The following is a 61,645-nucleotide window of genomic DNA, read 5'->3' on the forward strand; positions in this document are numbered from 1 at the left end:
TAAACATAATTTAAGAACCCTAAATATGATTAACATATCCTAAATTTCCCCACCACATCAAAGGACCAGCATCTTCTAAGTTTCCCCAACACTCACGCCACGAATCTAACTCACAATGGGAAATTCAAAAACTAAAAAAACAAATGCCATAGAAGGCCTTATACAACTTTATTATACTGCTCCTTCAGATTTAATTGCATAAATGATAGCCATTTATGTATTTTATGCGGATTTTTTTTATGTTACTATAATTGACCATTAACTATAAGTATTTGATAAATGCTTGATTGTGCATATTTCTATATTCTAAATCAATGGACTCAGCTTATGTTTTAGCATGAATTCTGTAATTATGGTACTTAGTTCAGTGTTATTATTTTATAGACAGGAATCATAGTATTCGAGATGAAAGAAATGAAGTTGGAGTGTTATCAAGCATAATGAAGTAAATGTCATCAACTCTAGCAAAGTCCACATGCGAACCACAGCCATGCATGGTTCGTGAGACCACGTGTCTGAAACCTTGTTTAAGTCACCAAGACTTACAACAAATACAATGATAAATAGTAAATTATAGTATATTTTTCATAGATCTAGCTATAATTTCTTAGTTGGTCATACGTCTTTCTCTATGATTTTAATTGAATTTTACTCTCTAGTTAAAGTTACTGCTCCTTATCAATTTATATGGAGACAAGTGTAGTTCAATCTTTATTTAAAATGCTGGTGACTTGTGCTAGCTACCACACCCATGGATCATGGTGCAGAAATTTAAACAATTAAAACCTTAGAAAAAGCACAACCGGCCCGTGGTAGCTAACATAGCCGTGGATCTTTGCCGCCATCACAACTCTAATTTAACCCATTAACTATATAAGGCTAAAAAAGGATTTTAAAAGATATTTTAGCTACGAGAGCAAGGATATGATTTCTCTAAGGGCTGGGGATCATCTAAAGCTATCAGAAAGGAGAAAAAGGACAAAGATCAAGGGAGAGATTCATCGATCTACAAGAACATCATGCGTGGAGGATCAAGAGATTGTTTTTTTCTTATTCTTTGATTTATTCCATGTTTTGATCTATGATTGATATAATTACTTTTATCTTATAAATCGAACATAAGTGAGTAGATCTTTTGTTCTAGGATTAGGATTAACCCAATGTTTTGGATAATTGATAATGCATTGACTTTTATTTTCTTATTAATGTTTATTTTCTTTTCATTCAATTTTATGGTACTTAATGCTTGTGAATGAGTTGGGCCCCTCATATTTGCATGATTTTAGATACTGAAGGAAGAACTGAAAGGTGAACTAAAGTTTTGGAAACCCTAGAGTTGAACCTAAAATTCAAAATTATGATTTCTTGAGGATTACTGGATGTCATAGGATTTTAAAGATCTAATTAGATTCAATTACGACAAAAGTAGGAGTTGTTCTAAGTTAGATACCTCGTTATATTTTAAAAAAAAATAGCAAGTATCCTAGGATATTCCACCATCAAAGTAATTAAACTTAACCGAAAAAGAGTCAATACGAAGTCCTTTTATCTATTATTGCGGTGAACCTTAATCCTAGAAGCCCTTGCGATCTGAATTAATCACCTAAGCCATTGGTAGCCTTAATTTTGTTGGTTTTAGTTTTCATTACTTATTATTTCCACAATTCACGTACCTATCTATTCACCTAAATAACTCTAATTGCAAGAAATTGGCAGTTAGCAACAAAGTCCTAGTGGAAAAGATATTTTATTTGCTACTTGAATGATCTATGCGCTTGCAGTGCGCATCATACAACAACTTCAGAAGTGCACAAGCAAGGTGCGAGTAAAATGTATGACTAAAGCACAACCGTACCAGAGGCATACTTAAGGTGCGCAACTCTTAGGAGATGTGAATGTTGCAAATTTGGTGCAGATTCAAGTACCAAATGTCCAAGAGTAAAGTGCATGCACAATGCACACCAATGCTTGGGTCGAACACCATTTCTTGTAGCACAAAAGATAAAGTTAGGTTATTTTGAGTGGAAAAGGAGTTGGCTAGACAGAAAAGATTGGAGTTAATTATCATGCTTTATTCAATGCCTATGCTTAATCCTACCAAATCACTTAGCTAGTTCACTAGTGATTATCGTGCCTAATTCTTTTATCTCCTTTTAAGATGAAAAGGCAGATTTGTTGGTCCATAACATATAATTCATTAAACTAAAATCATCATTTTAATTTGTCACCTGGTAGCATAAGAGAGATATATGTAAATAAATAAAGCTAAGTGAATAATTCCAAACCTACATGCATCAAAAAGAGTGGATTTCCTTTCAAAAGCTTTCTCAATAAGCTTGACTAAATCAACCTTCCATGAACAGAAGTAACAAAAAAATTAAACTCAATATTCATAATGTAAATTAACTTTAAAATTGAATTATATTTAAACATCCACTTTTATTCTTAGAGGCTAAGTAACAAAATATTTAAAGCCATCCAAAGGGAAAATAGCAAGGCATTTTGGGTAAATAGATAATTAAGTAGGAAAAAAGATGCCAAAATCCATGTCATATCTACATTACAAAACCTATCATGGTAAATATTGTTAAAATTTGCATGATTTGATAGAAGAACACTTTGCGATATCTAGAACTATATAGCAAAAAATTGAACATTTGTAAAAAAAAAAAAACAAGAGGAATTTTAGATACAAACAAGTGCCTTCTCATCCCTCGCCTTAGCTCAATGAATGTGTGCAATACAAATCTTATTATATGCAAATCAAATATATTATTTGCATTTGATTCTACACAAAAACTTAAGTGGATAGGATAAGAAGCCCAATATTATATATTAAAATCCATATTTTCCACATTAACAATTATGAGACTATTAGCTATTCTAATAAGATGACATAAAATCATGAACAATAATAAAATTGGCAAATAAATTGTGTCCACAATGCAACAATCCTCATCAATATTGTTAAATGGAAATCACTTGACAATTAATTAATACAAATAATAACCAACACTAAATAAAATGAGAAAGCCTCCTTCACTACTATTGACAAAGTGGTTCTCACATAATACTTGTTAGAAGAATATTGTATGCAAACCCTAATTAATTGTAAGATGAATTGAAATTTTGGATCAATTGTAAGAGCACTTAACAAAGAAGAACACAAGATGCACACTTTGGATTCTAGGCACGAAACACTTTCTTAAAAGAGAATTAACCCCTTATAATGTGTGCCAAGGATAAATGCTAAGCCTTTAAGATACAAAGAATCCCCTTACACTGTTGCACACAGCAAAGTAAGTCTTGAAAAATGAAAGAATATGTTCGCTGTTACACTTAAAAGGAAGAGAAATTTTCAAGTGTTATATTTTTATTCAACATTTAAGAGTTTCGATTTATACTAGTTTGGAGTTTTGGAGATTATAACTTCTTAAAACGTGAAAAGTCGTCTTATAACAATTATAACTCCTTTTATTACACCAAGAAATGCTTAACTTGCCTAACTTCCTCTTCACATGAAAGAGGTGTCTTCTAACCACTACAACTATCATAAAATATGAAAATATGTCATTTTTAAAAATATTTTCAATATTCAAAATTATTATAACATTAATTTGATCGAGTGAAAACTATTAAAGGTTAAGAACTCCAATCCGGGTAGAGGTGTGTATTAGACAATCTAAAGACTGCTTTTACTCTTTGGTGTAAGGTTTGCCAAGTCACTCTAGACATTAGGGTACAACTAGCCGAGTAAAGCACACCTTATTCAGCATGTCTCAGTAATGAGTTATGTTACTCAAGCATCCTCAAATGAGAAGTAGAACTAAGGGAGAAAGGAGAAGATAAGTGGTAGTTTTTTTCTCAAAGGACTTCAAAGATAGCTAATGCTATAGTTTTTCAAAGATAAACATAAAGATATGGAGATGATTTCAATGAAATAATAATGGAGGATATATATTGTAAGATCTGATGGATAGAAAAGCATTTGCTAAAGTGGGATCCAAGGAATAGAAAATTAGCCATTGAGGTGGAGAACAAAAGGTTACAAATCATAGTAAGGTCAACCATGAAGGAGGACCGCCACATAGAGGGGTACGGGCCAATTTTTGGCCCAACCCAACCCGCGCTATAGCCAGACAGATTACGGGTTGAGGGTGTCCCACCCCGGGTTGTATTATTTTATATTTTTTTATCAATTTAAATTTTTTATTATTAAAAAGCTTATGTGGAGTCTTAACAGAACACATGCTCACATGGAAGAATAGTTGATGTGGCGATTTCTATTATCAAAACATCACCCATTAATTCAAAGCTGATGTGGGGGTTTTCTACATGCTCAAGTGGGACAATAACTTAGTCAAGTAATGTTATAATTGTTTGTTATTTAGTTCCACAAATAGTGGAATCTTATCAATTTGTTTTAGTAAACATAATAAACCTATATAATGGGTGATAGTTTTAATATTATTTGTGAAGAAGAGCATTCAAATAATAAAAAAAGTTTCTCTTTTATTATTTTTTCTATAATTCTTTTTTTCCTCGAAATTTCAATTAAGAAAATATGGGAAAAGATTCAACTAGTTCCCTATTCCAAATTTCTTACCAACTCAAACTACAAGTAAATGTTGTTTATATATTGGCAAAGATTTTTAAACTAATTTCAAAATTCAAAATTATATATAAACAATTATTTTATATTTATTATTCAATCCTCATTATTGATATAATTTAAAATGAATATAATTTATACCAAGTTATTTATATAAAAAGCTATTATTATACAAAGTAATATAATTTCAATGGTATGCAATATCATAAACATATTAATTTAAAATGGCAGTCATTTCTGCAGCATTTTTGAGTGTTTCTTTAGTAGATAGAATATCTAAAATCTTGTGTATTTTAAACATGTTATTAATTTAAAATTATAATATTCTTTGAGATCTTAATTATTACATAATAAATTTAGAAACTTTGCAAAATTGATAACAAACCTCTCAAATGTAATTTACAAAAAAACTCTTTTAATTATAGTTTTATTTTCCATCTCCATCTATGTTAACATTGTATTTTTAAATAAAAAAATCTAAATTAGGATAAAAATATTTACATTATGAGATAACATTAATAACTATCTAATTGTACAAGAATTATATATTAGTATTTTAAAAATTTTATAAATTTATTATTTCGTGATTTAATCAATCTTTTATGGAAAATGAAATTTCTTATTTAGTGAGATGCCTTCAATTCCTTACATTGAATAATCAATTTTAACCAAATCAATGATTCGAAATTTAATCTCATATCAATTAATATCCAAGTTTGAAAATATTACCCATAAACATTAAAGGATGAGTATTTAACAAAATAAATTATGACTTATTTGAAATTATTTGGATTATTTTTAATTTTTTAAAATTACATTTTGATTTTTGGAGGAAAAAATCTAACAAGTTGTTAGCAAGGCTCAAACTCATGACAATAATATTTTTACAACAACACCACTCTAACTAGCCCAACCATGAGTTGTTTGTTAATATTGTTTATTTACTTAAAGTCATAAGCAATAAATAACATTTATGTTATCTACATTTAGTCCCACATCAATTAACTAATGAAAAAAATATATGCTGACGGCCTATAAAAATGTCAGTCACCCAATATGTTACCTATTTTTTTTTATCTTTATTATGATTTTTTAAAATTATATGTTATAATTTTATTCAATAAAATAAAAACCCATCGGACCGGCGTAGAAACAGCCTGTTTTATACCTGGTCCACCTGTTCAAAAGATACCCCGAGCTAGATCCACCAGGCCAACCTAACCTGACGGGTTATTACTGTAGGTCAGGCCGGATACGGTTCGGCCTGTGCCCACCTCCACATTACATATGCCACCAAATAAAGATTTACAAGGTATCTAGTGAAGCAATTGCCCTACTAAAATTTAAAATATCCACTATGCCTTAGAGGATATTGTACATACTTTTTTTTTCTTTTACCATATGCCCCACTAAAACTCAAAAATTAAAAATATGTATAATAAATTTTACTACTACAAAATAAAAATCCGGGATTCATCCCTGCTTGCCGCCGTTGCTTGCCATACCATGTGGTGAATTGGTGGGGTGTGTATATATGATAAAGACACTGCGCAAGCCAACCTTAAGACCTAAATATTTTAGAGTTGGAGAACTGCTTTTGCAGGGTTGACAATTTTTAGAGAGTAGTAGGAACTTCTTAGGCTATGAATATTCTTGACAACATTCCAAATGGCAGCTTCACTCAATCATTTCAATTGAAAACCTATCTCAGCCTGCTAACCTATCTGGTGTGGCATTCCAAACAGGGCTAGTTTTACAATTTCATGATTTTCTGCAACTTTTGTGTTTCAATTCCTGTATTCACAATATATTTACTTATTTAGATCAACAGTGGAGACAAAGCAAATTTTCAGTTTTAATTTTTAAAAACTAAAGGCAGAATAGTTTATTCCAAAAAATAAAAAATAAAAACTCAAAATTGGCACAAAAAAAAAACCTACTTACTCTTTACCAAGATGCTATGTACAAATCATGCTAAATTTGTTTGAGAGTATTTCTCATTTATTCAATGTGATCTTTATTTTCGAATGTTATATATATATATATATATATCAGCAAGATCAAATAAATTATATTTCTATTTTATACATATACACATATACATATATACACATATACGTATATGTATACACATACATATATATACATATATATACATAAATCTATACATATACACATACACATATACATATGTACACATATATGTATGCACATACATATACATACATATATTCATATATACATACATGTATGTATATACATTCCCTATATATACTTATATATAGTATGTTCACATATATAAATACACATATATATGTATATATATAAATATATATGTATATATACAAAAATATATACATATACATATATTATATGTATATATGCATATACGCAGACATATCCATACACTTATACACATGTTTTTCCAATTCAGGATTTACTAAATCCTTCCAAACAAACATAAAATCTTATAATCATGATATTCAGGTTCACATCCATACCAAAACACAAGATTTGATCATGTATTTTGAAAGTCAGATTTTCAGATTCATAACTGAAATCATGCTTTAAATTACATCAACCAAACGCTACGTTAATGACTTTTGGGATCCACCCTACAGTATGGGTAAAACCCCAAAATATACGTCCAAATACTGCAGAAGAAAAACCGCTAAAATCCTATCAAATTTATCCTCATCGATTAGTTAACATGTTGGTTAACCGTATTCTGAAACATGGAAAAATAAACACTGGCTCATCAAGAAGAAAGAAGACACACCATCATTTATTTTTTTAAAAAAAAAAAATACAAAGCATCAACCAAGCCAAAACTTATCATTCAGAAACTTCAAAATAAAATCGAAAATCTCATCAATTAATGAATTGAGATATTATGGCATTTAAAGTATAAAAAGTTGTTCCTTTTTAACAAAGAAAGTAGTATAGTTTAAAAACCAACATGATAATTTTTTTTAATTTTAAAAACACAAAACTGATGACTTATTTACATGCTTCTCGGAGTAGGTATTCCTTTGACCTCAACCACCTGCACTTACATATCTTTTTCAAAGTATGTTTTCTTACTTTCATTTACTCTCCTATTTCCTTTACTTAAACAACAATACATTGAGGGTTAACACTTAGATGTATTTGTAATACCATACTACATTTAACAACGCAACAAATTTAATAATGACAACAATAATAAGCACCAAAAGAGTCAAGAATCAAATACAAAAACAATTAAAGGCGTAACTAATATTACGCCATATTATTAAAACGAAAAAGCAAATGTGTCAACAGAGTGCCCGGCTACAAGACAATGTGACGTTTATTATTTGGAAGATATCTAATTTGAGAATCACATGCTACCTATTATTAAATGCAGCGGGGAGGAAAATGAATAGAAATGCTAAAGAACTATACAAAGATTTCACGAAGAATAACAAACATTGTAATTCTCGAACAGCATCCCTCAGGTGGTCTTATTCTTTTGTTGAGCGATAGAGTTCGATGTAGTCCAAAGCCGGGCGATTCCAAGACCAATCTTGCTCCATTACTCGTTTGCATAAAGAGTTAAACCATTCCCGGCCATTGTACCAGGCAGAGATTGCTCTGAGAATCCAATCACAGATTAAGACGTCAGCTAACATTGTAAGGCACAGAACAATAACCTTGTACAATGTCAACTATTTCTCAGACAATAATGGACTTTTTTTATATTTTCAGTTAAAGCACAGACACAAGATGACATTGCCATGGGATTCTGTTGTACTTGCAAAGAGAGAATTCTTGCAATAATATCCATAAACAACAATAAAGGGAAAAAAATCCTTTAACTTCAAATCTGGATTCTACCAACATGCAAAGAAGTTATCTGCAGCATGATAAAACTGACAATAGAAAGGTCAAACTAAGTATTAAGTAGGATTTATAAAAACACATACCAATTATGTTGTTTTTAGAAGTAAAAGATAATGAAAATATTGTTCTTAAAGACAGTCCTAATAAGACTATTATTAACCACAAAAAAACATAAATTCTCCATTATTTGTGCTTCTTGGAATATGAACAAAATTGGTAAACAATTGAAACCACAAAAATCGGTAAATAATGGAATAGGATCACTTGTAAAAAGGATGATCCTAACAGGTTTCTTGCACAGTGGGGAAAATCTAGGTAGAAACAGTCTCTTTCCTAATTAAACTCCTACTTATTGATTTTTGTCCTGCATAAATAGGCCAAAATCAGCATGTGGCAAGGCACCGTTCTCAACCGTAACTAGCCAATCCAAATGAACCAAACCAAACCAGTTGCTTTGAGGTTTAGATTTTGAATGAACCATAAACAAAAACTAACTGATGAAGGCTTTTTTTATCAAAACTGCTCGAATTTGTTCAAATGACAAGACTCACATAAAGATAGAGAAAGCCATCCTTAAGGTGCTGGAAGCTTAAATGGTTCGGGCATTAATCCTAATTCTTTAGTTTGCTCCATCCGGGTGTGTGAATCAGACTCATTATCAAATTGAAACTAAGAAACATATGCTAGTTCTTCCCTTTATATCTGAAAGATATCTTCCAAAGCAGCTATTTGCTTCTTTGTTTGACATGCTGCAGAAATCTCTGAGACCAAATAAATAACTCTGCAATGAAGGGATCGGATCGAATTGGAAAATGGAAGAATTACACAATTTACATGTTTCACCATCACTTTGTGGGACACAGTAAGGCAAGGGAAATGATATTTGCAATCCTCTATATCATCAGGAAGGTATCAATACTTCACCCAGTTGTAAGCAAATCTTTATCATTTGAGTTTTAAAATTTTTATTTTCAAAAAATATTGTAGGTCTTGCTTTGTTCTCTAAAGTACTCTAAAAGCCTTGAATAGCTTAATGTTTTAAGCTCACTACTACCAGCGAGTGTGGAGAATAGAATTGGTCCCCAAGTTTACTGAAGTATACAAGAATCAATTTTACCTTCATATATAAGAGATGACTTGGTCAGTGTTAGTTAGCGTGTCCTTATCCTAATTTAGCTGACCTTATCCATATTATCCTTACATTGTACTTACTTTATATTTAGCTTTACATTGCAAGTCTCTAACATTTGAGAAGGAATAAGAATCTGGTGTTCTTAGACATTGATCATGGTATAACTGGTCTAACTATGTGATAATAAATGAGATCAAAACAAATGAATATAATTAATTGCTTTTGTTGTATGTCATTATATGTATCACTTCTGTTTGACCTTTGTCTGAAATGACTGGCTGAGGCACATAATTAAAGTTTTACACCATAAGTACAACAACACCAATAGCATATTAAATCAAGAATGTAATGAATTTAGTTTAAGCTTATTTCAAACCGTAAGGTTATCTATGTGTATCATCTGCTTGATTGTTCCCAAATTAAACAATCTGAACACGAAACAAGAGGCAAAAGGAAGGACTATGAAGGTTTTCCATGGGTCCAAAGACACAAGAAGCACAAGACTACCTCAAATAAAACTTGTGAAATTGGGTTTTTCTAATCTTTATAAATCTATCCACTCTAGCAAAAAACTATAGAAGAGATGGTTTGGCATAAAATTGATACAAAAAAAAGAGACTGGAATAAAACTGAAAACAGTTAAGATTATGATCATACATATATGAAACCTAATACTAATAAAGAATATTAATGATTTAGAATAGCTACCATCTCTCAGCCTGTCCAAATAGTTGATGACTTAAGCAATTAGTTCATTTTATGTAAGATAGTTTATCATTTTAAATTGATCAAAACATAAATTTGATTGTTCACTTTTTCTCCTATCATTTTTTTTTTTTGTCATTCTTTCCTGTTTTGTTATGCAAAATTACCAGTAGGAACCAGCAAGTAGTCCGTATTACAAATCATAATCTTCGTACAAAGCAAAACAGTATCCCAAAGCCCTAGAAACAAAAGGCGATCATGTGGAATTAGCTTTCAATCTGAAAAAATGGAGTGTGAACACTAAGTTCGTAATTAATAAAGTGCACTACAAAATAGGTTAAATGAAATCTAAGGTTTGTAACAAGGAATCAAAAGATATCGTTGAGATTTATTACATGTTTATATATTTTCAGGTTTTTCAAGGGCCTATGGGCAAATAGGTAACTATGAAATAATCCAGGGTTGTTTTTATAAGAGTGAGGTGCAAGGCTCTTTATAAGCCCAAAAATTTATCAATGAGAAAAAAACCAAATTAAAAACAATATGGTATCAGAGAGAAATCTAAAAAAACCCTAACAGTACCGCCGCCCATCATTTCTCTACTCGGCCACCACCTTTCTCCTTTTCCGTCAATTGAAGTTTGCCCATGTGGGGGGACCGATACCCCACTGATCCCGAAGAAGGGGTTGAGATGGGTTTGATCTAGATCTTGATGTCTTGAAGGACCAAGATTGTGTCAAGAAACGAAAAAAAGGTTGAATGAAAGGGATCTTGATCTTGTGGGTGAAGAAGATCGAGACTGGGTCAAGTTAAGAAAAAGGAAGTCACGTGAGATCTGTATAATCTAGACTTTGATACTTGAGATTGATCGATGGAGGATATTATGAAAAAACTGAATAAAACGGAGCTCAAAACCTAGCTTCGGGTGTTGGGTCGGCAAGGGGAGGGATCGACACCGGTATATCCATAGCCTATGAAACTAGATCTTCCTCCTGTAGATCTGAAGCTTGATGGACCAGCCACGTATCTGAGTTGGTCGCGTCGGATTGAGGCTGCTCTAGTGGGGAAGAGGCTAGACGGATAACTGACAAGAGTCAAGGGCCTGAGCCAACAAGTGGAAAGCGCTGAGGAGGATGAGTGGAGGACCACACACGCCTTGCTTTACACCTGGCTATTGAACTCAATGGTTCCAAAGGTTGCTTCATCAGTGGATAGTATTTGAAAGGTAGAGGATATTTTGGTGAAGCTGAAGAGGATCTATGCTGGGCTGAGAACCACATGAGGGTGTTCCAGATCCAGCACGACATAGAGGCGGTGGTGCAGGGTGATAGATCTATTCAGGAGTACTCCATAGAGCTGGAACAGCTGTGGCAAGATCTTGATCATTTCTTACCTATATCGAGCTGCAGTGATCTAGGGTGCAAGAGCAAAGAGTTATCCACATAGGCTCTTATTGAGGAGCATGAGCTCTTCGAGATGCTAAAGAGGAAGCAAAGAATGGCAGAACATGGGGGAAAGAAGAGCATGACAGATGAGATATCCACATCTGACTCCATGGGTAATCTTTCTACTTTTGCTCATTCTGCCACAGGTACTACACATGTTTTTGCCTCTATATCTCCCATTAGATCACTAGAATGGATCATAGATTCTGATGCATCTCGACATGTGACAGGGGCGTCTAGTGAGTTCACTTCTTTCACTCACGTGAGCCCTCCAGAAAGCATCCAAACAGCGGATGGCACAGCCCAGCCTGTGGTTGGTAAGGGTACGGTTAAATGTACCGATTTAGTGACCTTGTCCAATGTATTGTATGCTCCTTCATTTCCAGTAAATCTATTGTCTATTAGTGCTATTATCCTCCAACTAAATTGTGTTGTTTCTTTTGATATTCCCAAGGTAACTTCACAGAGAACGAGACATGTCGGAGACTTGGGATTGGCATGTGGCATAGAGGATTGTGGTACATGGACAGAGAAAGGATGGATTCAGTGTTAACATCTTTGGTAGAGGGGACAGGAGGAGTGTATGGGATGACTGAAGAGGAGGTGTTTCTACTGCATCATCGGCGTACGGGACACATTTCATTGCCTGTTTTGGGTTGGTTGTACCCTTCATTTTCTGAAAGCGCAAATAAAGAAAAGTTAGTTTGCGATGCTTGTGAGTTAGGAAAACATACCAGAAGCTCTTATTATAGCTCTAGGAACAAGAGTTCTGGGGTTTTTGATCTTATTCACTCTGATGTGTGGGGGCTTTGTCCGGCAAATACAATCAATGGTTATAGATATTTTGTGACTTTTATTGATTGTTTTTCTCATGTTACTTGGTTGTATTTGATGAAAAATAAGAATGATGTACTTGCTTGTTTCAAAGACTTTCACAAGGCAATACAAACTCAATATGGCGCTCTGGTTAAGGTATTGAGATCCGATAATGGGACAAAGTACACTAACAAGGCATTTGGAGAGTGCTTGTCTATACAGGGGATACATCATCAGACTACTTGTCCATAAACACCGGCACAGAATGGGGTAGCAGAACGAAAAAACAAACACCTTCTAGAGGTAGCCCGGTGTATGATGATATCGATGAATGTCCCAAATTATCTATGGGGGCAAGCGGTCTTGACAGTTAATCAGCTGATCAACAAGATGCCCTCGAAAATATTGGATTGGAAGTCTCCCTGTGAGATGTTGAAGGGTGACAATGGAGGAGTTTTTCCCTTGAAAGTGTTTGGATGTGTGTGTTTTGTGAGACAACAAACCAACAATGGGGAAGTTAGATCCTAGAGCAATCAATTGTGTTTTCGTAGGCTACTCAGCCACTCAAAAAGGGCATGTGTGTTGGAGCCCAGGAGAAAGGTGATTGTTTGTAAGTATGGATGTGAGTTTTCGCGAGTCTGAGCCATACTACCTCTTGAGAGTAACCTCGCCCTTTGGTGACTCGCCAGATAGTGGAGAAATAGGGCGAGAGGGGGAGAAAAGTGAGGGCAAAAAGCTGATTCAGTTAGAGATGGGATCGGGTCCTGTTTTGAGGGAAGAATTGAATGAGGATGAGCTGGAAGAAGAGGCTGAAATAGAGGTGGCAGGAGAAAAAAGAAGAAAAATAGGCTCATGGGAAGCTGAGAGTGTACCAAAGGAGGAGAAAGGTGAATGTACCTATGCCTACATTACCACTCGTGCCAAGTTCCTTGTCTCGGCCTTCTCCAACTCCTGAGACACCTACATCATCCACCACAAACGTAGGTGATATGATTCCTCTCTTTTTCTACCGTGACATTAAGGAAGACTTTTCTTAGCAATGCGGGAAATCCTCCTGATCGTTTTGGATTTCCACATAATATTGGTCAGTCAGTTCAATACTCTAATATATCATTCACATATGGAGCATTCATTGCATCTTTGGACATTGTCTCTATACCCAAGTGTTGGCAGGTAGCAAAGGAGGACCCAAAGTGGAAGGCAGCCATGCAGGAAGAACTAAGGGCTCTTGACAAAAATCGCACATGGGAGTTAGTATCGCTACCATCTGGGAAAAAGACAATTGGATGCAAGTGGGTCTTCACTGTGAAGCAGAATCCAGACGGGCATGTTGAGTGCTACAAGGCACGTTTGGTGGCAAAAGGGTACAGCAAGACCTATAGCATCGACTATGATGAAACCTTTGCACCTGTAGCGAAGATGAGCACCGTCCGGACGTTTGTCTCGCTAGCAGTGAATGGTGTGTGGAAGCTACACCAGCTAGATGTGAAGAATGCATTTCTTCATGGGGATTTAGTAGAGGAGGTGTATATGGATATACCACCAGGATTTGGCACAGACCAGATAATGGGCAAGGTCTGCAGGTTGAAGAAATCTCTTTATGGCCTAAAGCAGTCCCCTCGAGCTTGGTTCGATAGGTTCAGGAAAGCTATGATAGGTATGAGATACCAGCAGATCAACGCTGACCACTCTGTGTTCTTTCAACGAAATAAGGGTTGCATTATTATACTTGTAGTATATGTGGATGACATGATCATCACAGGGGATGATGAGAAGGAGATTGCCAAACTCATGGTGAGACTAGGCAAAGAATTTAAAGTGAAGGATCTTGGTTTGCTTCGATATTTCCTTGGGATTGAGATAGCACGAGGAGCGGAGGGAATGGTTCTCTCTCAAAGAAAGTATACAATTGATCTTCTCACAGAGACAGGTATGTTGGGGTGTAAACATACAGTTACACCGATCGACCAAGGATTCAAGCTGAGCGCAGAGGCCGGAGAACCAGTTGATCGCGAGAGATACCAGAGATTATTAGGCAAGTTGATCTATCTGAGTCACACGCATCCTGATATATCTTTTGCAGTGAGCGTGGTGAGTCGCTACATGCATGACCCGAGGAAGGGTCATATGGATGCAGAGTACCAGATCCTGAGGTATTTGAAAAGTGCCACTGGAAAGGGGCTGATATTCAGGAAGAATGGTCATATGAGCATTGAGGACTACTGTGACTGTGATGGGCTAGCTGTTCCGATGATAGGATATCCACCTCGGGTTACTGCATCTTTGTAGGAGGCAACTTTGTCTCTTGGAAGAGTAAGAAGCAGTCTTTGGTGGCAAGATCGACAGTAGAAGCAGAAGCAGTCTTTGGTGGCTTTGGGAGTTGCAGAGTTGTTATGGCTAAAAGGTATGTTGGTGGAGTTGAAGCTGGATCAAGGAGTCAGAATGAAGTTGTGGTGTGACAACAAGTCAGCTATAAGCATTGCCAACAACCTAGTGCAACATGATAGGACTAAGCATATCGAGATCGATATGTTTTTCATCAAAGAGAAGTTGAATAGTGGACTACTAGAACTAGGCCATGTTTCAACCAAAGACCAGGCAGCAGATTGTCTAATGAAAGGGCTCAAGTCTTCAGACTTAGCTAAAGGATGTGACAAAATGGGCTTAGTGGATATCTTTCGCCCATCTTGAGGGGGAGTGTTGAGATTTATTATATGTTTATATATTTTCCAGTTTTTTAGAGGCCTATGGGCAAATAGGTAACTATGAAATAGTCCAGGGTTGTTTTTATAAGAGTGAGGTTTAAGGCTCTATATAAACCCAAAAATTTATCAATAAGAAAAAAACCAAATTAAAAACAATAATACAATATAACTGCGATTGACCCAAAGGTTGTAAATGAACAACCAAGATGCATAGTTTATAACTCATGGTTGCCAAAATTAACAAAGGGCAACCTGATATTAATTTCGTCAATTTGTGAGAAAACGTAACCTAAGTCGAAAGAAGCAGTCATACTGATTCCTAATGTCTCCAACAGCCTCAAACAGATTCATATTATTATTTGAAGCGATTTCTAACTCCTATAGCCCTAAAATTATAGCAGATTTAGTTCTAGGCTTAGATGTTTGAAGAATACAGACAAATGTTTTCAAATAACAGGTATATCGATCTTACACCAGAAATTCCTTTTCTCCAATAGTATATCAAAATTTAATCAGTGCATTAGGACATGCATATGTACAAAATAAAGCACAATATGGATATTTTAGTGAGATCTCATAGCACGTAAATTATGAAAATATCCAAAATCTGAATTAATCAAAACAGAGTGAATTATTTACCCATGCTTGCACATTTGTGTGCAATCACATTTCTGTAAGAAACACACTGCATTAGCATAAGAATATCATGCTGATGCTTTTCTTCAGTAAATATAAAATGATTTCACTTATCAAATACGAGAATCTACTTTAATGGGATTGATTAAAAATCTTATCATTATTTTGACGAACCAAATATGCAAATTTAAAATTTTAAAAACCAAACAAAACAATATAGTAATAATTGCATAATGAAGTAACAAATAAATGAGATGAACTTCAACAGTAAAACTCAAAGAAACTATATCAAGAGCTTGCCTGTTGAGAGCATAGTCAAGACCACCAGAATCAGTTCCTTCAAAGTTAAAACCATTTGGTTCTAGCCCTTGTGTTTGAGCTCTGTCCTTATCATTATCAACATCAAAAACTGTATCATAGAGGCCTGGCATAATACAGAATGTAAATAAGTCGGTTTTTTAATTCCTTTCTAAAAGAAATAATTACTCAGACAAACATGCAGCAAGAGAAATGTCTTCTAATAAAGTTATATGAAACATTAGCATGACATGAAGAAAATTCATAAACATTTGTGGCCCAAGGAGTTCTATATGAGGAAACAACATTTAGAAAAAAGTTGGATCCTCATCTACAAAATCAGAAAATAATAGAATAGCATAGGCAGTCACATAAAAAAGTGGCAGGGCTAAGCAGCAAGAATGTTGCCGAGCATCCAAATGTTGTAAACAATTATACAAATTGTTAGCATAATTATGTATTTTGAAAGTTTTCCTGGTTCATTAAAGTTTTCTTAAATGAGTTTATTATGGTTTCATTTATTTTCAAAAGTAATTAGTGATAATGATAAATTTGCTGTCTGACAGATCAACACATCAATATTTTTATCTCATTCATCACAAATATATCATTGTTTTTAATTTTAATCAAATGAATATAGCATACATTGCTCCAAGAACAATGATGATGTTGGGATCTTTTTCCAATGAATAAAGGTGTTCAAAACTTCTGATACAAATGAAAATAGCATTTGTTGCTCGACCTAATATGGTTCTGAGAATGACGGTGATCTGCACATTCTTCCAACAAGCGTGATTTTAAAAAATTCTTCTGGTTTCTAAATCATACAATTGCTTCTATAAAGTCATCATCAAGTTTCAACATAAAAGAGAACTAATAGAAGCCTCTTTAAAACAATATGTCCTTCAATTGTCCATTCTACATTAAATCTACAGGCATAAAATCTAACAACATGAAATTTGGGAAAAGAAAACCCAACTCAAATAAAGGGTAGGGTTTGCTCACCAACTTAATGTGACTAAATAGTTCAAGAACTTTGTAACCTGTTTGAGAATACAAATCTTTAAAATTTACATTATTTGCTCAACCATCCAAGAAATAAATATTCCACCCTCTAGGCAGAAACTCTGATATTGCACAAAATCTTATCAGATCATCTGTTGCGAACTTTAAGTTTAAGCAATGATATCCATCATCGTGTTATTATAGTATTTAATAGGCCCACATCAATTAATTTGGAAAATATAAATGTGAATAAATAAACCTACATTTCTCATCCTATTAGCTTGAGTTTTGGGTTGAATCAGGACAGATAATGCATTTAGTTTGCATTTAAGCTAAAAAACTAGCACGTATCAAAGGATGTATTAGAAAAACTCAAAGTCCCCGATTAGTTAATTTGGTATATATAAATTTGAATAAAGTAAGTCTAGTTCTCTCATCCTATTAGCTTAAGCTTTTGGGTTTTGGGTTGAATCAAGCCCAAATAATATACTTAGTTTGCATCTAACACATACTAGATCCGATTAGATATATGCTGATTTTAGTCTTCAAAATCTTGCGAAAGGTGTTGCTTGGATTCATGTTGGCAAGCAAGTTACGTGCTTGTTATGAAATTCTCCATTAGTCACGATGTTTTGTTATGCTGTTGACTGGTGCTAAAACTCCATGGAATTTCTTCACATGACACCTATGGTGTTGATAAGAACAAAATCACATTTATCAATTATGTGAGGAATTACTTAATGGTAAAATGATTGACAAATCAATGAGCATTATAGTTATGTGAGCACTAGGAGAAGCTTAATTTGTATTAGCCACATCCTCCAGATGTTACTATTGAGAAAACACAGAGAGAAGTTTTTAAAGTAGTTTCCTTTGAAGTAATTAATTAGGTTTAGCATCATTTCAATGATACAGCTCACCAATAACTTACCCGTATTACGTGGTTATATCTTTCAAAGGATTGTAACAAAGTTTTTGAAAATGTTTTAAGATTCTTCAGAACAATGTCAATTGGACTGATATTAAAAGTAGCAAAGAACAATGAAGACAATTTCTAAAACGCTCACCTCCAGTTTTACGAACAATAGGAATAGCTCCATATCGCATTGCTATTAGTTGCGTCAGGCCACATGGTTCAAAAATTGATGGAACCAAAATGAAATCTGAACCAGCATATATCTAGAAATAAAATAAACATAAACATAAACATAAACGCTCCAAACCATAACATTATAACAATCAGAACTTCCAAGAATGTGAACAATAATGTCTGAAATTGAAAGAGGAAAAGCTCACCAAGTGAGAAAGGGGCTCATCATAAGTTAAACAAAGTTTCACACTGCCAGCATGTGAAGAGTGCAATTGATTTGCAAAGTCTACGAATTCATTTTGGATGCGAGGATCAGGAGCTGAACCCAGCAAAACAAGCTACAACAAAAAATGCCTAGTAATCAATACTTATGAATCAAATACTGTAATAAATCCTATGTTAAAATTCAAATTTATGCCTAAATTGCAAGAAAATCCACAATATAGTGGCCTAGACTAGAGAATGTCAACAACACATGTCAAAACTGAATGATAACCTGTCCATGCTGTTCTAGTGTCCGCCAAACAGCATGTTTAATAAGGTGAATACCCTTCTGAAATGTCAATCGGGAAATAACGCCTACTAGTGGAAGATCAGATTGACTCAACCCAAGCCTCTGCTGCAAAGCAACTTTTGCTGCCTTTTTACCGTCTACAACATTTTCCGAAGTATAACTTACCTGAAAGATATGGAAAATGCAAAGACATAAATAAATAAATAAACTATTAAATATTGCCACTATCAATCTATCTTTTAACTAGTAAATAAATCACTTGTTAAAATAAAAAAACTTGTAAGTGGTTAGGTAAAGGCCCATCCATACCTGATCATTAATGGGCCAGACAAGACTTACTAAGCAACATCACTTCATTTAACAGCATAATTAACTAAAGTGAAGTACTTTATTTATTCAAAAGACTGAAATTTTCTCTCCGGAATTTAATTATAAAGAGTTCCAATGTTCTCTTGACTTTTTATTTGAGGATATATCTCAAAATACTGTGATCAGGTCCCTGTAGCATGCAACTGATTCATCAACTGGGTTTTCTTCATAAAATATCGAAGTAGGTGTTCAGGTTTCAATATTTTCTTTATTCAGTTGTGTATATTTGGTTACTTCTAAAATATTATGCATCCCAAAGTTGGGCATTCAGTTTATTTCAGAGGAGAGTGAATTTAAGAATACTAGAATAAGTATGCAAAGCAAATTAAAATATCTAACATCAACATGTTAGCATATCTAAACTATTATGCTTCAACAGGGCTTGGATTAGCAAGTGTATGTAACCTAATAATGTTATTAGCTTGATTTATGTTGAAACCCATTAAACTAAGAATGGTGAATACATGGTGTTTGACTCTCTATTCAAAAGAAAGCATGTTCCTGGAAGAAAATATGAAAGGCCATATTTCACATGGTTCAACTTGAGACTTCATTTATTAGAAAAACTCAACCTTTTTCACAATAGCAAGTGTGTTAAAGAAATAAAAAATGCGTACTTGAACAGAAGGAAAACAAAACAGAAACAAATACAATTGCAAGAATATGCTTTTAACCAAAATTGTTCTCCTTGCCAACCATCTTTCTCTGTGTATTAGTTTCACCTTCAACCAGATACAAGTTCTCATCTTGTGAGTATCGGTTTTGCAGGTGCAATAGAAGACAAGTAGAAGAGGACAGGAAGAAAGAAGGAGGCAGAGCAATACACCATACTAGCAACTTACTAAGAACACAGTGAATTGGCAAAGAACAGAGATAAATAGAAAAGAGAAGGACAAATAGAGGAAAAGATATAGAGGTTGGTTAACAGTTAACAACCATGGTCCACAACACACCTTCTAACAGGGTATGCATAAGGTAATAACTATTACTGAAGAAGCTCTAGTGAATATCACCACCTCATCTAACCTTCGCCGTCATCGTTGATCCCCATGTCCACTGAGACCTCCTGGGGGGAGGGGTTGCTCTTCCTTACAGTAAGTGTTAGAGTTATGTTATACTTTATATTTGGTTAATAGGCCATATTGGGCCCATACCACAAAACCCTAATATTTCTCTATATATATCCTTGTACTCTTTTACTAATGATATATAAAAACTATTTCTCCTATCTTCACATGGTACCAAAGCCCTGGGTTAAACCCTAGCCGCTGCCACCGCCACTCCAAACCCTAGCCTTCCACCCGCCGCCGCCACCTCTACCGCCCGCCGCCGCTCATCTCTTGTCATTCTCGTTGGTCTATAGGCACCTGGTGATGTTCCTCAGCCCTCACCAGTGATGCCCTTGTCTCGTTGTTAAAGGATTTGTCTTTTCATCGTCATGTCTTCGTCTCATGATTCTTTAGTTAAGAATCTCCATTGTACCTCGCAAAAGTTGGATGGGAGGAACTATGTTTTTTGGGCACGGAGTTTAAGCAGTTCCTTATGGCTCATAAGAAATCGTATTACCTCACGGTAGATCTGCCAGACTTTAAGGATGCCAAGTATGCTGATTGGCTTGCTGAGGATGCTGTAGTACGCTCATGGTTGACCGGTAGTATGGAGCCGAATTTTGCCCGAAGTGTGGTGATGTTGACTACCGCAAAGGCAATTTGGGAGACATCTTCCCCATTTCTCAAAGATCCTAGTCAATACAGACGTCTGATTGGCAAGTTCATTTATCTAACTGTTACTCGTCCTAATATATGTTACACAATTGGACTCCTGAGTCAGTTTATGCATGAGCCACGAGAAGTCCACTGGCAAGGTACTCTGAGGGTTCTTGCATATGTTAAAGGAGCTCCCGGCAAAGGTCTTCTCTACAAGAATCATGATCACCTAGATGTTGCAGCCTATTCTGACTTGAGTTATGCTAGCGATAGAGGAGACAGAAAGTCTACGTCGAGCTTCTGTATGTATGTCGGAGGAAACTTGGTTACTTGGCGAAGCAAGAAACAGAATGTGGTTTCGAGATCGAGTGCAGAAACAGAGTACAGATCGATGGCACAGACAGCTTGTGAGATGGTTTGGGTGCAGTCTTCTATCTGAGTTGGGATTCTCTATCACAATACCTATGCAGATGTTGTATGATAACCAGACTGCCATCTTCATTGCAAATAATCCAACATTCCATGAGCGTACCAAGCATGTGGAGGTTGATTGTCACTATGTTCGTGATATGGTACTGAAGAAAGTCATCTCTACGCCATATACCCAGTCGTCTGAGCAACTGGCGGATATCTTTACCAAGAGTTTAAATATCAAAGTCTTTAGTAATCTATGTAACAAGCTGGGCATGCTCGATATATATGCTCCAGCTTGAGGGAGAGTGTTAGAGTTATATTATACTTTATATTTGGTTAATGGGCCATATTGGGCCTATACCACAAAAACCTAATATTTCTCTATATATATCCTTGTACTCCTTTACTAATGATATATAAAAACTATTTCTCCTATCTTCACAGTAAGAAAATCCATAAATCATGAACATTGAGTATGGGAAGTGTTGGAAATATAGTCCCACATCGGTTGTGTGATGGACGTGTAATGGGTTTATATATAGGTATAGGGTTAAGTCTTAAGACTTTTTTGTGTAAGACCCCTAAACTTTATGTAGCACCCATATAGGGCCCACTAGTACAAATATAAAAATCTAACAAGAAGAAAGTCCAACTTACCTTGCTCCGCGGCTAAATCGACATACTGATAAGTTCGTTAGTTCGAGATCATGGGCAAATGTTGTATGAAGATAGGGGAAGAAACTAAACCGAATTCCAACTCAGGAAGCTCTCCGAAAAACCAAGGAGAAGCTTAAAGCTATCGTGAAAGACTCCATCTCTGTAGATTTCAGCTTCAAATGCCAAGCCTAAGAGTGCAAGAAAAGGGGCTCTATTCCGAAGGTTTCTGGGAAAAGCTTGGCTATTAGACCAAGTCAAGGAAGCGTTGGCGGAATTTGGAGTTAGTTTGGGTTGTTCCATGTCACGAACATGCCAAAACGGCTTTTACCTAATCTATTGCTAGGCTGAGGAGATGGCAGACAAACTAGTGTAGGAAGGGCCATGGGCAGTAGCTGGTATGGTGTTACAACTGATCCCCTCGGAAAAATAACTTTCAACCATCTTTTAAGAAGCTGGAATTAGCAGCAGTTTGGGTCCAGCTCCACCATTTTCCCATTGAGTTTTAAGACGAATAATCTTCCAGATGGTAGGCCCGCTGCTCAAGGTCAATGACTTCACAGAGAACCACTTGAGGGCAAAATATGCAAGACTTTATGGCAAAGTTGATCTCATGCAACTACTAAAGACAGGGGTTCTAGATTGACTCTGATGGTGAAAGGATCATGGTGGTTGTTGTGTATGAGAAGCTTCCAGTGTTTTGTTACTGGTGTGGCCGAGTAGGCCATGGTAAAGGTTTGCTCACATTTGTGTCCAGCATCCGAAGGATTATGAGTGAGGGCCGCCTAATGGTGGTAGAGCATCAACGTAGCCAGCTGGACACAATGGTGAGCAGATTTATACTAGTGAAAGCTCGATGGTGCCCAAGCCGATGCCAAAAGATAAGGGTGATAAATCTGGGAAATTCGGAACATAGATGGTGGTCTAGAGAAGGAAAATAAGAGGGCGAGGCCAAATTCTAGCGGCGCCAACCCGGCAGCCAGTGCCGCAAAGGATGGCGACACGTGTTAAACTTTGCCCTTTAAGTTGCAGCACGTGGCACGAGGTGGCGTGACCCGTAGTACAGGCGGTGGCAAGTCCTCTTTGGGAAGTCAAACGGTGCAAGTTACCCGAGAATATTCACTTCGAGCAACACCACAAGACAAACTTGAAATGAGTTGAAAAAGGAAATACTATAGTTAAACGCTATCTCAATCATTGATGTCCAAAATATCTAACTTTTATTTCTCCCATTAAAAATAGATGACAATTAAAAAATGGGAAAAGAACATGAATAACTTCGCAATTTTCAAAAAGACTCATAGTTCCCAACAAATCCTTGGTTTTTCAACAATAGATATCACTTCTTCTTCTTTTTTTAAAGTACTATTTTATCTCTATTTTATTTTAATTTATTAATTTTTTTTCATTTCCCCGAAAACCGCTGATGATAGCCTAAGCACACCCCACCGAGACCCCACATGCCTCGTCGGAGCAGGACATCCCTCCCTCATTATAGGTGCCTTTTCCCCTAAAAGTCTCTGGTTGGGAGAACTCCCTGGAAGGCCAAGCGTGCTCACGCATGGCTTGTCAAGGAGTAGGCAAGCTCCGATGTGCGGGTGGCGCCATAGGTGAAATGTTGCTAATGGAGGAGTAAAGTAAGATGAAAATGTAATTACTTCAAAAATAATTAATTCTGTAAAATTTAAATTTGTAGATATTATAAGTTAGTTGACTATTGCAAAGGGTTGCGGGTTATGAGTCCTTTCTTCTATTTATATTATCGCGAATAGATGTGCTCATAAACAATTTTACACGGCATAAACACACAGAAAACCAGGTAATTATGGAAACAAGGTTTAATTTTACAATGTTATCTACAAACTAGAAAATGACGCAAACTAACCAAACATAATTGAAAATTTACGATGCAAGAATAAACTCTGCAATGGAGTAAAATAAAATAATAAAACTCACAGGAATGAAATTGTCATTGTATGGATCCCAAATATCTGGATCAATTCCATTTAAGATACCATGGAACTTATGAAGATGAGGAGAAATTAGAGCATTTCCTGAAACCTCCTTTGCATATGTATGGGATACCTGAAAGTAACAAAAAAATATATCACAAAGGCATTTATATATGAGAAGAAATAGTTCATTTTCCTTCTAACTTTGAGTTATTGGGTAACATAGGATCACACTTATAATACAATAATTGCGTACAATCAATTTAATAAGTTAAATAAATGAAATTGAAATGTCTGACTCAAAAAAGGTGCATGCCCACAGAATCCTATATATGAAGTCTAGCTTTTATAGTTCCAAACAATGCAAAATCCATGCCCTTGCCTTTCTTGTAAGTTTATAGCTTCGATTAGGTCTATGAAAACAATACTAAATTTTAGGGAAAAAAACACTTATTAATATTTTTGTATATAAAAACTGCATAATTAACATCATGCATTTAGTTGTTGATCCCTTATTAAGAATGCATTTTCTTAGCATTTGTAATGTATTCTTCTTCTTTTTTGTACAAACTACTTCTTTTAGTTACTTTACATATAGAAAAGCTGAAGCCGACCTAAAACTTTGAAAAATAGAGGGTGTTTCAAAGGCAAGGAGAAAAATGACTAGACTTGACAGGTGGGCTAGTTTTTCCAAGGTACACAACCCTTCAAGTGAACCAACACATCTGTGGTCTGTAAAAGTGCCTAGGACCCAGCTCCTAACATTAGGCATAAAAGGCATCAAAAAAGGGTTTTTTTGAGGAGGGAGAGATAGGCTGAGAAGGATGGCGGCTAGAGAAAAAACAAAGGAGGTTCTAAAGGCTCAAAAAGGGAGGAAAAAAGAGGAGAACAAGGCTGGGAAATCTGAAGATCAAGTCTTTGGGGGCAACATAGGGTGCTTCTCAAGACTTGTTGTGCTGTGTTCTTACATAGATTTTATGTTTCCTGTTTTCTTTAGTAATTAAGACATGGAAGTGAAGAACTTCTCTCTAGGTTTGGGATTAGCCCAAAGTTGTGGTGATTGATGTGGTTGTTCCTTTTGTAAGGATCTTTATAATTAATAGTAGATTACTTTGAATTGGCTTTTGATTGGTGTTTGCATAGCATGGAGTGTGAAAGCACTTGCGTGATTTATCATAGGGATCAAGAGTAACTGAAAAGTTGTTTTAGGTCTTGAAAATTCTTAAGACAACCCTGAAATTACTAAAGAGTATTTCTTGAGGGTTTAGTGTTTAATCATTGAGCTTAATAGGGTTTTGAAAGAGTTCATCTACCACGAAAGTAGGGGTTGGCTCAATTAAAATCAACTTGTTATCTCTTGAAAAATAGTGACAAGTAATCAAGGATTATTACCCTTCAATTGATCTACCCAAATCTAGTAGAGATCCAAACACATCTTTTATTACTCTTTGTGGTGAGTTCCCAAGCCTAGGTTTACTTGAATCTGGTTTATAATCCACACCCTTACATCTCCGCATTACCCCATTTGTGCAATTTCTCCTGCTTTATTGCTTTGACTTTCCCATCTTTACATCTTTTAATTGCCTAGATAGCCTATTGTTATAATAGGTTAGTAATCACACTTGGTCTTCATGGGATCGATATCTTAATTACTACTTGGCAAAACCATAAACTTGCGGTTGTGCAACGACATATACATATATATAAATCCTACTAGAAACCCTATTGCTGACATAAGTTGTAGGATTTCTATCATTTTATTAATGGCAATTGATTTAAGAATAAATCTCAAGCTATCCTTTCTTAAATCACCCCTGCATGTTGCACAACAATAAAGAAGTTCACAATAGAACTCAATTAACTAAATGTGTACATGGGCTTCCATCAACACAAAAGTAGAATTCCTCGTGGAGGCAGCCTTTCATCACTGAAAAGGTTGCTTGATGATAAATCATTGGAAAAGGTTGCCTTCTAAATGTTGAACTCGTTGATTTGATAGTGAGTGCGCATTGGCCACCATAACTTTAAAGCTTCATCAATCACAGGAAACAATTGCCCTAAAGCAAGTTGACCAGTATCTCAAATTGATAACATAACATACTAGGATTCCATCCACCCTCGTTCAAATTTGTAACCACTATGATAAGTCCCTTTACTTGAGGGTAAAAGTAATTAAGAATTCAACTATGATGTCAACAAAGGTCGACTTTCTGTCCTTGGCATTGTTTACCTGGATAACTGTCTCATCTTGAAAATTCTTGTCATCACTTTTGTAATAATGGTTTTTCACTAACACACAGCATTTTACAACTAGTACAGACAAATGGTCCGAGCTCCTCATTCTTTATAAAAACGATTTCTCACTACCTTGCACAGCAACAATTTGCAACAACTATGGAGGAATTCTATTGGCTAAGTGATTTCTCACATCCCTCAAAACTGCTTTTGAATATGATGGTAGGTCAATTAACATTTTTTATCATAGTGTCCATGAAATTAAGATCCTTAGTGGAATAGAAGACTTACAACATCATCCAGGTTCTTGGCGGTGGTAAGCACCTGTTAGACTAGATCATGCCACAAGAACAACTTTTAGACATTAAACCTTCGAGTAGGCAAGATTACCAACACCCTCAGCAATGTACTTTTATTGACCAGGTTAAGCATTGATAAAGACCTAGTGATATGTGAAGATTTACCCAACTACAGTTTGTTTGTGTTCACACACTATTAGTGATGTACTCGCAGTGAGCCAAGACAAGTAAAGTTAGGCTGGAGTGAATCTGAGATAATATCGTGCCGATGGTAATCAGCATCATTCATGAGCATACATTCTTTACTTGATTAGCACTTGCTTATTCCAAAATACTTCCAGGAATAAGATTGCATTGAAATGATTGCTTCTCATCAGACTTTGATGAATACATTATATTGAAAGAGGCTGCATGCAATAATTTATCATATTTGTTTCATCAAATGACAAAGACTACAGTTGCTATTAATAAACAAGGGTGCAGAATTCTTCTTTGTTGCAGGTATCCTGCTTAGGTTTATAAGTATAAATTATCAAGTGTTAAGTTCATTTTTTATAGCTACCTTGATAGTGTTGTGTTGTTTTTGTTACAAGATTTGGATGTGCCAGAATTTCCATGCACTCCATGAAACAACTTGTTAGAGTTTAGATTAGTTAATGGGCCATATTGGGCCCATACCACAAAACCCTAATATTTCTCTATATATATCCTTGTACTCTTTTCCTGATTGATATCCAAATTATTTTTCCTATTCTCACATGGTACCAGAGCACTGGGTTAGACCCGTAACGGCCACCCAAAACCCTAGCCGCCGCCGTCGCAGCCACCACTCCGAACCCTAGCCTTCAACCCGCCACCACCACCTCTACCGCTAGCCACCGCTCATCTATAGCCGTTCTCGTTGTTCTACAGGCACCTGGTGATGTTCCTCAGCCTTCACCAGTGATGCCCTTGTCTCGTTGCTGAAAGATGTCTATTCGTCGTCATGTCTTCGTCTCATGTGCATGGTAAAGGCTCCTCTCATGGTGGTCGAGGAGCTGGCTGTGATGATTCTTGGGGTGGGTTTGTGTGCACTTTTTGTCGACGGACGGGCCACACTGAGAATCATTGTTGGGATAAGCATGGTCGTCCGATAATGGTTAATGCTAGTACAGAGTTGGTCGATCCATCACCTACTTCTAGTGCTGAACAGTTACTCACTATCTATCAGGCTGACTTTGCACGGTTCCAGCAGCTACAGGGCACAGTTTCTCACACCATAGTCTCTTCTCCTACTTCCTTAAGTAATGCCTTTCTTGCTTCAAGGGACAATTCCTAGATTATTGACTCTGGGGCCTTCTCTCACATGACAGATACAAAATCTTTTTTCAAAATCTCTCTATTTGTTCTTCATTCTATGGCAGTTGTCGATGGACAATCTTGCTTATTATCCGGAGGAGTTGTGCAGGCTTCCTCTCAACTTAAACTAACTGATATTCTTTTCGTACTTGAATTTCCTGTCAACTTGTTATCTGTTTCTGTGATTACTAAACAATTGAATTGTAGTGTTACTTTTTTCCCTTTTCACTGCACTTTTCAGGATCTGCAGACGAGGAAAAAGGATTGGTTTGGACCGTAATCATGGTGACGGCGTGTAAACGTTGTGCGTGATGATATTCCTTGTGGTTTGGCAGCTTCAATTTCAGACACCGAATCATCACTCATATGGCACTGTAGATAAGGTCATCCTCTCTTAGTCATCTTCGGTAGGCTTTGCCTTGTATTCAGGTCAAGTCATTTAAATGTGAGTCGTGTCAGTTGGGTAAGCATCATCATGCTACTTTTAAATGTTCTACTCTAGTGTCTGCTCGGTCGTCATTTGATCTAGTTCAATGTGATGTTTGGGGACCTTCTAGAATCGCGACTATTTCCAATCATCGTTACTATGTTGTGTTTGTTGATGATTTTTGAGTGTTATGGGTATATTTGTTAAAAGACTGTCGGTCTATTGTTGATGTCCTTAAAACATTTATTTTGGAAGTACAAAATCGGTTTTCCATTGTTCTCAAATGTCTTCGTACTAATAATGCTTTAGAATTTGTATCTTCTACTATAAATTCTTTGCGTGCGTCCTTTGGGATTATTCACCAAACCACCTATCCACACACCTCTCAGCCGAATGGGGTTGCTGAAAGAAAGCATCATCACATCTTAAATATTGCACGCACTCTCTTAGCAGAGCGTAATGTCCCTAGGTATTTGTGGTCTAACGCTATCTTCACTGCAGTATATTTTATTAATCGTATGCCTTCTGCACCCCTAGGGAGAAAGATCCCGCTACATCATCTTCTACTTGATACTAAGTTGTTTTGCTTGTCTCCTCGCGTTTTCGGTTGTGTTGGTTTTGTTCAGGATTAACTCCTGGTTTGGATAAATTGTGCCCGCATGCGCTTAAATGTGTCTTTATCGGATATTCTTGCACCCAACGTAGATATCGTTTGGAGTAAAGCTATTCGTCCCGATGAACTTTCCAGAATTCATCTCCCGAACGACGTGGTTGTCCACGTGAATTCCTTCTCTCTTTCCTCATTAGCTTAACTCTCTCACTTTAACGTAAAAAACATAAAAACAAAAAGAAGAAAAGAAACATCTAGCCCTACCTCATCTCATCCCCCTTCATCTCCCATCTCCCATCTTTCCATTCTCTTCAAAGAACTTCCAAACATTCACCGGCGAGAAAAGCAAAGGGCTCAGTAGGAAGCCGCTGCACTTCCAAGGGTCCATCTTCCACTGTGTGATCCCCGGATTCATGTGTCAGTGTTGTGACTTCACAGCCAGAAATGGCACTGGCAGGGAGTCGATCTATTGGGAGAAGTTCGAGGACGAGAACTTCAAGCTGAAGCACACTGGTCGTAGGGTGCTCTCGATGGCGAACGCTGGGCTAAGGACGAATGGGTCTCAATTCTTCATATGCACGGCGGCGACGTCGTGGCTCAATTTAAAGCATGTCGTGTTCGGGATTGTTATGGAAGGGTTGGATACTTGGATGTCATGAAGAAAATTGAGAGCTTGGGATCACAGAGCAGCAAGACTTCGAAGAGTCACCATCTCAGTATCTTCACCATGAGTATTTTACAAAGAAAGTGAAGAGAATGGAAAGATGGGAGATGGGAGATGAAGATAAGGTAGGGCCAGATGTTTCTTTCTTCTTTTTGTTTTTTATGTACTTGCTCAGACTTGTACACCATAGGTCTGTTTACCAGGACTTGTACACTACTTTGTGTCTCAGAGGTCCTACACACATTGACTTGTACACTACTTGTGTCTCAGAGGTCCTATACCACTTGTGTAAATATATATTGGGCTCCACTATATTTCTCTGATACCATGTTAGATTTTTATATTTTAGTACTAGTGAACCCTATATGGGCTTTATATGGGCTTAAGGGTCTTACACCAAAAAGTCTCAAGACTTAGTGGCTCAACCCCGATACCTATATATAAACCCATTACACTTCTATCACACAAACAATGTGGTACTATATTTCCAACAGAAAGAATTCACGTGGGCAAACCACGTCGTTCGAGAGATGAATTCGGAAAAATTCATCGGGACGAATAGCTTTACTCTATCATTTGTACCACCCGACTAGTCGGAAGTACTATATGTCTATGAATGTCACGTTTTTTGAGTCTCAATCCTTTTTTTTTACTCAGGTTCTCACGATTAGTTGACTACGTTATCTGATATTGTTCTCCCCATTCCTGTTTCTGTCACTCCGCCTATGCCTATGCCTAGTGTGACACATTCTCCAGTGGATCCAGATGATGGCCGTTTTGAACAAGTTTATCATCGCCGCCAACATGTACCACCGCCAGATTAGCCGTATGAGTCTAAGTAAGTAATGTTTTTCCTTACCCAATGCACTTCTAGTCATGCATTTCTAGTTGTCTATGAAGCTAGTTTGCACATCATTTAATTAGACGGAACGTAGATCTAGATTTTCAGAATAGATCACGTTTTTAAACGTTAGAGTCTATAAAAATGAGTTAGATATACACGATCTTCATGCCGTAAAAAAACAAAAAAATTCTTCTTATGCATTGTGCATTATTTGAGTTTGACACATGTAGCCATGTATAGGTTATATGGAGACATTACAATACAGATTCGATAAATCAGTTACTGTACATAATTGTTGAAAGTAGACACATTTTGGACACCCAAGCTACCAATTATCGGTTTGGAACTCACCGAGAAGCATTTTCGACACAACAAAAGAAAATACACTTCAATCCAAAAGTGCAGGATAACCAAAATTAACAACTTTTATTAACGAAGTCTAAAAACTACATGTTCACCCTGCACCTCTTACTATCTAGTATTTATACTAACAATCGGGGCTCAACAAATAATCCTAACAAAAAAAGAATCCCCGAAAATAGATAAATCCAGACAAAAGAAATCCCAACAAATAAAAAAAAGAGAAAGAGAGAAGCCCAACACAGGACCTAGTAGTACTTAACCTCATCCTACATCAATTTTTGTGACAATTTCGATTGTTTTTGCACATGCTAGATGTTGTTGAAAGAATAACACTATATGGCCAATACAAACAGTCTTCCGATACAATGTTGGGCTAACCAACATGAATTATTACCTACTAGGTTAAGGTCAAAACCTAACAAAGAGATGACACACTGCATACTTACATCCCGCGGTACCAGGGTATTACAAGAGGCAATAGATCCACCCTAGCTATGGCACCCAATGCTTCTATTTATATCCCACATATTTTTGTGGAGACAACTCTTAGGTGTTAATGTTTTCTTTTTAATTTGTATTTTTCCACTTCATTATTGTTGGTGTGTATTATCCGTTTTACCATATATTAAAATGTTGATTTTATTATCTCAGCGAACAGTGACATGTAGCTTCGATTGCTGACAATGTTGTTAAAGGTCGTATATTGTGATCACTCGTGAGATATTCAAAAACAACATGATCAAATTGTTAAATTAAAAATCTTATAACATCTTAACCTAGGATTAGGTCTAATTTATTCATTAACCATAATATTTTTTTGCTTGGATATTATCATTTTGGTTCGGGCTACTGCTTTTTGGTGCTTTATATGCAAATGGATGGAGTTTTTCATCAATTATATAATTATTTGAAGCATTGTAGAAGAAAAGAGATGAAAGAAGTTATGGAGATAAAAGAGTACAAAACAAAAAGACATCAAGGAACATGACCCGCCAGTGTCAACCACCATCGGCATGAAACACAATGGGGATCTTGATTCAAAAAGGACCACGACCTACCCATGGTGCACCACAGACTCATGACGCATAGCCGCCAAAAAAAACCCTAGCTTATTTCATCCTATATAACACCATGGAGGATTTTTAGAAGGAGATCGATCTTTGGCTGTCGTGGTTAGAGTTTGAGATTGTAAAAGCATCAGAAGACCAAAACACACAAAAAGATGGTGAAGATCAAGAATTAATTGAAGATCTGTCGACTTTGAAGCATGTTACTCATCGATCAAACTGAGTTTTTTCTTTTTTTTTTGTAGTTTTATTATAGTGCTTAGTTTGAATATCATGGGTTGCAATTCGAACATGAATTAGTAGATCTATCTTTCTGGGGTTGGGATTAGCCCCTTGATGAACAAAAATTCTTTATATTGACTTTTCTTTCTACTTGAATGCTTAAATTCCCTTTGATTTAATCCTTTGATACTTAATGCTTGTGAATGTGATGGATCCCATATTTGCATGATGTTAGACACCAAAGGAAGGACCGAAAAGTGAACTACTGTGGTAGAAACCCTAAGATTAAGCCTGAAGCTATAGATTTGGATTTCTTGAGGATTAATGGCTATCATGAAACTTAAATGATATAATTAGATTCAATTACCACAAAAATAGGAGATGATCAAAATTAGATACCTCACTATATTCTGAAAAGAAAAAGTGAGTACTTTAAGATAAACCACCCTCAAACAATAAAATTTAATAAAGTCATATAAAAATCTTTTGTTTATCATTGCGGTGAAACCTTAATTGTAGAAGCCTCTGAATTCTGAATTCTCCCTCCTTGCCACTAGTCATAATTTAGTAGTTTTAGCTTTAATTACAATCAGTTCTATACTTCTATCCAACTTTTTTTTTCTTACTTGGATTTGTCTAGTAACCTTTAGTTGCAAGAAATTAGTAGTCGAAATCATAGTCCTCATGGGAATGATATCTTATTTACTACTTGACAACTCGTGCACTTGTAAAAGATAAATATCTAGACATCTCCCTCTTTGGAATGTCACTTGCCGCATGAGGCAGATCCAATGTCACTCAGGTCGATTCCATGCAAGAAAACTAGATGGCAACACATTATTGGTAGACATCACGAGGAGGTTAGACCATATACAACACTAAACAAGATCAATGAAGTTATGCATATTAAGCCTATGAGCTAGCTAAGGCAACTAAAGGATCAAGGTGTAGCAACCAAACATAAGCTGATCCTAAGGAGAAAAAGTCGATGATGTCATTAATTTTGTTATTATTCAAAATCTTATTTTATGCCTAGCATAAAGTTGAACATTGTAGTTTGTTGTAATAATGATGTATAACATTGTTAAGTATAAGGCACTATTTCACAAGTAGTTGTTATTTTCTTAAGAAAGTAGTAAGATAATAGTGATATTTGAAAAAAAAAATTTAAGAATATAAATACAACAAAAAAGTATGAAAAAATTAGAAAACAAATTTGAAACGAAAATAAAAATAAAAGTAAACAAAGGATATTTTGAAAGAACGCCTCTCATATTTTGCAATAAAAATTACATAAATATTTACATCCAACTCCGTCATTGCACTGAAGATAAAAATACAAAAGAATATAAGAAGGGTTGGACTTGGAATATACCTGGAGTGTAGTTCATAGGAGGGGCTCTCATGTATTGCAATTATTTGCGCACAAAGGAAATGGACTTTCAAAGTAATAGGGCAGCCCACTTGATAACCCTAGAACCATTTTGACAAATACTAAAGCCCTAGACCCCAAAAAATTTTAAAAATGAATAAAAATGTCCAAAGAACGTGTCAATCATTTTCTTCACAAGTGCCAATCATTCTAATTTACCTCTCAGGAAATCTGCAGTTACCCTAACCATAAAAAGATAATCATTAATATTTTTATGGATTTTATTAATAGATTTTCCTTCATATGTCATGCTCCTATTTTGTTTGTGTTATTGACATATTTACCTTTATGAAGAAAAAGACAAAAAAATTTTGAAAAAACCAAGTTTGATATTGTTGGAAATATAGTACCACGTCGGTTGTGTAATAAAAGTGTAATGGGTTTATATATGGAGGTTGAGCCACTAAGTCTTGAGACTTTTTGGTGTAAGACCCCTAAGCCCATATAGAGCCCATTTAGGGCCCACTAGTATCAAAATATAAAATCTTAACAGATATGATGTGCTTGAAGGCTATGCTTTATTGACATTAATATACACCCAGTCCTCACTGGTTGTTCCCCAAGCATTTAAGGCCCATATTCTAGAAAATGTAAGAAACATTAATAAGTGATCATTTACGAGGATTTAAACAAGAGGGATCCTGGCCATTAGGCCTAAGTGGACTGCTTGTTATTTACCTAAAAGAAAATATCCAAACTCTTCTACTGGAAATGATTTTCAAGAAAGGATGATAGCCCTTGCTCTTAAAAAAAAACATGAAACTTGAATAATCCTATAGTAAGGTGCAAAAAAAAAACCCAAGAGCCTATAAACATGTAAAGAAAAAAATTTGACAAGAATGAACAAATTAAACTTTTTTTAAATGCTATATGAAGTTGTAACAAAGTATGAGACTTAAAGACCAAATTAAATTGGAATTTGGACCTAACAACAATAGATGGTGGAATATTAAAAATTGAATGAAGACATAATTAACAAACTATCCACATTGAAAAAAAGGAGTCAAAAGTTATATACTAACAGTGGTGGCCTTGTCAGCATGCGCCATTGCTTTTCCAATGAAAGGTGCTCCAAACTCAAGATTGTGAATGGTGAAGACAACTCGAGCACTATTCAGGCCATAATGCATATAATGTTCCTTAAATAACCATGCAACGGGAGCACTAGACCAATCATGACAATGCAAAATATCCTGCCAGTGCAACAAGTTATTAGTTGGGATGTAATGTGCAAATAGAGATGAAGAAACAAAAAATAATTTTTTAGCATCTAACAATATATCTGATCTGTACTCGCAAAACAATTATATTTGTAATATGTTTTTGTAAGAAGAATAACATAATTACGGGGTAAATCTAATTAGTTGATCATGCCATCTCAAGGAAACAATAGAAATAAGTGAATTTTTCACTCACTGGATGAGATCCTGTTTGGAGGAGATATTCAAGAGCTGCATGACAAAAGAATCCAAATCTATCTGCATCATTATTCCTTCCATAAATGCATCCCACCCAAAACATTCTGCAAACCAAATCAAAATCATAAGCTTTATGACAATCGAAAATGATTTCTTGAATGTAAAATATTAAAGGGAAAAGGAATATTGAGTAGAATGTATACCATGAGGAGAAATTTGAAGCTGATAATATTTAGATTGGCATGGAGAAAAGATGAATGTCACAAGGTAGTATTAAAAATCTTTCGTGGTTTTTAATGTTAAATTAGCATTGTTCAATAATTCATAATCATTTCTGCTAGGTGAAAGTCCATAATTGGGCATTAAAGTATACCCAATTGTTTCTTTTAATCTTTCAACTAAAACAAAGTGCCAATTAGGTCCCAAGACTACACAAATATGTGCGATTAGGTGGAGGTGCAAATCTTTATATTTGGTTCATTTTTGTAATTTAACAAAGGTTTTCTGCCAAAGAAGAATGGCAATCGCAATCATCTTTAACCGAATAATAGCATGGTCAAATGCAAATGTTCCAACAGTTAGATCATTTATGCCTAAAACAGGTTACATAGTGCTCCCAAAGTAGGCATCCACTTTATTCATGCGAAAAAGAGAAAATCTAGTACTTGATTTTCCCTCAGATGGACATTAATACAGATCACAAAAGAAGCAGACATCATACAAACTTGGGGAGCATTAGAAAGTATTAAAATTGGGTCAGATCAGGCTGATTGTTGTAGCTGGGCTGGAGACAGGTTCCTTATTCATAACCAAACCTAAGCTAATTACTCTTGTGAATAGCCCTACATCAGAAAATGAACAAAAGTTCACCAACTTGTATATACATATATATATATATAGATATATCTAGCCTTTTGGACCATGAGGGCCATGTTATAATCTAGAATTATATTCCTACGGACAGAACAATCTTAAGCATCCAATTTTCTTTTATGTCAAAAACTTATCCCATAGATATTACATGCCCCCACATGAAATCCCAAATACCTAATGGAAAATCTTACTTCCAATAAGCCAATAGAATCCCTATCAACTAAATCTATCACATGTTTATAATGCGACAGAAGATCCCCATCCATAAAACTGTCATTAAGTTCAAATACCAGACTATGAATCTCAAGAAAACGTACTTGGAGTTTTTCCTTAAAAAAAAAACGTGAACTAGATCAGAATCCAGTGGTTACTTCCTTCACATCATTCATAATCCCTTTACTCTTTAAGGCACCTTTTACAACTGTAAGGTTGTGTAATCAATACTGTGTTTGAGGATGTGTCAAACTGAATAAAAAGATGGCATACATCATATTTAGTATTAGACTAAAGTAACAAGAGATTGACAAATACAAATTGAGTTAATCATCCCATGTTATGGACAACTTTCCAATGAATTTGGATCAAACAATTTTTTTCCTTGCGCACTAGTTCATTGCATCTATATTCGCATTTCACTTAGGAATAGCCAGCAATGAATGATCTCAACAGGAAAAAGACAATTACAAAGAAATTTAGTTCAAAAATTATCAAGTGACACAAGCAAATTAAATTGAAAGATAATTGAATAAACAATTCTAAGCCAAGATAATTACTGCATTACCCATTTTGTGGCTCTAAAAAGTAAACTGACAAGCCTTCAACCCTTCCAAACCAAACTTTTATTTCCGTTCCACCCCAAGAAAAATTCCGACTATGATGAAAATCTTTTACCTATAAACCAATAAATAAAGCCATTATTGAAAATAAGCAATCATGCCAAAACTGAGAATAAATAAAGATGTAGATTAACTTGAGACAAGCATAACTTACATTAAAAATTAAATTTGGCAATAGAATATATCAGTAAATGAAAGAAATCAGTATTTGCAAAGATAGCCACATACGCACTTGGGCATCAAGAGGCAATCAACATATCTAATATGTGATTAGCCCCAACACTTGGATATGATGCCATTTAATTTAATAAGAATGCAAGTAGACTCAAGTACAACTTAGTTTATGTCTGTTTACAATGATTATCAAATTAATAGTTAACTTATACAAGGGTATGCAGCCAGATGGTTTACAATGTCTCAATGTTTCATCAATGCTGGTTATTGATTAACAATGGTACTGTTATAAATATGCTCTGTCTTGTTGAGATTAAAATTATTTTTAAGAGCAAATAATCAATTGGTCAAGTGGGTTGACTTCCCCCACATCGGTTGTTCATTTCACCGCAAGTGAGGAAGCAACACTTCACCCACTTCTCCCACTTATTTCATTTTAGTTAAAACCACATCAATATTTTTACAACTGAAGTGGGGGAAAGTGACGATATAAATAATCTCACTTCCTTCCACTTATCCTAACCATCTCGATCCTATTGAAGGTGTCGTGAAACTCCTAATGTCTTTGGTGCTGAAAGATGAACACAGGAAATATAACTTTTCTAGCACTTTCAAACCATTTTGCGAAGTGGGACTTCCACCCATTTTTTCACTTACTGACTGCTGAATTTTTGGCTACAAGAATAAAGGATTTTTCACTTCTGTTAGAATTATGTTATAGTTTATATTTGGTTAATGGGCCATATTGGGCCCATACCACAAAACCCTAATATTTCTCTATAAAAATCTTTGTACTCCTTTACTAATGAGATATACAAACTATTTCTCCTATCTTCACATGGTACCAGAGCTGTGGGTTAAACCCTAGCCGCCACCCAAAACCTTAGCCGCCACTGCCACTCCAAATCCTAGCCTTCCACCCAACGCCGCCACCTCTACCGCCCGACTTCGCTCATCTCTTGCCTTTCTCGTTGGTCTATGGGCACCTGGTGATGTTCCTCACTCCCTCACCCGATGATGTCCTTGTCTTGTCTGTCAAGGATTTGTCTTGTCATCGCTCATGTCTTCATCTCATAATTCTTTAGTTAAGAATCTCCATTAGTACCTAGCAAAAAGTTGGATGGGAGGAACTATGTTTTTGGGCACGAGTTTTGAGGCGCTCCTTATGGCTCATAAGAAATCATCGTACCTCACGGCAGATCCGCCGGACTCGAAGGATGCCAAGTATGCTGATTGGCTTGTTGAGGATGCTACAGTGAGCTCATGGTTGACCGGTAGTATGGAGCCGGATATTGCCCGAAGTGTGGTGAGGTTGACTACTGCAAAGGCAATTTGGGAGATGTGCAAATTGACATATGGAAATGAAAATAATATCTCTCGTGGTTTTTGAGTTGTATGAGCAACCCATGCTTATGTACCGCCAAGGCGATCGTATCTCCCCGCCTTCACCGCATCCGTAGCCTTTGTTGGATGAGCTAGATATTAACCAGCCATTAGTTCTTGATCTGGCCACCCTTCGTCGTTACCGGAATGAAGTTGCAGTCATCGCATATCTTCCGTGCTCCCTCTTGAGATGCAAAACCGGTGAAGGGCTCATTCGAGTTCCGAGGGAATGCCCCGATCTTGCTCACTTGCTTATGCTCGCGTGCTCACTGCCTTCTATATCCACATCTCCATCGCTCGTTGTGTCCTCCGATCGATCCCGCTTTTGCTAGCTTCTCATGGCGTGGTGGTAAAGGCTCCTCTCGTGGTGGTCGAGGAGCTGGCCGTGGTGATTCTCGGAATAGGTTTGTGTACCTTCTGTCGACGGCCAGGCCACACTGAGGATCGCTGTTTCGATAAGCATAGTCACCCGGCGGTGGCCAATGCTAGCACCAAGGTGGTCGATCCGTCACCCACTTCTAGTCTCGAAACAGCTTTGTCACTATCTCTCAGTCGACTTTGCACGGTTCCCAAAGCAGCCATAAGGCACGCTGCCTCACACCATAGTCTCTTTTTCTGTTTCCTCAGGTAATGCCTTTCTTGCTTCCAGGGATGTTCCCTGGATTATCGACTGGGGACTCTTCTCACATGACTGTACAAAACTTTTTTTCAAAAACCTTTCTCCGTCTATTTTTTTCGCTACGTGGCAATCTGCCGATGGACGATCGTGCTTAGTGTCCGGGAGAGGAGTTTACAGGGTGCTTCCTCACGACTTAGACTAAATGATGTTCTTTACGTGCACTGATTTCCTGCTCAACTTGCTATCCGTTTCGCGATCACCAAACATTTTGAATTGTAGTGTAACATTTTTTTCCCTTTTCACTGTATTTTTCAGGATCTGCAGACAGGGAAGAGGATTGGTTTGGGGCGTAATCGTGGTGATCTAGACTTTGATACTTGAGATTGATCGATGGAGGATATTATGACAAAACTGAATGAAACGGAGCTCAAAACCTAACTTCTGATGTTGGGTCGGCGAGGGGAGGGATCGACACCGGTATATCCAGAGCCTATGAGGCTAGATCTTCCTCCCGTAGATCTGAAGCTTGATGGACCAGCCACGTATCTGAGTTGGTCGCGTCAGATTGAGGCTACTCTAGTGGGGAAAAAGCTAGATGGATACCTGACAAGAGTCAAGGCCAAGCCAACAAATCGAAGCGCCGAGGAGGATCAGTGGAGGACCACACACATCTTGCTTTACACCTGACTATTGAACTCAATGGTTCCAAAGGTTGCTTCATTAGTGGATGGTATTCGAAAGTTAGAGGATATTTGGGTGAAGCTGAAAAGGACCTATGCTGGGGCTGAGAACCACATGAGGGTGTTCCAGATCCAGCGCGACGTAGAGGCGGTGGTGCAGGGTGATAGATCTATTCATGAGTACTCCATGGAGCTGGAACAGTTGTGGCAAGATCTTGTTCATTTCTCACCTATATCGAGCTGCAGTGATCCAGGGTGCAAGAGCAAAGAGTTCAATGCACAGATGAGGACTATACAGTTCTTGGCTCATCTAAACCCGGCCTTTGATCATAGGAGATCAGTCCTAGCCCAAACAACGATCCCTTTATTGGATGAGGCTGTCTGCTATGATACAGGAGGAAAGTCGCATGAGGCTACACTCTGAGTCAAGTGGACTTCCAGGTGTCCGATTAACTTTGGCTACCTTGAGCTCATGTATCACAGGTGCGCAGGGGGAGACCCGCAGGTGCTACAACTGTGGAGAAGTGGACCACCTGAGTAAAGCTTGTCTAAAACCACCTAAGGAGAGAGACAGGTGGGTGAGGACAATATGGAAGTCGTGGTCGTGGACGTGGGGGCCATAGAGGAGGCAGAAGTGGAGGTTACCAAGCACATCAGAAGATAGATCCACAAGTAGATGAGAAGTCAGTTCTTACTGAGGAGGAGCATAAGCTCCTTGAGATGCTAAAGAGGAAGCAGAGAATGGCAGAACATGGGGCAAAGAAAAGCATGACAGATGAGATATCCACAGCCGACTCCAGGAGTAATCCTTTCTACATTTGCTCATTCTACCACAGGTACTACACATGCTTTTGTCTCTATATCTCCCACTAGATCACTTGAATGGATCATAGATTCTGGTGCAACTCGACATGTGACAGGGGTGTCTAGTGAGTTCACTTTTTTCACTCACTTGACCCTCCAGAGAGCATCAAACAGGATGGCATGTACCGACCGACTGTGGTTGGTAAGAGAATGCGATTAAATGTACCGATTTAGTGACCTTGTCCAATGTATTGTATACTCCTTCATTTACAGTAAACCTATTGTCTATTAGTGCTATTATCCTCCAACTAAATTGTGTTGTTTCTTTTGATATTCCCAAGGTGAACTTCACAGAGAAGGGGATAGGTCGGAGACTTGGGACTTGCACGTGGCATAGAGGATTGTGGTACATGGACAGAGAAAGGATAGATTCAGCGTTGACATCTTTGGTAGAGGGGGCAGGAGTAGGAGTGTCTGGGATGACTGAAGAGGAGGTGTTTCTACTGCATCATCGCCGTATGGGACACATTTCATTGCCTGTTTTGAGTCGGTTGTACCCTTCATTGTATGAAAGGGCAAATAAAGAAAAGTTAGTTTGCGATGCTTGTGAGTTAGGAAAACATATCAGAAGCTCTTATTATAGCTCTAGGAATAAGAGTTCTGGGGTTTCTGATCTTATTCACTCTGATGTGTGGGGGCTTTGTCCCAAGCAGAATACAATCAGATGGTTATAGATATTTTGTGACTTTTATTGATTGTTTTTCTCGTGTTACTTGGTTGTATTTGATGAAAAATAAGAATGATGTACTTGCTTGTTTCGAAAAGACTTTCACAAGGCAATACAAACTCGATATGGTGACGTGGTTAAGATATTGAGATCCGATAATGGGACAGAGTACACTAACAAGGCATTTGGGGAGTGCTTGGCTACACGGGATACATCATCAGACTACTTGTCCATATACACCCGCACGAGAATGGAGTAGCGAGCGGAAGAATGCAGAACCTTCTAGAGGTAGCCCGGTGTATGATGATATCGATGAATGTCCCAAATTATCTATGGGGGCTAGCGGTCTTGACAGTAGCTCAGTGATCAATAGGATGCCCTCGAAAATATTGGATTGGAAGTCTCCCTGTGAGGTCGTTGAAGGGTGATAATGGAGGAGTTTTTCCATTGAAAGTGTTTGGATGTGTGTGTTTTGTGAGAGACAACAAACCAACAATGGGGAAGTTAGATCCTAGAGCAATCAAATGTGTTTTTGTAGGCTACTCAGCCACTCAAAAAGGGCATGTGTGTTGGAGCCCAGGAGAAAGGTGATTGTAAGTATGGATGTGACTTTTCGCGAGTCTGAGCCATACTACCTCTTGAGAGTAACCTCACCCTTTGGTGACTCACTAGATAATGGAGAAATAGGGCGAGGGGGGGAGAAAAGTGAGGGAGAAAAGCTGATTCAGTTAGAGATGGGATCTGGTTATGTTTTGAGGGAAGAATTGACTGAGGATGAGCTGGAAGAAGAGGCTGAAATAGAGGTGGCAGGAGAAGAAAGAAGAAAAATAGGCTCATGGAGAGCTAAGAGTGTACCAAAGAAGGAGAAAGGTGAATGTACCTATGCCTACATTACCACTCGTGCCAAGTTCCTTGTCTCGGCCTTCTCTAACTCCTGAGACACCTACATCATCCACCGCAAACCTAGGTGATATGATTCCTCTGTTTTTCTCCCGTGACATTAAGGAGGATTTCTCGCACCTGATCGTTTTGGGTTTCCACATAATATTGGTCAGTCTATTCAATACTCTAATCTATCATCCACATATCGAGCATTCATTGCATCTTTGGACATTCTCTATACCCAAGTGTTGGCAGGTAGCAAAGGATGACCCAAAGTGGAAGGCAGCTATACAGGAAAAACTAAGGGACTATTAACAAAAATCGCACATGGCGAGTTTGTATCACTACCATCCGGGAAAAGGGCAGTTGGATGCAAGTGACTCTTTTCTGTGAAGCAGAATCCAGACGGGCAGGTTAAGCGCTACAAGGCACGCTTGGTGGCAAAAGGGTACAGCCAGACCTATGGCATCGACTATGATGAAATCTTTGCACCTGTAGCAAAGATGAGCACCGTCTGGACGTTGGTCTCGCTAGCAGTGAATGGTGTGTGGAAACTACACCAGCTAGATGTAAAGAATGCATTTCTTCATAGGGATTTAGTGGAGGAGGTATACATGGATATACCACCAGGATTTGGCATAGACCAGACAATGGGCAAGATCTGCAGGTTGAAGAAATCTCTTTATGGCCTAAAGCAGTCCCCTCGAGCTTGGTTCAACAGGTTCAGGAGAGCTATGATAGGTATGAGATACCAGCAGATCAACGCTGACCACACTGTGTTCTTTCGACGAAATAAGGGTTGCGTTATTATGCTTGTAGTATATGTGGATGACATGATCATCATAAGGGATGATGAGAAGGAGATTGCCGAACTCAAGGTGAGACTATGCAAAGAATTTGAAGTGAAGGATCTTGGTTTGCTTCGATATTTCCTTGGGATTGAGATAGCTCAAGGAGCGAAATGAATGGTTCTCTCTCAAAGGAAGTATGCAATTGATCTTCTCACGAAGACAGGTATGTTGGGGTGTAAACATACAGTTACACCGATCAACCAAGAATTCAAGCTAAGCGCAGAGGCCGGAGAACCAGTTGATCGCGAGAGATACCAGAGATTAGTAGGCAAGTTAATCTATCTGAGTCATACACATCCTGATATCTCTTTTGCAGTGAGCGTGGTGAGTCGCCACATGCATGACCAGAGAAAGGGTCATATGGATGCAGAGTACCAAATCCTGAGGTATTTGAAAAGTGCCCCTAGAAAGGGGCTGATATTCAGGAAGAATGGTCATATGAGCATTGAGGGCTACTGTGACTCTGATTGGGCTAGCTGTTCCGATGATAGGAGATCCACCTCGGGTTACTGCATCTTTGTAGGAGGCAACTTGGTCTCTTGGAAGAATAAGAAGCAGTCTTTGGTGGCAAGATCGACAGCGGAAGCAGAGTACAGAACTATGGCTTTGGGAGTTGCAGAGTTGTTATGGCTAAAAGGTATGTTGGTGGAGTTGAAGCTGGATCAAGGAGTCAGAATGAAGTGGTGTAACAAGTCAGCCATAAACATTGCTAACAACTTAGTGCAACATGATAGGACCAAACATATCGAGATCAATATGTTCTTCATCAAAGAGAAGTTGAAAGGGCTCAATTCGTCATACTACAAGAACTAGGCCCATGTTTCAACCAAAGGCCAGACAGCAGATTGTCTAACGAAATGGCTCAATTCGTCAGACTTAGCTAGAAAGATGTGATAAGATGGGCTTAGTGGATATCTTTCGCCCATCTTAAGAGGGAGTGTTGAGATTTATTATATGTTTATATATTTTCAAGTTTTTCAGGGGCCTATGGGCAAATAGGTAACTATGAAATAGTCCAGGGTTGTTTTTATAAGAGTGAGGTGTAAGGCTCTATATAAGCCCAATAATTTATCAATGATAATGAACCAAACTAAAAACAATAATGACCATTGAAAATAATTGTTTCCATTCAGCTTGTCTTGTAATAGGAAGACGTGAATTTTCCGAGAAGCCATGATTGCCAATTAGGGTTTCAAGGATAGGATTTTCATTGTTGAATGCCACTTCAAGAGCATCTGCGCTCTAGGTGTCAACTGCCATAATAGATTCGACACACCACTCTCCAAAGAACTAACTTTACAGCTACTAAAAGAAGTCAAATCTCTAAAATATATATGGTTGTCGATCTACTCCAAAAAAGTAGGCACAATTCATGGTTGTTTGAACCCTGAAATCCGCCAGTATAATCGTTGTGGATGAAAATTAAACGGTTGTCCATATGCATTTAGTTGTTTATAATTATTAATCATGCATTTTCCCTAGCTCTTGTAGCATATTTTTTCTCTTTTGTGCAAGTTATTTATTTTAGTAATTTTTGTGTATAGGAGGGTGGAGCTAGACCCCAACTCTATGTTAAATGAGGATATTTCAGAGAGAAAAAGGATGAGTCAAAAGATAGGCCAGCTCTTTAAGATACACAACCCACCAATCTAGCAGCCACACCTGTGGTCTATAATGGCAATTGGGACCCAAGCTTCATCATTAAGGTATAAAAGAAATCAAAAAAAGGGTTTTAGGAGACAAAAGGCATGAGGAAAAGGATGTGGGGTTGAAGAAAAGGAATAGCTTTCTAAGGCTCTAAAAAGAGAAAATAACATAGGAGAAAAAGGCTAAAATTTGTGGATCAAAGTAACAGTCCTTTGTGTGAAGAATAGGGAGTCCTTCATTCCTGTATCTTGTTGTTGCATAAACAATGCTTAGATTTATGTCTCCCCTTTGTTGTAACTCAGACATGAAGGTGTAAAATCTTACCTTGGATTTGGATTAGCCCAAAGTTGTGGTGGATGCTTATGCTTGTGTTTTGTGACTCTTTTCTAACTAATGATAAATCATTTTGATTTGGTCTTATCATTTGCACTTGCACAACTTGTGAATGTGAAAGCATTCTACTTGCATAACCATAGAGACCCCAAATGAGCTAAAAGAAGAACCTGGGTGTTGGATATCTTAAGGCCAAACTTGAGATTTCTTATTAGGATATCTTGAGGGTAAATTAAATTGTTATTAAGCCTAAAAGGTTTATGTGACGGTTTAATCACCACAAAAGTGGAGGATTAGCCTAATCTAAGCACCTTGCTACTTCTTGAAAGAGAATAGCAAGCATCTTAGGACAATTGCCCTTCCAAATGATTTACCTTTACCCAATAGAACCTTAGCATATTCTCCACTACTCTTTGCAGTGAACTCTCGAACAAAGGATTATTTATATCAGAATTTTAGCCCCCACAGCCATGTTTCTTCCCACTCTTAGCCCTTGTAATTGTAGTTTCATCATTTTAGTTTCTCCACCTCCACATTGTTTATTTGCCTAAATAGACTTTGGTTGCAATTGATTGGTAATCTACACTTAATCTCCAAGGGATCGACATCTGAATTACTACTGGGCAAAAATCGTGCACTTGCTGTTACATGACAATAATTCCTGAAAATCAGCTAGCATCTTCCTGAAAACAAGTGATTCTCTATACAAAACTCTAATCCTAGACAGGTTTCCACACTGACCACTAAAAGAAAATGACCGACCCTCAAATTCTAAGAAAATTTATGACTTCACAATGTAAGTACAACCATTTTGTGTAAAATGATAATTAAAAAGATATTCTTAGTTTCACACAAAGTAACTTAGTCGTAGTGAATATAGTTGTAGTTAGTAAGAGAAATGATAACTCTGATATAGCGCAAGAAAAGGAAAGTTCCAAGATTGAAGATACAGACGAATTTCACTTGGAGTTATAAAATTATCTTACATACAAAAAGACTTACTCAAGAAGGGAGAGGCCCAAGTAGGATATAAAATCTTTTTTCACCAAATACAGCAATTGTTTATCTCATAATATTTTTATTTATGTTCAGAGTTTGATTCTCCAGTTCAAACTTAACGGCTAACACAATTAAAGTGATTCTTACATTAGGAAACAGCCAATGTTTAGAATCTATACGCTCATAAATAGTCATCTTAAAGAAGTCCAATTCATAAATATGTGGCATTTCTAAGCTACTTATTTATTTTATGATATTTTCACAATTAATTTCAACTTATTTTGATTTACTTCTCTAGTATCTTTGTGAGAAAGTTGTTAGGTTGAAGATCAATTTACAAGCTTTGGTCTTTAAAACCCTAAGTTGTTTCAGAGATTAAAGTTTGTCTTTGTCCATGCAACACTACACCAACAACCCACCAGCTTAAGAAGACAATCTCAATAAATAATAGTTATAAAAGGCAACTGGATAGTGCTTCCATATGGCATGATTGGGTATGAGCCTTAAGCAAAAGACACAAAAGGTTATGACCAGAGAAAAAGCCATTAAAGCTTACATTACTAAGGTTCATGCAGTCATACTTTGGCATAATGATATCTACAGTATGGCCCAAATCCTGAACAGCACGGGAAAGACTAGTAACAACATCTCCAAGGCCTCCCACCTACAAAAATTGAAAATAAAATGGCAAAAAACAATTAGCAACACTAGAGATAGAACTCTAAATATTGTAGCATGGTCTGCAACTTAATTTATGAAAGATAGTAGAAACATATCCACAAAAGCTTCCTTTACTACATTAGAAAAAAAAAATATTAACATTTATAAGAAAGTTTATGTACAATGACTGAATAATAAAAGATTCATCATGAAAAATAATTGGTAATTCCATGAAATAATTTCATGACAAAAGGTATAGTAGGCCAGGCCCGCCAGGGTACCTGCAATATTCACTAGAAAAACAGCTTAGAGTGCCAATTCTTCTGACAACACTAAGAAACTAAGAAAATGATGCAATAAAAAAATGGCTGTCTAATCAATACACATATTCAGAAAGATAGCAACATAAATTCAATAGCATTTACTTATATATTTGAAAACTTAATACAATTTTCAAAGAAAAGTATAAAACAAAATAATTCATTCATTCTATGTTGACAATTATTCTATGTACTCCTCTACATATTAAATTGCCAAAATAGAAAAATTCAAGTGACAAAGTGATGCTAAGAAATCAGTATCATGACTGTTCAAATAAAACTTACAATCTCTAGCAAAATTTTTATCTGCAGGTCTACTAAAAAGAAACTTTGACTTGAGAGGAGAGCATTTTTATGGGGTGTGTGTTGTTGGGGGTTAGGTTTGCGGGGTTGGGTTTGTTTTTCATAATTTAAGGAAAACATTCTACAAAGCATGTAAACAAAACAAACTTATTAGAAAAACTAAGTTGGTCTCCATACAAAATTGTTATGATAGAACCCATTTTGAAAACTCAAATTTCTCACAAGTGCTAAAGCCTGGAAATTCTCGTTGATTTTCTAACTATTATGTCATTCCATGTGATTCTCAGTTATGAAATATTTAGTCTTGTGCAAAGTTAAAAGCATGCAGATACCAAAAGTTCAATAAATAGGAAGGGCTTTTTGACTTGGTTCAACATGAAATGGGCAAAAAAATTAAGCAATTAATAGATGTTAGGAAAGTTGCTCAATAAATCATGACAATGATGAAAATCTCTCACTAATAAAAGTTGTTCGAATTAGATTTCTTTTCATAGCATAATATAGAAATTCTTAAAATAGTGTACATATTATTAAAGCTGCATGAGAAAAAAAAAACCTAAAGGATTTTTACATACATAATTTTATTTTAGGTATTTTATATATAAAAAAATTATTGTTTCATGTGATTTTTGTGGGAGAATAAAGTTGAAAACTGAAGCAAAGGGAGGCCAATTTATCAAGGTATTGGTTGAGCCACTACAGTAAAGCAAATAATTTGAACCATGCTAGTTCGACAGATCTTTACCTGAAATGGGTTAAAGCACAATGTAATCAGAATTATTTCAATTGCTTCAGAAGATCATAGCCTCCACCAAAAATTCAAGGACATGAAAAATGAAAGGAGAAGTTGTTCTTTAAATATTTTCATTCTTCCATGTCTTCAAATTCCCATTTACTTTCTTTATTACTTTCTGCATCATTATTGACTTCAAATTATAACCATTCTAGAAACTTTGAATTGGTTCCCTCCTAGTCTTTCATGACTTTACAATGAAGTCACACTCATGACCAATATATTGTTTATTTGAACTTTCGAAGATAATCTACTAATAGTGCTCTAAATGACAAAATTCCAAGTTCATATTTGTTAATCATAAATATAAACAGAGATCAAAGAAACGTATACCTTTGCAATGGGAGCCATTTCAACAGCAATATGAACAACATGCATTGGGGGCTCCTTTATCACACCTCCATAAACAGGAAAATGGTAGTCCACACCATGTTTGTTGTCAAAAAGTCCACCATCTTCCTTCTCGGAGAACACAAAGTCTATCATATATGCATCTAGAGGAACCTTGACTGCAGAAGTATACAAATCAGCAAAAATCATCAACAAAGAACACAGCTATAGTACCAGCTATAAAATGGATAATCTAAATCTACTGACAAAAAAATTGACACGTCACTCTCTGAGTGCTCAAAAAACTGACTAACCAACAGATGACAGTGATAGCCTATTACAGAAAAAGCCAAGAAAATGGTCAACTTATAAGATGAAGTGGGTAGCTAAAGACCCATCAAAATGATCATCTGTCTAATTGAACATTAAACTATAAACAATAAAATCAGGTAATATTTCAAAACATGCATTTGGCTACATGCAAACAGGTAGCCATGTGTATTAAATATAACTTGCTGCACAGGCCTTATTGTGCAGGAGCAAAAGATTAAATTAATGTAAATACTTCACTACCGATGCTTAAAGCACACAAGTTAGTTTAACTCAAACATACAAGTAATACACATAGCATTAAATCTTCATAAAGCATAATATTTTCGTTCAATAAAAAAGATCAAAGAATAATTTGGGCACTGAACTCTAGGTTTTGAAGTTAAGAGGGAGAAATTAATGCAATGAATTTTCATTACGTCAATAAATTTTGCAATGAAAAGAGAACGAAAAAATAACTCCTCATAATCACTTCCACTATCCCTGATTGCTGGTGTTTACACCGACAAAGGACTAATGGGCAACATGTAATAGAACCTAATGAGTGAATAAGATAGTTTTGACTATCAGATGGTATTTACCTGATGAGAAAGCCAAGATGATGCTGTTTGGACTTAATTTTGGGTCTTAAAATTCGGGCTTGCACACACAAATGAGTAGAAGGATGAGGAAGTCAAATACATAGGCTGAGGTTGATGCACATTCTTAAAAATACTATAAAATTAAAGCTTTTGAAGGTAGAATATAGTAACACCAATCATGGATAAAAGCTGGAGAAAGGTCAAAAACTTTTCTACCTTCATGTTGGGTTTATCCCAAATTATGCCTGCTATTCCAACCAAAGTCCATTCAAGGATAACCTTGTTAATGAAATCAATACTAAAAATTAGTAATTATTAAGAAGTAACAAACATTAGTTGAGAAAAATGTATATAACTTTAATTTGAAAATATTTATTTTAATATTAATTAAATCAAACTTTGGTTAACTTTGTTTTAAAGTTGCCTTCCAAACCAAATTCGAACTTCAAAAAGCCTAACCCAACTTATTCCAATTACAGTAAATAATACTCCTAGTTAATTTGGTGAATTGGAAATTGAATATTTGGATGGGTCTTTCATACTATTAACAGAAGTTTTTCTGGTTAAATTAAAAAAGAGCTCAAAATGAGTTTGGATTTGATATAAAAATTATTGCAAGACAGCTAGTCAAATAAAAAAAGTAGCACATATAAAAGGGTATATTTCATCAACATTGAAAATTAAGAATTAAATATATAAGGTAGGATCTCTGAACATATTAGCTGAATCCTTTGGGTCGAATCAAGACCAGATAATGTTTAGCTTGCACCTAATAATTTTAACTTATTCCAACCCAAACAAACACCCCCACGAAGATAATATATCAATTTTTCAATGAAATTCACAAAATATCACGTGCAATTATCTTAAACATAGAAATTATAGAGTCAAGAAAGTGAGTAATCTTCTTCCCCAAACTTCAACATAGAACGATATTAAGATTGAATGATCAAAATATAAATTTTAACAACATAGTAAACTTCCCATTGCCTTTCGCAAAGGTATTCATTCTTGTACCAAACATCCCATCTCACTTTTTGTTTCTTATGATAATCCACACCCGTCCTTCCACACCTTTGCTCTTTCCTTGTCTGCGGAGTCAATCCCCAGGAACTACCAGGATGCACGTCTGCTTCCACAATGGCAAATAGCAATGGATGAGGAAATGGAAGCCTTGAGATCTCGTGGTACATGGGAGCTTCTGCCTCGCCCTGCTGATGCCAACGTCATCATTTGGCGATGGGTCTTCTCTATCAAGCACAAAGCCGATGGTACTGTTGATCGCTATAAAGCCTGGTTGGTGACCTGTGGTTTTACTCATACTTATGGTGTCGATTATGCTGAGACTTTTTCACCGGTTGCTCCTCTGAATTCCATTCGCATTCCACTGTCAGTAGCTATGAATCGATCATGGGCACTCTGTCAACTCGATGTGAAGAATGCCTTTCTCTATGGAGGCTTAGTTGAGACAGTGTTTATGAAGCAAACTTCGGGGTATGTTGCTCAAGGGAGAATCTAGTTTGTCAGCTCAAAAAAGCGATCTATAATGAAAAACAGAGTCCTTGTGCATGGCTTGAAAAGTTTAGTGTAATTGCAATTGCAGATGGCTTTCGCAGGTGCAATGTGGATCACTCTGTGTTTTATAAGAACACTTCATCTGGATGTGTTGTACTTGCGGCATATGTCGATGACATCTTGTTGACGGGTAGTGATCGTCAGAGCATTCAGAGAACTAAAGAGCATTTAATGAAGCATTTCGTTACACGAGACATGGGACGACCCAGATATTTCTTTAGTATTAAGTTTGCAAATGCCACAGGAAAGATGGCGCTCTCACAGAGGAAGTATGTGTTGGACTTAATGAGGAGACTGGTTTATTATGTTGTAAACCAAAGAGTATACCTATTGAGCAGTCACCACCCTTCTAGGAGACATCTTCCCCATCTCTTAAAAATCCAGGTCAATACAAACATCTGATTGGCAAGCTCATTTATCTAACAGTTACTCGTCCTGATATATCTTACGCAGTTAGACTCCTGAGTCAGTTTATCCATGAGCCACGAGAAGTTCACTGATAAGGTGCCCTGAGAATTCTTGCATATGTTAAAGGAGCTTCCGGCAAAGATCTTCTCTACAAGAATCATGGTCACCTGAACATTGCAGCCTATTTTGATTCAGGTTATGCTGGCGATAGAGGAGACAAAAAGTCTACATTGGGTTTCTATACGTATGTCAGTGGAAAGTTGGTTACTTGGCGAAGCAAGAAACAGAATGCGATTTCAAGATCGAGTGCCGAAGCAGAATACAGATCAATGGCACAGACAGATCGTGAGATAGTTTGGGTGCAGTCTCTTCAATCTAAGTTAGGATTCCCCATCACGATACCTATGAAGATGTTGTGTGATAATCAGGCGGCCATCTTCATTGCAAACAATCTAACATTCCATGAACGTACCAAACATGTGGAGGTTAATTGTCACTATGTTCGTGATATGGTATTGAAAGGAGTCATCTCTACGCCATACGCCCAATCATCTGAGCAACTGGGGATATCTTCACTAAGGGTTTAAATGTTAAAGTCTTTAGTAATCTATGTAACAAACTGGGCATGTTCGAGATATATATGCACCAGCTTAAGGGGGAGAGAGTTTAAATTGGTTTATGGGCCATATTGGACCCATACCACAAAATCCTAACATTTCTCTATATATATCCTTGTAATCTTTTCCTAATTGATATACAAATTATTTTTCCTATTCTCACACAAGCCAAATAATTTTTACCACTCAGACTTTTTTCAAAAAATTGTTAGAGTACCATAAAAGGTAGATGAAACATAAACATAAAAGAATGAAATCTTGATTCCAAAATAACCATACTTGGTTAAAGACATTTTACTTGAAAACAAAGGTTGCTGTGAAAATCTCATAATATTAGGACCTTTAGGAATATGCTAGTCAAGATAGCCCACAGAGGAGACAAGACCCATCCCCTTTTAATACTAACTAGAGAATAGACTTAGGAACTAAGGCGAGATTTCTAAGAATAGCTTGAGTGATAAGGCACTGAGCATGTTGGAATTTATATCCATGAAAGAATAATTACATCTTGTGTTTACAAGAATACTATTTGAGATACCATTATTTCCAACACTATCACTAACTACTACTATTTCCAAGAAAAATAAACAAAAATGCACCGATTACTCAAAAAACAGAAAGATTGTTTCAAGGAAAAAAAATATTCACCTACATAATTCCAAGCATAACAATGGCTACATTTCAGCAAGCATGATAATATTGAACTTAACTATTTGACCACTATGTAGGTAGAGAAATTCTTTAAACACCTAAACACACAATATGCACAGCTATTAGCTTGCCAATCAACAAGGACTGTGGAATATTTCATAGAGCATAAAATATGGCCAAATAGTTAAATAACTTGTAAGGACAAAATTACCTGTCACTTTGAGATAAGAACCAACATCAGAAGGCAACATTTTCTTAGGTGGCAAGGGGCCAAAATGATGAGTCCATCGGTTAAATGAGCATCTAAACCAAACTTCACTTTTTCCGGACAACACTGTGTTCAAGGGATTATAAAAAACAGAAACTTCGGTTCCAGCTTGTATAATAAGAGGTTCTGTGTATACTATATGTTTCTGTGACAAAAGAAACATTTTCCTTGTCCTTTCCTTAGTTTCAGCTTTCATGCGTGCTGTCTTTTGAGCCTGTGTAAGAAAAAAAATTTAAAATCATCAAATACCATTTGACAGCTTTTTTAAATCAATAAAGGCTTCTCAATAGTAAGTAGTATATCAGTGGCACAAATCAGAAGTAACATATGAATCTATAATCATCTCTGTTAACAATATGTTTTGAAGCAGGTGTTAGATATTAAATAATCAATAATATATTTGATGTTCAAACTTACTTTATGGAGTACAGCCTCTTCTTTCAATTTTCTTTCCACCTGAAGCTTCTTAAATATTTTGTGCTCTTCTTCAACCCAAAACAATTCTTCAGATATACTCTTAGGAACAACAGCATGGAAATCAAGACGGTCGTTGTTGTCATACATGTTAGCCTTTTGTGGTGGTCCATCAGCAAACACCCAATCCAAAACGAGTGCTCGATCAGGTATAAACACTATATAAATTTGATAAGATAAAAACCAAGTGGACATGTAAGTCAACTAAGGATAAGTTAGGCGTATTGACGCAAAAATAAAAAATTAAAATAAAATGTAAATTTAAAATTTGAACAAAAAAATCTTGAAGATATCCCCCCATATGTACTTCTCTAAAAGGAGTTAAATGCAACTATCCACTATGTGGTTGATGATTCTCTTGCAGCCTGGATCACCAAAAATGCGTCCAATTGCACAGCCTTAGTACATCCAACTCAAGCACATTCTAATAACAACCTTCCCCGCCATAAGTAATTGTATAACAAGTATGTGTCCACTCGCACGGCCTTAGTACATCCAACTCAAGCGCATTCTAATAACAATATTCCTAGTCATGAATAATTGTACTAATCCCAATAAACCAAATCTTTCATGCCTTGATAATCACAAAAAAATATAAACATATGTTCAAAGCAAGACATGCAAAGAAACATTCTGGTATATATACCAGCTAATCACCATCATATGCAGATCACTATAAGTTTTTAGTGATAGATAAGGAAAAAAATAATTGAGCAAGTTGCCCAAACTACAACTTCATGAAAACATAAGCCAACAAAATTGCTAGTGGGATTTAGGTTTCCCAAATTCATGTGTATTTGATTCCCTTTTAACAGGTGGCAATGAAACATTCCTCATGGATGAGAAACTAAAATGAAAAGCTTACATGTACAACCTTTTTTTTTTTTACCCCTTTCAACTCATTTATCACATATGAAAAAGTATTTGCAAATGTATCTATATGATACTAAAAAACCACGTGATTTCCAATTTTAATAATAATGTTTTAGAAGATTCATTCCATCAAGATACATCTAAGTATTATGTGTTAACAGTATTAGGTAACTTAGTCACACAGTACGCCAGATTCCTAGGCCAACCTTGATAGTAAACAAAACAAGTGAATGTAAGACTCATTCATCCTTCAAAATATTTCAGTTTGAATATTCATGTGTCTAACATTCCTATTAATATGATCCCCATCATAAGTTTTCTGACAAATTATATACTTCATAAACCAAGGGTGAATTAAGGAACTAAATGCTTACTTTCAAAACATTGCCATTAAATGCAGGAGACCTAAGATTTTCCATTTGAAAAATTTGTAGATTCTGGATGGCAGACTGACGGAAAGAGTAAATTATAAGTTAACTTTAGGGACTATTTTGAAGATTTTCAAACCCAGGCCACTGAAAACATAAAACCAAAAGAAGGGTTTTGTGATTCAAGGTAACCAAAAGAAAAAGCCTCCAATGACTTGAGAGGGAACAGAACACCTGAATCAACGAGCATTTTCAGTATCAAGGGAAGCAAATTCTACCCTTAGATTGTATTTGGTACATGACGATAGACGTGGAAAAAATAGGAAGAAAAACATTTTGCAGTCTGTTAGGTTCATCTAGGATATAACAAAATACCATATTGTGTTATGTCCTTACTGAGCAAAAAAAAAAATTAAGTTTAACCTTCTTTCTCTGTATGTGTATTTTTTCCCTTACACAACTAAATAAAAAAACAACTTTTACATATACACTCATGTCAATAATACCTTTTAATACCAAGAATCTTCCATGGATACCTATCAAATCAGTGCCAGTTATTCAATTCAACTCTCATCAAAACAACAAGCCTAGCATCTCCATTTTCTCTAAATAATGGGGTAGGCACAGTTGACAAGTTCAAGGAAGACTGAAATGTAATTCATGAATTTACTCTTTTAACAACCCAAATGTATCAAAACTTTTATTAAGTTCCGCATCATACACTCATTAAGCTTTGAAAAATTAAGAGCTCAAATGAAGCTCCATATCTTTACCACCAATAGTTTACATGAAAATTTGATGGTTTTTTCTATCTTATATGTCCCAAGAGTTACATCACGTCAATATTGTTAAAATGAACAAGTAAATCATGTAAATGGTATCTTAGGATATCACGAAATATAAGTATTTATGTACCTAATAAGCATCACAATTATTTTTGCAAGCAATTTACCTCAAAAGTGCGAACTACTTTAAATTCAAAATAAATAAAGGGAAAGTAAAAGCTAACTTCTTATCAATTATTCTAATCAAACCATCAACTTGACTAGTGATGGCCTTAGATTAAGTTTATTTGTTTGTTTTTTTTTATTACTCATTTTCAACATTATGCGTAACGTTGCTCCAAAGTAAAACCATCCGGATGCATTTATTAGTGTAACTAAGAGTCCCACATTGGTTAATTTGGTAAATTTGAATTTGAATATATAAACCTGCGTCTCTCATGCTATCAATTTAAGTTTTTGAGTTAAAATGGGTTTAATTGATATGGTTAGTTCCCATCTGACATGGTATCAGAGTATGGTTTGTTTGGTTTGTTCAAAAGGTACCAATTAAAATAAACTAGAACATAACAATGGGGCATATTGGGCTAACTAATAGTAGAACATCAGTTAATTTTGTAAATACGAATTTGAATATATAAGCTTGCGTCTCTCATCCTATTAGCCAAAGCTTTTGAGTCGAATTGGACCCAAATAATATATTTGGTTCTCCTCTGCTAGCATTGATGGATTAGCAATGAAGAAAAACTACATTTAGGATGTCTTTGAAACAAGCCCAAAGAAGTGTTAAACATTAAAAGAAGTAAAACTCAATATATGTCCCGCTACTTAAACAATTGTTCAACTTCACACATTCAACTCAAAATTATAAATTTAAATGTATGCATATGTATAAATTTATGATTGGTTCAAGAACAAGCACATACACCATACATACCTTCTGCACACCACCAATCACCATCTTTTATCATCAGATTTTTGAAGCCTTCCAACAATAGTCAAACCTTCATTCCAGTTATTATGACCACCATGAATCCAGATTTCTGTAGTTTGAGAAAGTGGACGGAAGCTTCGGTTATAACACAAGCGAACTCTATCCCCACCTTTGAATATACTCGGCTCTATGCACCACACATTGTCATTAGAAATTTTAGCTAATTGCAATACTCTATGCAAGGATTCCCGTTTTTTCTCCACCTCTAGTTTAGCTTGTGCTTTGTCAGCACCAAATGCAGCCTTCTCTGCTTCTTTCCGATGCTGTTCTTCCTCCTGTTTTTCCCTTTCTGCTTGCTCTGCGGCTTGTCTCTCATGTTCTTTCCCTTTTCTCTTCAAGCATGAAATCTTCAAATGCAAGAGCATCCATTCCACCTTCCACAGGTAGCAAAAAATCTTTTGAATCATTATTCTCATACACATTGTCACCATTAAAGAAGACAAAATCCATCTGATAGGCCTCATTAGGAATGTAAAGCCGGCAAGACCACCAATCCCCTTCAAGATCTGTTCTTTGAAGCCTTTCAGTAAAAGATTTCCATCTCCAACCATTAAATGCTCCCATAATGAAAACATCATTCTCGTTTACCAATGATGACAAACTTCTATTCAGAAACACTTCAATACTTTGTGCAGGTCTAACCACCTGTGGATAAACAAATAATTTGCTGCCGATTGAGAGGTTTTCCTTGGCAAGGTCCTCCAGCATCCGTTCATGTTCTAGGGCATTCATATATTCTTTCCTCAACAAAGTTTCCTCCATATTTGGTTCATCAATTGCAAAAATTTTCAACTCGTTGATAACACCAACATTATTAGAAACCTTCCCCTTCCCAAGGCCCTCATCATTAGAATCAGCTGTAAGATGCTTTCGTGCAAAACCAATTTCATCTTCATCACTATCAAAAGCTTCTAATTCCTTTTCCATGAGAATATCTTCAACTATCATGCCCTCAACACCTGTGCTTTGTTCTTCTGCTTCATCCAATATCACAGGAGTTGTTCTGACTGTATTATTTGAGAAGCTGAATCTTAAACCAAATTCTCTGATTCTCAAACACTAAAAACTTTAGTTTCAAAGGAGTTTCTGCCAGAAAGACAATACTTACCAGAGCTGGAATCATTTTGATCTTTCTTCTGGGTGGTTGTTTCAACCTGGGGCCTTGGCAAAAATCCCATTGGGATCATTTCCTCTAGTCTTGGGGAGAAAGCCCTTCTTGGGACGTTTTCTTGAATAGTCTATAAAAGAAAGGAATTGAAAGGAAAATGATGCATATAGAAAGATGTGTAGCTACACATCTAATCCAATTAATATCTCACACCTGAACTCGCTGCCATGCAATGAACAGACCCTACTCCTGTACTCATCTTGCAACAAGGAAAAGACTGGATATTTCACAGAGCACGGAAATTAGAATTTCCAAAGTTTAAAAATAAAACAAATCACTCAAATAGTTCTTTGTTGGCAAGAGGCCCTCTAAAAATAAAGAGATAAGGAAAAAAATACTATTCAACATGAGAATCTCTAAAGATGGAAACAGTCCAAACTTGAAAGCAAACATAATTTGCTCCTTAATTACACGAGCCAAGAGTGGGCAACTGTTTCAGAATTCTCTAAACAACTAAAACCGCCACTAGTCAAGCAGCATAACAGGCAGCTTCCAAATCCCAAAACTACAAAATGACACAACTGAAAATACTCCATTTCTTAAAAGGCAGAGGCATTGTAATTAGACTCCAAACCCCAATAAAGAAATGTGAAACACTTAACCAATGAAATAACAACCATGAAAAAGAAACCCAAAAACCAAGAAAAATGTTCCAAATATCATCTATCCTTCAAATTCATTAGCGCAAGGAACTAAGTCTCAAAGTAATGTATCATGTATGCCAACTGAACTTGGGCGCCAGAAATTAAATCTCCAAAACACTTAAATCCAGGACCAAAACACCAATGTACAAAACCAGTGCTTTCCTTTCCAAATCCAAACTGGCAACCAGAAACCGAACCCAACAAAACAAAAGTAAGAGAAACAATGACTACCATCAAACTCAAGGAATGTATGCTAAGCAAGCTCACCGCAAGATACTAAAAATCAAACATAAAATCAGGATCAAAACGCCAATGCTTCCTTCTCAAAATCCAAATTCCAAACTAAAACTACAACTCCACAAAATGAAACAAAGAGAGACTATGCCTATTGGTCTAAGGCATAAAATTCAAGGAAGTTACACTAACAGAAGTACAGAACTCATCACAAGAAATTAAAAATCAGGATAATGCGCAAGATCAAACCTTTCAATTCCATATCCAAATCCCCACCCAAAAATACAACTCCACAAAATAAAACAAGAGGAGACATGACAATTTCGACCAACTTCAAATTCAAAAGTCTAAGGTACTAAATTCAAAGCAAGCACAGTATCAAAAACTAATCCAAAATAATGCGCAAGAATCAAAACTTTCCATTCCACATCCAAATTGACAACCAGAGACGCAACTCCAAAAAAAAAAAATAATGAAACAAGAGAACCCATGGAAATTAGACTACGTTCAAATTCAAAAGCCCAAGACAGTAAAAATTCAAGCCCAGCAAACTAACCAAACTCGCCCCCGCCCCGCCACCCAAAAAAAAAAGCCAGGATAGTAAGCAAGATCAAAACTTTCCATTCCAAATCCAAATTCCCAACGAGAAACACAACTCCACAACACAAAACTAAACAAAATCAAAGATAACCACCTGAGTGAATGATCCAAGACCAAGCCTGATCCGTTCCCCAGCAGCCACCGTGCGGCAACACAGCGGAGACCATTGCGCGTGCAGAGCCATCTCCATTGCGGCGGCACTGCAAAGAAGAAGAGCAAGAGAGAGAGAATTGCATCCAAAGAGTAGCCAAAAACGAATCAAGTGAAGAGTGAGCGCAATAAGAAGCAAACAAACATTGAGGGACCCCCGAACTACGTCTTTGCCGCGACCATGGTTTTGGTTTTGTGTTTTGATTTTCGGTTTTTTGGTTTCGAATTTGAAGAGCAGAGGCAGAGAGAGAGAGAGAGAGAGAGATGTGAGCGAGTGGTGGATGAGTGGATGGGATTTCATGTGGGTTCGGAACCGCAGAGATAATGAGACCAAGATAAACAATAATTATTGGGATGAGAAATTATTGGGATTTCTTTGAGTGGTTTGTTCTTTGTTAGGGGCTATCAGTAGTACTTTTCTTTTCTTTTCTTTTTTTCTTTTAGAAAAAATTTTATAAAATGCGATTTTTATAAAAATTTCTGTGGTGTCACTTTGTTATGTTTTTTTGCTAAGTAGGGATTTGATTAGCCCACAGAGTCACATGGGAAATGATTGCCTAATTTATGTGTCCCTTTAAGTATTTTTATTAAATTTTAAATTTTTAAAAATTAATTATTTATTGATAAAATAAGTAATCAATGATGGTTTATTAGCATTAAACCCTTCTGTGTATAAAATGTTCAAATTAATTCAAATCTTAACTCATACACGATCAAAAGCATACTTTGTATGAAAGTATTTAACTCCACTCTTATGCATACTCTTAGCAGGTTTGTCTACATACCATATTTCATAAAAATATATTTATGTATATATGTAATAAATAATGAAATAATATAAAAAATAGCAACGTAACTAATTTTTTTTCTTTTAATCTATTAGTATACTTGAAATTTTAGACTCTAAGCCAGTTGTGATGAAGTAACAGGAGCTCTGTATAAAAGATGAGATTTCTTTGAATGGTTTGTTAGGGGTTTTAGGGGCTATTATATTGGATGTACTTTTTTCCTTTTTCTTTTAGCAATAATTGAAAAAGAATTTGAAAATGAAATTTAAAACAAAAATTTGTGGTGTCGCTTTGTTATGTCTTTTTGATAAGAAGGAATGTGATTAGCCAAGACAAGAGTCACCTAGGAAAATGATTGTCTAATTTATGTGTCCCTTTAAACTTTTTTATTATATTTTAAATTTTTTAAAAATAATTATTTATTAATAAAATAAGTAGCCAATAATGATTTATTAGCAGTACCCAATAATGATTTATTAGCACTGACCCCTCTATGTAAAATATTCATGTTAGTTGAAATTTTAACTTACACAACGTAAAAGCACATGTGTCAAGATATATAACTCTACTCTTATGCATATTTCATGTTATTTTTCTGTAATATATATATATATAATAAATATTAAAATAATCTTTAAAAAAAATAGCAACTGTAACTATTTTTTTTCCATAACCTATTTGTTCACTAGAAATGATGGACCTTAAACCAGTTGTGATGAAGTAGCAGGAGCTCTATATAAAAGGGTGAGATTTCTTTGAATGGTTTGTTAGGTGTCTTAGGGGCTATTGAAGTTGATGTACCTTTTTCTTTTCTTTTCTTTTAGCAGTATTTGGGGAAAAAAATTTAGAAATAAAATTTTTATAAATATTTGTGGTGTCTCTTTGTTATGTCTTTTTGATAAGTAGGAATGTAATTAGCCAAGAGTCACCTAGGAAATGATTGCTTAATTTATGTGACTCTTCATGCTTTTTTTATTAAAGTGTTAAAAATGAAAAAAATTATTTATTGATAAAATTAATAGCCACTGACCACTTACTTAGCTTATTTACACAAATCTCTCTCCATAAAGTGTTTATGTCAGTTCAAACATTAACTCACTTGTGGAAAAGCAGGGGTATATGAAAACATTTAACTTTACTTTTGTGCATATTTTTAACGTGATTTATCACATGCCACATAATGTTAAATATATATATATAACAAAAATTGAAGTAATTTATAAAAAAATGCAACTGTAACTTATTTTTTCCCCTTTAATCTATTGGTTTACTAGAAACCATGGACTCTAAACCAGTGAAGATGTAGTGGGAGCTCTATAAAAGGGTAAGCTTTTTCATTCTCAAATGAGTGTCCATATATATAGAAAAATTGTTCATATCATCCCTCCAACTTTCTCACTTGATAAAAAAATCTCTAGACTATTTTATATCCCAAAAAAGTTCATCTTTTTTATGACAACATTTGATACTTTATTTTTCAGTATTTTTGTCAGAAATGCCCCTCATTAATTTTAAACAAAAACACAAAATAGTAAACAAAAAACTAAGATATTAAACATCAAAAACGAATATTAAACAAAAACGTTATATTTTAAATAAAAAATTATATAATTAAACGTAAACACATAATGTTAAATAAAAAAATATATACTTAATAAAACTGGCAGTACATTTCATAAGCGGGGCAAAATTGAATTTTTAAATAAAATAAACTGATCCATGGACTGAAAAAAAACAGGGGAAATCGAAAAATAGAGGGACTGCTGGGGATATTTGAAAAATTGCAAGGACTAATAAATAATTTTGACATATCTAATATCTAATATCAAAAGTATGACGTGTCAAAGCTCTGATAAAAAATTAAAAATACAAATAGATTATTTTTTTTTCATGATAATAGAACTTATCTCTCTTATTTAATTAATATTTTTAAAATAGATTTTTAAAATTTTAAATATGAAATTTGTTAATTTATATCATGATAAATTAAAGTTATTTATCCGATTATAATATCATTTATCATATATCATATATCAAATTCTAAAATTAATAATATTAAATATCCTATTTTATCTAAATTTAAATATTAGA

The 61,645-nt window shown here is 35.9% G+C and overlaps 1 protein-coding gene across 1 annotated transcript; it reads right to left on the bottom strand.

The window, feature by feature from the left end:
- Positions 1–7,841: 7,841 nt before the first annotated feature.
- Positions 7,842–59,041, bottom strand: LOC120268857 (soluble starch synthase 3, chloroplastic/amyloplastic). The gene is given in 20 exon segments (XM_039276115.1): positions 7,842–8,227; positions 16,216–16,339; positions 18,285–18,396; positions 18,514–18,645; positions 18,804–18,986; positions 23,921–24,049; positions 34,440–34,610; positions 34,834–34,939; positions 36,490–36,599; positions 46,200–46,307; positions 48,053–48,228; positions 52,423–52,693; positions 52,897–53,111; positions 55,914–55,957; positions 55,959–56,293; positions 56,295–56,977; positions 57,079–57,208; positions 57,292–57,355; positions 58,711–58,816; positions 58,912–59,041. Coding segments are annotated over 17 exon segments (3,108 nt in total). The 5' UTR covers positions 57,158–57,208; positions 57,292–57,355; positions 58,711–58,816; positions 58,912–59,041; the 3' UTR covers positions 7,842–8,097.
- Positions 59,042–61,645: the final 2,604 nt, after the last annotated feature.

This window comes from Dioscorea cayenensis, chromosome 9 (genome assembly GCF_009730915.1).
Source record: "Dioscorea cayenensis subsp. rotundata cultivar TDr96_F1 chromosome 9, TDr96_F1_v2_PseudoChromosome.rev07_lg8_w22 25.fasta, whole genome shotgun sequence".
NCBI classification, from domain to species: Eukaryota; Viridiplantae; Streptophyta; class Magnoliopsida; order Dioscoreales; family Dioscoreaceae; genus Dioscorea; species Dioscorea cayenensis.